Source organism: Lupinus angustifolius, chromosome LG01, assembly GCF_001865875.1.
Source record: "Lupinus angustifolius cultivar Tanjil chromosome LG01, LupAngTanjil_v1.0, whole genome shotgun sequence".
Lineage (NCBI taxonomy): Eukaryota > Viridiplantae > Streptophyta > Magnoliopsida > Fabales > Fabaceae > Lupinus > Lupinus angustifolius.
Genome location: NC_032009.1, coordinates 16,646,584 through 16,718,672, shown reverse-complemented (window position 1 = coordinate 16,718,672; position 72,089 = coordinate 16,646,584). Strand labels below are relative to the sequence as shown.

General features: G+C 32.0%; 2 protein-coding genes across 3 annotated transcripts; both read right to left on the bottom strand.

The window, feature by feature from the left end:
* LOC109350235 (cyclin-U2-1-like) lies at window positions 25,790–47,645 on the bottom strand. 2 transcript variants are annotated; one of them, XM_019591428.1, is made up of 4 exons: window positions 47,095–47,645; window positions 45,990–46,258; window positions 42,192–42,194; window positions 25,790–25,817 (listed from the first exon to the last, which is right to left on the bottom strand). In XM_019591428.1, exons 1-2 carry the CDS (start codon window positions 47,514–47,516, stop codon window positions 45,994–45,996), a joined length of 687 nt encoding a protein of 228 aa, XP_019446973.1. In that variant the 5' UTR covers window positions 47,517–47,645; the 3' UTR covers window positions 25,790–25,817; window positions 42,192–42,194; window positions 45,990–45,993. The 2 variants fall into 2 exon arrangements, with proteins under 2 accessions (XP_019446973.1, XP_019446963.1); XM_019591418.1 differs by lacking the exons at window positions 25,790–25,817; window positions 42,192–42,194 and having other exon boundaries at window positions 45,827–46,258.
* On the bottom strand, window positions 56,978–59,451 carry LOC109342398 (protein Brevis radix-like 4). The gene is made up of 4 exons (XM_019580392.1): window positions 59,271–59,451; window positions 58,503–58,840; window positions 57,778–57,910; window positions 56,978–57,393 (listed from the first exon to the last, which is right to left on the bottom strand). The coding sequence occupies exons 1-4, from the start codon at window positions 59,373–59,375 to the stop codon at window positions 57,268–57,270; spliced, it is 702 nt and encodes a 233-aa protein (XP_019435937.1). The 5' UTR covers window positions 59,376–59,451; the 3' UTR covers window positions 56,978–57,267.

Sequence of the window (72,089 nt, the reverse complement as noted above, 5' to 3'; positions counted from 1 at the left end):
CATCAATGATGGTCATCATATAGCGACATCCTCCATGAGAAGGAAATTTAGAAGGCCCCCAAAGGTCAGAATGAATATAATCAAGAATACCTTTGGTACGGTGAGTTGCAGTGGAGAAACTAACCTTTTTCTGTTTCCCAAAAACACAATGTTTACAAAAATCCAATTTACCAATGCCATGTTTACCAAGATGACCTTGTTTGCTTAGAAGGTGCATACCTTTTTCACTCATATGGCCCAGGCGCATGTGCCATAATTTGGTAATGTCATTATCATGCATTGAAGAAGATACAGCTGTTGAACCTGTCACAACAGAACCTTGCAAGACATATAAACTACCAATCCGGTTAGCTTTCAATAATACCATAGCACCTTTCAATACCTTTAGAACTCCACCTTCAGCTGAATACCTACACCCGAGAGACTCTAGGGTGCCAAGAGAAATTAAGTTCCGCTTCAAATCTGGAATATAGCGGACATTAGCCAAGGTTCTGACAACACCGTCATGAGCCTTGATCTGAATAGTACCTATTCATGCAACTTTGCATTGGGTATCATTGCCCATCAAAACAACACCACTGTCAACATGTTCAAAAGTGGTGAATAAGTCCTTATAAGGACACATATGAAAAGTACATCCAGAATCAAGAATCCATTCTGTTTTACAACTATTATTATAAGAGACAACAGACAAAAGAATATCACCTCAGAATTGGCTTCAATATTAGCAGCTTCAGAGGATTGTTGAAATTTTCCCTTATCTTGTTTTTCTTGTTTTTTCTTTAAGATAAAACAATCAGGAATGTCATGCCCCGGTTTCTTGCAATAGCGACAAGTTTTGTTGGATTTGCGACCTCTGGATTTGGATCTGAACTTTTTATAATTGGTACTCCCTTTCTCTTGAGTTCTACCTCGAACACTTAAGCCCTCACCCTTGTCCACAGAATTAACTTCAAGATCAAATTTTTCTTTGGACAATAAATTAGATTTAACATCTTCAAAGGATAAGGTATCATTATTTCCATACAACATGATTTCTTTGAAGTGCTTATAGGTAGAAGGTAAAGAGACAACCAACAAAACAGCTTTGTCTTCATCTTCAATATTAATATCAATATTTTGCATATCCATAATAATAGAATTAAACTCATCAAGATGAGTTTGAATAGGAGTACCTTCAACCATACGAATGGTGTATAACCGTTCTTTGAGACGAAGCTTGTTTGCGAGGCTCTTGGTCATGTATAAAGTTTCTAACATCAGCCACAAAGCCGCAGCGGTTTCATCATTGGCAACCTCACGAAGAACCTCCTTCGACAAACAAAGTTGAATTGTTGAAAGCGCCTTTTCATCCAACTCGTCCCATTGATCATCGGTCATGGAAACTGGTTTCTTTGACTTCCCATCTAAAGCTTTCTTTAATCCGCTCTGGATAAGAACGGCCCTCATTTGGACTCGCCAAATAGAAAAGCTAATTTTGCCATCAAACTTCTCAATGTCAAATTTTGCAGACATTTTGAAATTCTCAATTTAGTAAGAGCTCTGATTCCACTTGTTAAGGTTAGAGCACAATGCGGAAGCACAGGATTGAATCAATTGAGAACAAAAGAGAAGCAAGTAAAGGATAAAGAAAATAACACACAAGATTTAACGTGGAAAAACCCCTCAGTGTGAGAGGAAAAAAAACCACGGGCGAACAAGAGCAAAATTCCACTATGTAAAAAAGAAGAGTACAAGAAATCCTCTTATAATGATGAGGACAAATGACAATATTTTTCTCACAAATACTCTCTCAAATGGAACAAGAATTCTCACCAAGAATGCACTCACAATATATGTGTAAATGAAAGAGATGTTGTGTGTTGTGAAGATGATTTTGAAGCTCTCTATATGTGTCCTTTTATAGGCAAGCAAAGTCTTGGTATCTTGGATTCCAAGCATTGGATGCTTGGAAACAAAGCCATAAAAGTGACATAAAATGCCCTTAAAGAGAGCCATAAAATTGTCATAAAATTCTTTTAAGGCATAGTAATGAGAGGCATCTAACAATCTCCACCTTGGCTCGAATTTGATAAGTTGCTCATCGCCAAATAATGCCCCGAAGGGCACTCAAGTGCTGTAGAGACCAACCAAGTCCAAGCAAAGTTGGAACTTGGTATTCGGAAGTGGCTTGGTAAGTATATCTGCTGGATTCTCTGATGTGTGAATCTTTTCCACCATAATTTCACCAATAGCAACAATATCTCGGATAAAGTGACGTTTTATATCAATGTGTTTGGTCTTGTCATGATAACGATTATTCCTGGTCAAATGAATAGCACTTTGACTATCACAAAACACTGTAAGAACACCCTGTATTAGACCAAGTTCATTTACCAAACCTCGGAGCCAAATAGCCTCCTTCACACCCTCCGTTGCTGAAATATATTCTGCTTCAGTCGTAGACAATGCAGCAATGGACTGAAGAGTAGCTTTCCAACTAATAGCACTATTACAGAGAGTAAAGATGTAACCAGAAAGAGACCTCCTTCTGTCAATATCACCACCATAATCCGAATCAACATGTGGTCATTTGATGGGAACAAATCCTGCATTTTTCTTCTCTTTCTACTAGAAACTACTCAACACTAATAGAGTCACTAATTCCAGTATCTTCAACAAAGACCGTAGCAAGGAACCTTCATCCCAACAAAGTATCAAGGATTAATTTAAGTTGTTGTTTCGTAGCGGTTGTTGTAACTATCATTGTAGTCATTTTGATGTTGATTGAAGTCATCACGGTATGATTTTTTTGTGATTAATTTATTTTCTAAAATTTATACAATCCAATGATGTTGCATTGGACCCAATAAAGCCACATCAGTGTGATTTAGTGCAACATCGCATTTGTAGTGTAAGTGTAATGGAGTTGCTACCATTTAAAATTTTAAACTATCTCAAATCATTTATTATAATTTCTTAGCAAATATAATCAAATAATAGCCTCTCTTCTGTTTTTTTTTTTTTTTGCAAAATATGCTTTAAAATATAATCAAATAATTTATTATATTTTTTTTCTTGTAAGCTATTTAATAATCATGTGCAAGATGCTTTAAAATAATGTAAACCAAATATGCACTTATATGTATCAAAGAAAAAACAAAAAACCAAACTCGATATTTAATGATGTTAAGTATGAGTATTTAAATTTAGATCGATCTAAAAATTAAATTAAATTATAAAAACTGAACTTAATTCGATTGTGATATATTGTTTTTTAAAAACGGATTGGTTGGGTTTTAATTTTGAATCCAATCATAATACAATCATAATGAAGAAAGAATTCAATTCAACTATCATTATGTTAATATATAATGTTATTATCCATTATTGTCTTCCTAATTATGTTGTAGTCTGTGATATAATATATTTTTAAATTTATACAGTTGTTTGTGTTTTTATAGTTGTGCACGTGTGACAATATATTTTTATAGTGTTTGTAAACAATATCATGATAAGATTGTGATAATATTAATATGAATGCATATAAAGTTATCACTTTAAAGTATATTAGATATAATATTGTAGTCATGTTTATAAGTTTTGAAGTTTATATGGAATGTTCTAATTTTTTATCAATAAACAATTCAAATTGTATATAATATTTGGATCGAATGATTTTTTTATGTAAAAATCCAGACTGGTAATAAAATTTTAATATAAAAAGTACATTAATGTAATTTAAATATTATAACTTGGATGTAGGAAACTTCAAAATAGTAATAAAGGGAAAAAAATCTTATTTTAAGCCACTCACTAGTAGCAATGGAAAATTACTAGCTTTCGTTTATAAACGATCTTAAATCATTTTTATATTTTTGTCAAGATGCTTTAAAATATAGTCAAATCATTTATTATTATATTTTTTATTATAAGCTATTTAATAATCTTGTGCAAGATGCTTTAAAATAATCTAAACAAAATATGTACTTTTATGTATCAAAGAAAAAAGAAAAACCAAAGTTGCTGAATATTTGATGATTGATGACGTTGATACATAACTGACATTAAACTATGAGAGACAACCCTCATGGTTTATTTCTTGGTTAAGGAAATTATATATGGGAGTAACTTATAAGAATAGTTTTTATATGCAAATTATATATATATAAATAATCTATATCTATATTTATACTATATACCTATTCTATATAAAACAAAAATATAGTGTAACTATTACCATGATATAATTTCTATTTTCCTATTATGTCCTTAATATTTTTTAATTTCTATAAAAAACTATATAATTATAGGTAGTCACCATTAACACATTAGTTGCAAGTTTAAACTACCACTCTAATCTTAAATTTAACATTCTAATAAAAACAAAAAGTATAATCTAAAGTATATAATATAAAATACATCAATACAAAAGAAAAAGCTTTCTAGTTATAATAAAAATATAATTAGATATGATATAACTATACATAGTTCTTACTTTCATGTTTTATCTAACATTTTTTAATTTATAAGAAAACTATATAACCCTAGACAAGGAAAATAAAATAATAAGAGTGAAGAAAAGTACACAATATAAATCATCTCTTAAATAATGTATATACTATATAACCACCCTTTAAGCTGGTTACATCATTCTCACCCAAAAATATGTATTGCACCCTAACTATTACCATTACATTAATTAAAATTTGAAACCTCCTCTTTCACCTTAAATTGCATATTTTAATAAAGATAAAAAATATAATATAAATTACAATCTATAAAAATATTATTATATAATGTACATCCAATACAAATGAAAATATTCTAATTTTTTAAAATAAAATATAAAAAAATTGAATACTTGATAGCATAAAATAAAAATATGGGTCGTCGGACATGAAATATATGTGAATACACTAGTGATAATAAATATGGATTATACAATAATTATATATGAATGATTAATATTAAAGTTAGTTAATAATAAAATTATAGTTTTATGTCCTACTCCCATGGACTGGCTGCCTCAGTGATGGCGGACCAATATTAAATGGGTGAAGGAAAAATTATGTTATCACTCATAATAAATTATATATATATATATAACTTAAATTAGAAATTAATATAATATATATATATATATTAATATTATAAATTAATATATATTATTATCATAAATTAAAAATTATATATATACATATATATTAATATTATCAATTAATGTATATTAATATTATTAATTAATATATATTTTAATTTATAGGGAATATTTTATAATATTAATTTTATACCAATATTTTATAATAATAATATTAATTTATAAAATTATTAATATTAGTATTAATTTATAAAAATATTAATATTAATTTAAATGAATAAGAGCATAATTATAGTAGCTCAATTTTCACACGCTTATATCTGACATTTATTTATATATCTCAAATCATATTGTGTACTATATTATCTCTATAATTTATCTCTCTAATATTAAATGTGTCTAATAATTTATCATTACCATTTCTAGCTTACGTTATATTGTCTCTCTAAAAATTAAATTTAGTAATGTCGTTTTATATTTAATTATTATTGGTCATTTAAAAAAATAATTTAGATGAATGGTGGATAATATAGAGACTTTGTTTAAATCTTTACACTAACAACACATAAACATTACATTATTTTAGTATATAAATCTATTAATTACAAATAAATTATTTTGAACAAAATATACAAGTTGACATATAGGACATTGTCTACCAAGTTAATATATATAATAATATGAAAATTTAAATTATTTAATCATGTGTTTAAGTATATTATGTTCATAAAATGTAAAACTAAATATTGCATTTTTTTACTTATGGGAATTTGTAATGATATAATATATGAATTCTTACACACACTTTCGGTTATTGATTTCATACGTTTATTACAATTTTAAATTTACTATAATTGACACCATTTAATCATTACAAAAAATTGTAATTACGAAAACAATTACACTATTTGATGAAAGTAGAGTTTCAAATTCAATATCCTACAAATTAGCATATAAATCCTACTAAATGACATGTCTTACTTATAAATCAATTATTTATGTCTTAAATATTATTTTTTATATATATCACATTGTCTATGTAGAAGGATTTATAACCTAATTTTATAGGAGAATGAATCATTAGAAAAATAGACCACAAGCCCACGTAATTTCCGAAATTAACTGCTCTTTCATACTAGCAAATGATAACTTGGCCCCTGTTAAGAATGAAATAGTTTATTTCCATAAGAAAAGGCTTCATTTAGGGTGTTAATTCGTCCAATGACATCTCAAATTGTTTGGTATTTGGTCTGTCCATTATAAACTGAGTAGTGATATATTTTTCAAACAATAGTCTTAAACTTTATCCCAAATTCCGTCTCACATCAATAAAAACATTTCATTTCAATTAAAAAATTTAAATATTTATTATTTTTTGTTTTTGTATCATTTTTATTTGTGCGAAACAGAATTTGAGACAACAAATCTTGACTTACTTTTTTATAGTGTACAAGTATTTGTAGTAAAATTTATAATAAAATATATATTTTCCTTATAAAATGCCTAGATCCTTTTCAACTTCATGCATATGCTTTTGGAATTCTTCCATATTAAATATTGGGGGATCAATCCGTGGATTGTAAAAATTATAATCTTGAGTGTGACAATCCAATCATTCATTTGCATAGGTCTCATTCTGGAAAGCATTTCTAAAAATTGAGTGATTGGTTAGATCATGCATATTGGCACGAAAATATTATTTATGCATTTTATATGCTAAGAAATAAGAGAAAATACAAGTTAAAAATATTATTCCAAGTTTGATTTGTAATCAGATTTTTAGTATTGAAGAAAAAATTTATCCTCTAAGGCTTTAACAATATAAAGATTATGTTCTTTCTCTCTTAGTAGCCTAATGGGCAAACATTTTGTCCTATCAATCAAAATTATCTTGTGATTTTCCATTCCATCACTTTATACCAACAAGATGTTGGTCTAGTGGTGTAAGACTAAATCTTTAGGATGATCGAAAGGTATGAGGTTTGATTTCTGGGCGCAAGACTTGTTGGGAAGGGAAATACGTAACCCGAAAGAGATTAATTCCTTACCAAAAAAAGGTAGCACATATTTTGTTCAAAGTTTGTCACTCCATGTATTTCTCATTGGTAAGAAAAGTAAAGTATGAACTAAATATATATTAACTTTATATTTTCTAACCAATAACAAAAATCCATGGTACATGGAATGATACAAACTTTGGAACATAAAATGTATTCAAAAAAGGTGAGTGAATATCATTGGTAATAAAGCCCCTGTTTGATTAGTAATTGAATTCCAGCTATTCTCCTAAATGGTAATAGAGAAAAATATACTTTTTGTTTGAAACATTCACTTTGTGTCCAAAGGCTTCCCCAAAATTAGTAAGGACTTAATGGCCATGAAACCTCCCTTAGCGCATAAACCTATAGCATTGAATGTGCCACTTGGGGCGTAAATGGTTTATTATTGAATACTGAACTGTTTAACTTGAATCGTATCGAAAAATATGGTTAATTCAATTTCACGTTCCAGTTACTGTTTACGTACATTTTGGTTCACAAATTCGTAGGTTCTGAAATCATTTAAACTAAACTTAGCGGCATAATATAAAAACCCAAAAAAATCCCTAATTCTCTTGCTCACTCACACTTAATTGTCACTTTCTATCTCATATTTGAAAATCAACATGAGAAATGTGGTTTATAAAAGGAGAAGCAAAAACGAATGAGCGCATTTCTCTATTCCGCTAGGCTAGGCTAGGCTTCCCGCTTGGCATATCCAGGGTATAAAATAAATGTTGAATTTTATAATTAAATTGGCCCAATGCGGGATTGCCTTTGGCGAAGTTCTTTCGCTACTGAGCTGGCTCTAGCACTAAGCACGAGTCTCAACTGTGTCTAATTTGCCGACTGTCATTCCTAAACTGAGCCTGGTTGATCTTTGTTCAACAAATTAGTTTTTTCAGTCATTCCTCCGGTTTAAGACTACATAAACATTTCAATGATGATATTTAGCCATTTAACAAATTTATATCATTTAAGAGCATAAAATCAATAATTTGGGTTGAATAAAGAGTAAAAGTGCCACAAAATTGATATTTAATTAATGATCATTTTGACACTTAATACTGTATCATATTTTCCTGGTTGTGATAAGAATAACATAAGGTTTAGGCAAACATATTTGTATTCATTGATTTTCACATTCCTTTACCTTAACTTTTGCCTGAGATATTCAGTAAGGATTTTTAGCGGACTTTTCTTTTTTTGTTTTGTATTTCGAACTAGGAACATTCTTTGTATCCTCCTATCTTTCCGTTAAATGGGAAAAAAATATTATTTTCTTTAATAATTGAATGTTAATAAAGTGGTTGAAAACCTACCCTCCTATGGCTATTGACATCTTATGGATAATTCAAAAATAATCTTCTTTCGTAATGTGTAAGCTCAAGTAGGGTGACTAGAGATATCTTCTTAGTGTTTAAGAATTTTAAAGAAGTCTTGTGTCATTAAAAAACACCGCCTAGAGATGCACATCATTATGGGTCTTATATTTTGCATCATTCTCAATGTGATTATAATTATTGAATCAAATATCTCATATAATGCATGAATCAATTGTATTTAGGTTTACTTTTGTGTGTGCTTTTTTTAATATAATATCACATGAAAATTTGAAATTAGTGAAATAGGCAGTTGCACATATTGTGTGAGACAAGGTAGCATGAAATTGTGTGAACTATCAGTATTTGACAAACAATATATTACATACTATTCATAAACTTATTTTACCATGATTGATGATTCTTGGTGCCTAATTGACATTGTTTGACATGGTTTAGTGTTTTAGACTTTATTAGATTAATACTCCTAAAATAAGTTAATTTGTGATTATTTGGCTTGATTAAATCTATTATCATTTTTAGATCATATTTGACACCAAAAGAAGTTTGGGCATTATAGAATGGAGGATATGTGTTGAAGTGAATATTGTATTTTTAATTTAGGAGTTTTTATTTGTAATTTCATTTTTAGTTTTAGGCTCATTGTTTTAAGCCCATTTTCGTTTTATGCATTTTGGAGGGGTTAAATTCGGATTCTCATTCCATTCACACACACTTTTACATTCCATCACTTTTGAAACATTTCATTTTCGTTTTCCCTCTTTGTTGCTCTGCTTGGGTTTCTTTTTATTTTCATTTCTCTTCTCCATTTTGGTTTTGCTCCCATTTCCATGGAAGGCTAAACTTCTAGACTAAATTCTTTTGGTAATGTATCACAACTCTTAAGGTTTTGTTATTAATGCATTTTCGGTTTCTTTATTATTGATTTCTTCTATACTATTTCTGAATTTGGTTTGTTTAATCTCATTGTTTAGAAATTGGTTTTGTGAGTTTTCATCGTTTAGTTTATTTACTCTCTAGTGCATGAACGCTTAGTTTGTGTGAATTTGTTAATGTTTCAGGCTTATACTGATTTCGCTTAGTTAAAGGCTTATGTTTTGAAACTGTGCAAATTAGGAAGATAATGATTAGAATCTAAAATTGATCTATTGAAACCGATGATTGAGTTATGAACAAACCAACCAAATGAATTTAGCCGTTTTATTATACTTCTTACTTACTATTTCTACATTACTTTATGTTCATACCATTCAACAACAAAACTCCCCCTGTGTGTGAGTATAAGATGTTTGATTTTTTGTTTGAAACATAATCCTTGGGAAACAACCTAGGAGTCACTTCCTAGTACTATAATTTTAATTGTTATATTATTTGTATTGGATACTAACTCCATCAAATTTGGCACAATTGTCGAGGATTATTGGTTCATGTAAAAGGTTCTTAGTTTAGTTATTAGTTTAGTGTTGTGTCTTAGAATAACCATTCTGGTTGGTTTCAACAACTGTCTGTTTTATTCACTATGTGTCGTCCTGTTTAGCCATTTTGCTTGTTGATTGATTCTGTGTGTGCTGGTTAATATAGTTGTGGTTGGAATTTTTGCATAAAACTTTGTCTCCATACTTCTTTCATCACATATTGAGTGTTGGATGCACCATAGTCACTCACCTTACTGTTGGTTGTGAGATACAAACCAATAGGGAATAGTTTTGATGTTGATTTTCTATTTTTGGCATAACTTTTGAACCGTTAATCAGAATTGGACAAATGATATATGCATTTGGGGTAGACTACGACTGTAGAAACCATCTTGAAAATCCAGAAAGACCTTTTCTACTATTTCTTTCTTATTTTACAAGTTTTATTTTAAAACTGTTTTGATTTTGTTTAATTTATTTAAATTAGTTAAGCTTTGAATTTTGTCTTGAAGCTTTTTGGGGATGTTTTCTATGATATTAGGATATTATTGATGCAAAGTTTTGGTTCCTCACTGAAATTTAACATGCATTTCCCTCATTGCCCTGCATGGTTGTTACTATTGTATTTAGTGCATAACTAGGGGAAATCCAGGCTCTTTGCATCCAATAAATCCTGAAATTGATATAACATTTCATAGGTTAGTTAGACAAATTTGGAATTTAAATTTAGATAGTGAATCTTTTCATACTATTAATCTAGCTGATAGTGACACTGATTTTATTTCTGGGCATTTTGTTGCATACTCTGATTCTGTGCATTCTGAAAATATGGTTGATACACCTCTAGTTCCACATGAGAGGACATCAAGAGAGCTGGTTGTACCTGATTTCACCTGCAAGATTTGCCTGAGTTTCATGGACTTGCAGGTGAATGTCCTCAAAAGCATCTCAAGGAGTTCCACATGGTATGTTCTACTATGAAACCTCATGATTTCCAAGAGAATCACATATGTTTGAAGGCCTTCCCACATTCACTTGAGGGCCTTATAAAAGATTGGTTGTATTACTTGACCCCTGGTTCCTTTACAAGTTGGGATGACCTAAAGAGAATTTTCCTTGAAAATTTTTCCCTACCTGCAGGACCACTGCAATTAGAAAAGATATTTCAGGAAACAAAGAATTATGTGCAAAAGGTCTATATGAGTACAGGGAGAGATTCAAGAGGCTCTGTGCAAGCTGTCCCATTAACAAATCTCTAAGCAACTCCTCCTACAATATTTATGTAAGGGTCTGAACAACAAGGAAATGAGTATCATTGATGCTGCTAGTCGCGGTGCACTTGGAGATGTGACACCTTTTGAGGCCAAAAGTTTGATAGAGAAGATGGTTTCCAATTCTCAATAGATATGTGCAAGAAGTAGTGATTATAAAGTGGTTAGAGGTGTCTATGATGTTGGGACAGGTTCAGTAAGGCAAGACAAGATTGAGAATAAAATTGACTCCCTTGCCACCTTGGTCACTCAATTAGCCATGAATCAACAGAAACCTCTACTTGCATGAGTTTGTGGCATTTTTACCTCAACTGACCATTATGTTGATGTTTGCACTTATCTACTAGAGCCCAAAATTGGTGACCATCATGAGGCATATGCGACAAATATTTATAGCAACAACAAAATTATGATCCTTTATCAAACAGATACAACCCTGGTTGGAGAAATCATCTGAATCATAGATGGCATGATCCTTCACAAGAGTCATTCATTAAGAATTTGACTACCAAGATGAGACATATGGCTACTTCATTGAACACATTGCACTCTCAGAATTCTGACAAGTTGTCTTCCAGACCGTGGTCAACCCGAAGAATGTGAATGCCATCACTCTAAAGTTAGACAAGTAGATTGAAAATGATCTAGCAGTATAACAAATGAAGCAATCGATTTTACAAGAGTTTGAGAGCACTAGCGAAAAAACTCATGTTAGCAAACCTTCTTCAAGTGTTGCATAACCATCTTCCATTCCTCTTCCATTTTAACCAAGAGTCATTTCAAGTAAGAAGTATGAAGAAGAAAAAGAAGAATACCTATGAAAACAATGAAGATTCAAGCTTCAAGATATTCAAGACTTTTAGTCTAAGTCTAAAATAGGTACTTCTATCCTATACTCTTGATTATACAATAGTAGTAATGCAAAAACTATTTTTAAAAGAAATTTGAAACACTTTAAAATACTTAAAAAAAATTCAAAAATAGTGTGTAACGGGTTACTTCATCTAACTAACAGGTTACGAGTATGAGAAAAGAGTTATCCAACTTAAAACTGATCAGAGTAATCCATTACTGTCAACTTGCTGTAATCGATTACTCTAATTCGAAAATAAATGTTCAGTGGACAGAACATTTGGGTAATTGATTACTCAATGTTGTAATCGATTACTAAGAGTTGTTGCATCGGTTTTTCAAATTCAAAGTGAATGAGTTTTAATCCAAAAGACATGGTTTTATTCCAATCAATTCCTACCCTTTCAAATAGGCATTTTGGCTAATTAGAAAGCGTATATAAAGGCATTGAAACTCTTAATCACAATACACAACTGTCATACAACTCTCACACGATTCTGAAAAATTCTCTCACTATTTTTCTGCACTTTTGCACTCAGTTCTTAAACTTTCAAAAGCGAATTTTTCTGAGTTACTTGAAGTAATTGTTTCAAAGTTTTACAAACCTATTGAGCAATATTACTTAGTATACAAGAGAGTTATTGGATTGCAAGTGATATTACATTTCATACTTGTAAAGGCAATCCAAGCCACTGTTGTAATCCTTCATTCATTGTAAATACTTTCTTTCACGGGATGTGATAAGAAAGGGGATAGAGTTACTTGGAAAGGTATTTCCCAAGGTGATAAGTATTAGTGAGTATGTAAGGTACATAGAAGTCTCGGGGCGAGATATTGTAATTACAACTCATAATATTTAGTGGAAAACCTCTTGTGCTGAAAGAGTACTGAACGTAGCCTTTGGTAGACAAGAAGGTGAACCAGTATAAAATTTTGGTGTACTATCATCTCTCTTTATTTCTTCAATTATTTACTTGTTATTTTCTGCAAACTATTTTCGCTGCACGTTAACTCTCGATTTTGCAGAAAAAGTAGCCATTATTTTAAGTCAACTAATTCACCCCTCCCCCCTCTTAGTTGCAATCTCAGTCTTACAATTGGCACCAGAGCTATTTTTTGATTAAGTTATTCTCAAGTCTGATCCTATATTGAAGATGTTCTCAAGATCATTCATAGGAGAAGGTTCCAACATCAACCGCCCTCCAAGCTTTGTTGGAGAGTGCTATGATTTTTGGAAAATCATAATGAGAATCTTCATAGAATCTCAAGACTTAGATATATGGGACTCAATAGAAGAAGGTCCATTCATAACATACATGGTTGTTAATGGGGTTAAACAACCAAAACCAAAATGTTCATGGACCATTGAAGATAAAATAAAGTCCAATACGACCTTAAAGCCAAAAACATTCTTGTGTTAGCTCTAGAAGAAAAAGAATTCCATAGAGTGTCAAGTTGCAAAACATCGAACGAAATTTGGGACACTTTAGAAAGGATATATGGAGCCAAAGGAGTACAAAGGTCTATAACGAATGGTGAAGCATTAACATCAAAGCAAAAATCTACATGCTCTATATGCAGAAAACTAGATCATCTTGAATGTGCTTGTCCAGCCCTACAAAAGCATCATACTTTCAAAAGAAAGAAAGACAAGAAGCGTAGAAGAACAAATGTTATATCAGAAGATAAAGATGAGGTTCAAATGCAGAACTCAGAATTAAGGAGCAATCACATATTTCATGGATGACTTCACACAATTCAAATGATGATCGTGAGGTTAGTAACTCTGAACCAAATGATAATTTTTCATATGATGAGTTACAAAATGCTTTCAATGATTTACATCAAGAATATGTTAAGCTTTCCAAACTTTTCCTAAAACAGAAAAATGAAATTTTTATTTTGGAAAGCCATAACAAAGTTCTAAAGAAAGATATTGAAAAACTCATTTCTTCCTCATGTCAAAAATGTGTTCCTCTTGAAACTAAAGTTTCAACATTAACTCTTGAACTTAATACACTCAACAAGATCAGTCACAATTTAGACAAGATCATAAAAGTCCAAAGACATTCTACAGACTATAGAGGTCTTGGCTATGCAAATAGTCGTGTGGCTAAAAATGAGACTGTTTTAGGAAAAACAATTGTGGGAAGCACAATAAAGTTTTATAAAGAAAGTGTCCATATTAATCCTATTTTTAAAATAAAATCTTGGACACATAAACATCTACCCACTTGTTCTTACTGTGATAAAATTGGACACACACCTAATACTTGTCATATTAGAAAATATGGTGTGTCATATGACCAATACAAATGGATAGAAAAAGGTGTTAACCCCGCAGGACCAAAATCACATTGGGTACCTAGAAAATCTTTTTGCATGAAAATTTGAGAGTCGCCTACAACTTATGGTACTTTGATAGCGGCTGCTCGAAACACATGACAGGTGATAGAAACAAGTTCTTTGTCCTCACTCCAGGGGACAAAGACTATGTCACGTATGGTGATAACAACAAGGGAAAAATTCTTGGTGTTGGTAGAATTGGCAAGCCACCCTCAACAACCATAGAAGGTGTATTATATGTTGAAGGGATCAAGCACGATCTTCTAAGCATAAGTTAATTATGCGACAAAGGCTTCCATGTGGCATTCTACTCAGATAAGTGCATAATTGAAAGTAAGAATTCTCAAAACTCTAAACTTGTTGGTAAAAGGATAAATAATATATATATGATTGGCATAGATTCATCTTTACTAATAACACGTTTAGCTGCAAATGATAATCATGATGCATGGCTGTGGCATATGAGAATTATTCACATACATATGGACCATTTGAATAAACTTATTAAGAAAGACTTAGTTGTTGGTTTACCGAAAATGAAATTTGTTAAAGACAAACTATATAGTGCTTTTCAAATGGGTAAACAAACAAAAACTTCTTTTAAACCTAAGCATATGGTTGCTTCCGATAGACCAATGCAGTTACTACATATGGACTTGTTTGGCCCCTCAAGGACAAAAAGTTATGGTGGTAACTACTATGCTCTTATTATAGTAGATAAGTTTTCGAGATACACTTGGACACTCTTCTTAGTTAATAAGAATGAAGCATTCAAAGCCTTTAGCGTTTATGCTAAAAGAGTCCAAAATGAAAAATCACTAGAATTCGCTACTATAAGAAGTGATCATGGGGGAGAATTTCAAAACTCTTCTTTTGAAGAATTTTGTGCTGATCTTGGCATCAGGCACAATTTTTAGGCTCCTAGAACACCACAACAAAATGGTGTTGTAGAAAGAAAGAATCGGTCCTTAGAAGAACAGGCTCGTACAATGTTGAATGAAACTAACCTCCCAAAATATTTATGGGCTGATGCACTATGTACTGCATGTTATGTTTCAAATTGAGTTCTTATAAGACCAATTCTTTAGAAAACCCCTTATGAACTCTTCAAAGGTAGAAAACCAAACAATTCTCATTTGCATGTATTTGTTAGTAAATGCTTTGTTTTGAATAATGGTAAGGATAACTTAGGCAAATTTGATGCAAAAGCTTATGAAGGCATCTTCGTAGGCTACTCTCTTACGAGTAAAGCTTATAGAGTTTTCAAAAATAGTGTGTAACGGGTTACTTCATGTAAGTCACAGGTTACGAGTGTGAGTTAAGAGTTATCCAACTTAAAACTGATTAGAGTAATCCATTACTGTCTTTGAGTAACAGATTACCGGTGTTACTAAAATTGAGTAACCGATTACTCAACTTGTTGTAATCGATTACTCTAATTTTAAAATAATTGTTCAATGGACAGAACATTTGGGTAATTGATTACTCAATGTTGTAATCGATTAGTGAGAGTTGTTGCATCACTTTTTTCAAATTCAAAGTGAATGAGTTTCAACCCAAAAGACATGGTTTCATTCCAATCAATTCCTACCCTTTCAAAGAGGCATTTTGGCTTATTAGAAAGCCTATATAAAGGCATTGAAACTCATAATCACAATACACAACATTCATACAACTCTCACACGATTCTGAAAAATTCTCTAACTATTTTTCTGCACTTTTGCACTCAATTCTTAATCTTTCAAAAGAGAATTTTTCTGAGTTACTTGAAGTAATTGTTTCAAAGATTTACAAACCTATTGATCAATATTACTTAGTATACAAGAGAGTTATTGGATTGCAAGTGATGTTACATTTCATACTTGTAAAGGCAATCCAAGCCACTATTGTAATTCTTCATTCATTGTAAATACTTTCTTTCACGAGGTGTCATAAGAAATGAGATAGAGTTACTTGGAAAGGTGTTTTCCAAGGTGATAAGTATTAGTGAGTGTGTAAGGTACATAGAAGTCTTAGAGTGAGATATATTAATTACAACTCATAATATTTAGTAGAAATTCTCTTGTGCTGCAAGAGTACTGGACGTAGCCTTTGGTGGACAAGAAGGTGAATCAGTATAAAATTCCGATCTACTCTCTTTTCTCTTTATTTCTTCAATTATTTACTTGTTATTTTCTACAAACTATTTCTGCTACACTTTAACTCTCGATTTTGCAGAAAAAGTGGCCATTATTTTAAGTCAACTAATTCACCTCCCCCTCCCCTCTTAGTTGCAATCTTAGTCTTACAAGAAGATGGAAGAGGTAGACAAGGAGATATTGGACACATTCAAAAAGGTAGACGCGAACATACCTTTACTTGATGCCATCATGCAGATTAATTTCTATAGGAGGCTTGCACTCACAAGAGGAGGCTGAAAGGTAATGAGAGGATCAGTTTGGGCAGAAATGTTTCCATACTCATAAGGAAACTTGTTTCTTACATTCTTGAAAAATGTAAGGACCTGGGTACATTTACTATATCTTGCATCATAGGTAATAACAAATTTGAGAATGTCAAGCTAGATCTAGGAGCTTGAATTAATGTTATATCTATGTCTATTTTTGTGCCTCTTTCACTTGGACCTATGTAACCAACCGAGGTAGTGATTCAATTAGCAAATAGGAGTACTGCCTACCTTGCTGGTTTGATAGATGATGTATTGGTTCGGGTTGATGAACTTATTTTTCCTGCTGATTTTTACATTCTTGACATGGAAGAAAGATCCTCTCGTAACATAGTTCCTATTATTTTTGGGAGACCATTTTTAATAACAGTCTGAACCAAGATATATGTCCATGTTGGAACACTTTCTAAGGAATTTGGTGATATTGTGGTCTGATTTAATATTTTTGATGCTATGAAGCATCCATCTAAGGACCATTCTATGTTTCATATTGATTTGCTTGATGAGTTAACTAATGAGCATATCTTTGTTTTTCTTCATGATTTTGATATTATGTCATTGATAAACTCATACACTTGTCATACATGCACTAATTTTAAAATGTATAATTCTTGTATTGATGAGTTTCTGCATATATCTGTTGATCCAAATGTTATAGAGTCAAATTGCACTAATCCAATTGCTGCAGAAGTCATACATCAATCTGATTTACTTGTTCAGGTGCAGGTTGCAAATTCTATCTATGCTAGTTTGGTTCCATTTGTTTTTACAGACACCTATATTGAAGCTTAAACCTTTACCTGATAACTTCAAGTATGCTTACTTAGAGGATGATGAGAAACTTTCTGTCATTGTTTCCACCTCCCTTGATGTCGATCAAGAGAGGAAGTTGTTGCAAGTGTTGAAGAAGCACAAGAAAGCCATTGGTTGGACCTAAGATGACATTCCTGGTATTAGCCCATCCATGTGCATGCATAGGATACTCTTGGAGGATGGAGCTAAACCAGTGAGACAACCATAGAGGAGACTCAATCCAGTGATCATTGATGTGTTGAAGAAATAGGTCACCAAGATTCTACAGGTTGTGATAAAATATCCCACTTATGATAGTCATTGGGTGAGCCCAAGTTAGGTGGTTCTAAAGAAGACATGAATTACAATGGTGAAAAATGAGACGGATGATTTGATTCCTACTAGAGTACAAAATAGTTGGGAAGTATGCATTGTTTATAGGAGGCTCAATCAAGCAACAAGAAATGATCACTTTCCTTTGCCATTTATTGATCAGATGCTTGTGCGCTTAGTAGGTAAATCTCACTACCGTTTTCTTGATGGTTTTTCTGGATGCTTTCAAATTCATATTGCTCCCGATGATCAGGAAAAGACCATATTCACCTGCCTCTTTGGCACTTTTGCCTATAGGAGGATGCACTTTGGCCTATGCAACGCCCCAAATACATTCCAATGGTGTATGGTAAGCATTTTTAGTGACTTTTTAGAGAGTTGCACATATGTGTACATGGATGATTTCACTATTTATAGATCTTCATTTGATGTATGTTTGGATAGTCTAGATTGAGTTTTGTATAAATGCATTGAAACTAATCATATTCTGAATTATGAAAAGTGTCATTTTATGGTAGAGCATGTCATATTTTCGAGGCATGTGATCTCTAAAAAGGGAATCGAGGTAGATCCTGCCAAGATAGATATTATTTCACAATTGCCTTACCTCTCTTGTGTGCAAGATGTTCGTTCTTTTCTTAGTCATGCAAATATCTATTACAGTTTCATTAAAGATTTTAGCAAGAAGGTCATTCCACTATCCAACTTGTTGCAACAAGAGGTGGTATTTGATTTTGATGAGAGATGTAAGAAGACATTTGATTGCCTCAAGAAAGCCTTGACCACCACTCTTATTATCCAGACATCTGATTGGGCAGTCCCTTTTGAGTTGATATGTGATGCTTCTAATTATGCATTGGGGGATGTCCTTTCTCAAAAAGTTGACAAACTGCCTAGGGTAATTTATTATGCTTTCGGGACTTTAGATATTGCACAAGCAAATTAAACCACCACTGAAAAGAGCTTTTAGCTATTGTATTTGCTCTAGATAAATTTAGATCTTATTTGCTTGATTCTAGAATTTTTATTTTCACTAACCATGCAGCTTGGAAGTTCTTGTTGAAGAAAGCTGATTCCAAGCCAAAGTTGATTAGATGGTTTCTCTTGCTAAAAGAGTTTGATTTTTAGATCCGTGATAGGAGTGGAGCACAAAATGTGGTAGCAAATCACTTGAGCAGGATTGAAGGAGTTGTTGATATGATGTCTATCAGAGATAGTTTTCCTGATGAACAACTCTTGGATATTCCTATTTCTTTCCCACCCCTTGGTTTGCTAATATTGTTAATTATTTGGATGCATATGTTTTTCCTCCACTTGCATCTAGATCTCAAAATGAAAAACTTAAGAGTGATGCTAAATATTATGTTTAGGATGATCCTTATTTGTGGATATTTTGTACTAACCAGGATATTAGAAGATGCAATCCAGATCATGAGATTGAGTTAGTCCTTCAATGTTTCCATGCTTCTGCAGTGGGTGGCCATCTTGGTACCCAAAGGACAACATGAAAGGTGCTTGACTCTGGATTTTATTGGCCCACCATCTTCAAAGATGCATGGTAGATTTATAGCACTTGTGAACAGTGTTAGAGATAAGGTGGTATCCTTTCTTGGAGACAAGAGATGCCTTAACAACCTATGTTGTTTTGTGAGATGTTTGATGTCTAGGGCATTGATTTCATGGGTCCCTTTCTCGTTTCTTTTGGCTTTTATTATATTCTGCTTGTTATAGATTATGTTTTTAAACGGGTGGAAGCTAAGGCCACCAGGATAATGATGCTCGAGTTGTTATGGATTTTGTTATGTCTCACAGTTTTTGTAGGTTTGGTATACCTAGAGCCATTTTTAGTGACCAAGGCACCCAATTCTGCAATAAATCCATGCAAGTTCTGCTCAAGAAATATAGGGTTGTTCATAGAGTTTCCACACCTTATCACCTCTAATGTAATGGGCAATCTAAGATTTCAAACACAAAGATAAAGAGGATTTTAGCGAAGATGGTGTAGCCTAACAGAAAGGATTGGAGTAACATACTTGAGGATGATCTTTGGGAACATAGGACTGTTTACAAGGCACCCATAGGGATGTCCCCTTACCGGGTTGTCTTGGGTAAAGCATGTCATCTTCCCGTAGAGATAGAGCATCGTGCATATTGGGCTATGAAAACTTGTAACTTGGCTCTTGATCAAGCTGGTGAAGAAAGAAAGATCCAACTGAATGAACTCGATGAGAACTCTAAGTACTACAAAGAGAAGAACAAAAGATTCCATGATAGCTTGATTTCTAGAAAGGAATTTTTGATTGGCCAAAAAGTGTTGTTGTATAACTCTAGGCTTGGACTAATGAGTGGTAAGCTTCGTTCTAGGCGGGTTGGTCTTTTTGTTGTTACTAATGTGTTTCCTTGTGGTACTATAGAAATCAAAAGTGAATCCACAGATAAGAGCTTCAAGGTAAATGCCTCAAGCTTTTCCTCACAAATCCTTACTTAGTGGATGAAATTGTGGAGGAGGGCTCATTGGTTGAAACTGCTTTCCTCCCTCGATGAATCGTGAAGTTTTTCTTTCTCTCCTTCTCTACTTTTTATTGCACTTGTCCAATTCCATTGATTGATATGTATGTCTGGATATTCTGATCGTGCTACATTGGGACAATGTGTAGTTTAAGTGTGAGAGGGGCAGACTATTGTAGGTCGTAGGTTTATGTCGATGCATGATTTTCTTTGATTTTTAGGGTTTGTTTAGGTTTGGTCATTTTCTCTCATACTTTCCTTCATTTAAGTCATGATATCTTGTGGTGTGAATCCATGCATTTATGTGTGTCAAGTTGCTTTTGAGAATTGAGAGGTTGAAACAATTGTGATAGACTTGTCCTTGTGAGAATTTGAGCCTTAATAGTCAATGGATTGTTATATGCCATCTAATATTCTTTTATGTGTGATCTCACACTTAATTACTTGCACTCTAAAACTTGAATTATTTCTTGTTGATACTTGATATTCACATGCACATATTGATGTGATTTATGCATTTCTTTTGAATAAGCCAATTAGCCATATAAGCATACCTTGAATGAATTTATCATTTGATAGTCCCTTTGAGCCTTTTTACCCATTTCCTTGTTATTTAGCTCATTACAAGCTTATAAATGAAAAACCATGATTGTCCTAACCTTAGGAAATTTTGGAGCTGTGGAATTGTTTTGGAATGGGTATTAAGTAAAGGTGCATTATTCTTCAATTCTTATGGATTCTTGGTTATGTCTTAATGATTGATACAATTGTGTACATAAGTGTTCATAAAAAATGAAAAATCAAAAAGAAAAACAAGAAAAAAAGAAACAAAAGTGAATAAAAGGTTGAGTGAGGCAAAGAAGATTGAAATTAGAGGTTTTAGTTCTTATGCTTATTTTGGGGTTGATTTTTACTTACTTTTTACTTATTCCCCATTGCTCCTCTATTCCATTTGGCTTTAGCTACATGTCCCATATTTAATCTTTCTTGTCATTGGCCCCATCACAACCTTGAAAAGTCTTTTTGATCTTTATGTGCATGTACTTATTATGTTGATGATTAGAGGTTTGTCAAGCCTATGGCTGTATTTGTTTTCATAAAGTGCTTTGAGAGTAAACACTTACAACCTAAGATACATGAGTGTAAAAACTTTAGAGAGCATCTCTTATGAGTTTCTATCATTATTGTGACTCGCCTCTTGGTTTGATTGGTTTCTTTGCATACTTGAATTCATTAAGTGATGTTCATAGATATCTTGATTTTATTCTTTCACATTTATGTGTTATATTTTTTCCATTTCTTTGCATTTTCTAGATTTTATTGTCAAGTATGAGATCTTCTTAGGTGTTGCATTTCCTAGTTTTTGTTATTTTCTTGCATTACTCACATTGGTACATATCAGTTTGCATAGCCTTATTTTTTTATTTTTCCTAGGAGTGCAAAAGGTTAAGTGTGTGGGTATTTGATGAGCAATATATTACACACTATTCACAACTTTATTTTACCATGATCGATGATTCTTAGTGCCTAATTGACATGGTTTAGTATTTTAGACTTTAATATTCCTAAAATGAGTTAATTTGAGATTATTTGACGTTTTATGCATTTTGGAGGGGTTAAATTTGGATTCCAATTCCATTCACACACACTTTTACATTCCATCACTTTTGAAACATTACATTTTTGTTTTAAAAACTCTTGAGGTTTTGTTATTAATGCATTTTCGGTTTCTTTATTATTGATTTCTTCTATTCTATTTCTGAATGCGGTGTACTTATCCCATTTTTAGAAATTGGTTTTTTGAGGTTATCTTGGTTTAGTTGATTTACTCTCTAGTGCATGAACGCTTAGTTTGTGTGAATTTGTTAATGTTTCATGCTTATGTTGATTTCGCTTAGTTAAAGGTTTATGTTTCGAAATTGTGCAAATTAGGAAGATAATGATTCGAATCTGAAATTAATCTTTTGAAACCAAGGATTGAGTTGTGAACAAACGAACCAAAGGGATTTAGCCATTTTATTATACTGATTACTTATTGTTTCTACATTACTTTATGTTCATACCATTCAACAACAAAAACCCCTCCTATGTGTGTGAGTATAAGATGTTTGAATCTTTGTCTGAAAGATAATTCTTGGGAAATGACCTAGGAGTCACTTCCTAGTACTACAGTTTTAATTTTTATACTATTTGCATCGAGTACAACCTCGATCAATATTCTATAAGTCTATCATGGTGTGGCCATAATTTCCCCCTATGAATGATGATTTTTTGGAGATGAGTTTCCCTATAAAGATTGGTGTGAAATATGAAAATGAATCACCTCTAAGTGGTCTATATTAAGGATCACCCTATCATTATCCTCAACGAGTATGGTAGGCTCAAAAGACTAATAAGTATCACTAGGGTCCTCAAATAAGCTAAAGTAGGAATTGTGTATGCTTACAACGATTTCGTGAAATATAATTTTTATCACAATCATAACTTAGTCCTTGAGCTCTTCTTTGCATTTGTGTTATAGTTAAGCACTTAATTGGTAATGAAGTGGAATTTGGAGTGCAAGTTATACTCGCAGCAGTTCCCATAATATGGTTGTGGGCAAGAATCGCATTTGGGCGTGTACGATGCCAAGTGATAGCTTTAGATGCTGCAATTTTACTCTCTACCATTTTTCTCAACCCAATTACATTATCAACAGAAAAAGTTTGTTACATAATCAATTTCTCTTGCAATCTCGAATTTGAACCAGATAAGAAATAATTAAACATTATTTATGGTGTGAAACCTACAGCTTGAGTAGAAATATGCTCAAATCTAGTTGGTACTTAGTAATTGTACTACTTTGTCTTAATTTAATCAAATAAGCTTAGGGATTTGCAAAAGCAGATTGAAAAAAATGAACTAGTACAGTATCAGTGAACCCCTCCCAACTAGTAAGTTGATTGATATTAAATATCCAATTTTGCAAACATAAAACATTCACTTTCATAGAGAAGCAACCAATTATAATCTTTGGAAGGGCACTACTTGATCTAGATGTTAGGTGTGTAAATTACATTAACTCATAATATGAAGAAGATCTTGCTTCTAACATTGACACAACTTTGATGAAGACACCACCAAAATAACACAAAATAACAAAAAGAAAGAAGGCCATGAAAGACTTAGAAGAAATGTTGTCAAGATCAAGATATATTAGAGTTATCTAAGATAGGTACTTCGTTCCAATTTTTTTTTCTTATGTTTAACCATATTCTCAATTGTGAAAACCTTTTTTAAAAAGTATGTTAACTTGGAATTAAAATGAACTCGATTTTCAAAAATCTAAGTAACAAGTTACTTTACCTGAGTAATTGGTTACTGGAACAAAGAAATGGGTTGCTGAAACTAAGTAACAAGTTATTGAGACTGAGAACATTATTACACAAACTAGGTAACAGGTTACCCTACATTTTTACACAGTAACCGATTAATCATGGGAGTAATCAATTACTCATTTGGACATAAATATTGGTTAGTTGGTTACCCATGAGAGTATTTAGTTATTAAGAGTTGTTAAACAAAATTTTCAAATCCAAACTAAACTCCTTTCACCCAAAACAAATGGATGTTATTCCAATCGACTTCTACCTTCACTTACGGGTATGATGGCTGGTTGGAAGCCTATTTAAAGGCACTTGGACGCTCTAATTTGTACACAATCTTTTCGTACAACTTTTACACAAATTTCTGAACACTCTTCGAAGCAACTTGTGAAAAACATTTCTGAATTCTGTAAGTTGTTGTCAAGTATTGTGTTCCAAGTTTTATACACTTTAAACACTTATTTTAAAGATTATAAAGATTGCAAGATTACAAGTGTCAAATTATTTTTACAATATAACCCTAAGATATATTCTTCATTGTATCAAAGTTGATGTAAACCTTTCACCATAGGGTGCGGTGAAAAATGGAAGAAAAAGATACTTAGATGATGTGTTTTTCTAAGGTGGTGAGATAATGGTGAGTGTGTTCTGTAGACAACATCTCAGGGTGAGATTTCTAATTGATTAACTCTTCAAATCAATATAATCTCTTGCATAAGCAAGAGGACTGGAAGTAGCCTTCAAGTGGACAATAAGGTTAATCAGTATAAAAACAGGTGTATCTCTTTTCATCCATATTCTCTACTTTTATTAGTGTACTTTGTTTTTCTTCAACTTACTATTCTGCTACACCATACTCATATGCTTTAAACTTTCAAAAAATTAGCATTGGGCAAAAAAACTAATTCACCCCCTTTTAGTTTATATTCTTATACTTACAATTGATACTAGAGCATAGGTGGGTCGGATAATCCCTAGATCCTACACTTTAAGATGACATCAAAATCATTTTTGGGAGAAGGTTCTAACGTCAATAGCCCTCCAAGTTTTATTGGAGAATGCTATGACTTCTGGAAGATTAGAATGAGAATCTTTAGAGTATCTCAAGATCTTGATATCTGGAATGCGATTGAGGAAGAACCTTATACACCCTTCATTGTAGTCAATAGTGTGGGGAAACCAAAACTGAAAATTATCTAAAATGATGATAAGAAAAAAGTTCAATATGATCTTAAAGCCTAAAACATCCTTACTTTAGCCTTAGGAATGGATGAGTTCTTTAGGATATCAAACTATAAGTTGGCAAAAGAAATGTGAGATACTTTATAGACCACTCTTGAAGGATTCAGGAAGTAAAACAATCCAGACTCAATACTCTTTCCTAAGAGTATGAGATGTTTTGGATGAAACCTGGAGAGAAGTGCTCTAAGCAAAGTGTTGTCGAATAGCAACCTAAACCTGAATGTTTCTGAAAAGGCAGAAACTTGTGAGACCTCTATAGATGATTCAGATAAAGAAGGCATGGAGGACATGAGCATGTTGGTGAAGAAATTCAGTAGGTTTCACAAAAGAAACATGACCACAAATTTAGAACCAACCACAAGATTCACAAAAGGCAATGAGGCTTTAACATCAGGCCAAACTTTCACTTGTTTTGAGTGTAGCAAGCCTGGACATACAAAGGTGGACTGTCCAACACAAAAGAAGAATCCCTTTAAAGGGAAGTTGAAGAGCATACACCGCTTGGGAAGACAACGACACCAGTTCAAACACAAAACCGGAAAGCGAGGAGCAAGCCCACCTATCTCTATTAACGTCTCATCAATCAGATGATGATGAAGTAAGTGAATCTGATCTTTTAGATAATCACACCTTTAATGAACTTTAAAATACCTTTAATTATTTACATAGTGAATATGTTAAGCTTTCCAAATTATTTTTTAAACAGAAAAACGAAATCACTATTTTAGAAAATATCAACAAATTTTTAAGGAAGGATTTAGGTATTTTGAAAAATAAACCTTCTTCTTCAAAATATACAAATTGCATTACTCTTGAAACCAAAATTTATACACTAAGTCTTAAAATTAATAAACTTAGGAAGAGTAGTCGTAATTTAGACAAGATTTTAAAAGTTCAAAGACATCCAATAGACCATACAGGTCTTGTCTACTCAAATAACCATGTGATAAAAAATAAGAATGTCTTCGGAAAAACAATCATGGGAAGAACTATCAATTTTCATTCTAATCCTCTCTTTGAAACCAAACCCGGGATACATAAGCATCTACCCGCCTGCTTTTACTAAAAAAATATTGGTCACGCACCAAAATCTTGTCATATTAAAAAATATGGTGTGTCATATGGCCAATACAGATGGATAAAGAAAGGTTCTAACCCAATAGGACCAAATTAAATTGGGTACCTAATAAAACCTGATTTTTATACAGAAAAGTTTGGAAGTGGCAAATAAATGTTTTACTTAGACATTTTGTTCCATGTATATAACAGGTGACAAGAATAAATTCTCAGTCCTGACTCCAAGGGACAAGAGGTTCATCACTTATGGAGACAATAACAGAGGAAAAATACTTGGAATTGGTCATGTCAGAAAGCCACCTTCTACTACCATAGAAGGAGTAATCTATGTTGAAGGCCTAAAGCACAACTTCTTAAGCATCAATTCATTATATGACAAAGGCTAACATGTGGCTTTCTACCCCGAGAAATTCATTATCGAGGATAAGGTATCAAAAGACGCTAAACTGGTAGGTTAAAGAATTAACAATATTTATATAATTGCATGAAATTATATTCATACGAAAATTAAATGTTTAGTTCTAAATGATCATGACGCATGACATTGGCATAGGAGAATTGGAACATACAAATGGATCAGTTGAATTAATTGATTAAGAAAGATCTTGTAGTTCGCTTGCCTAAAATGAAATTTGTTAAAGACAAATTGTTTGATGCATGTCAAAAAGGCAAGAAAACTAAAGTTTCTTTCAAGCCAAAGCATATAGTTTCTTCTGATTGACCATTACAATTATTGCATATGGATTTGTTTGCTCCTTCTAGGACTATAAGTTTTGGTGGCAACTTTTATGCTCTTGTGATACTAGATAATTTTTCCATATTTATTTGGACTCTCTTTCTGGTTTACAAAAAAAAAAGAGGTATTTTATGTCTTTCCCAAATATTCTAAAAGAGTCCAAAACGAAAAAAATCTGTAACATTCATTACTACTAGATGCGACCATAAGGGAGAGTTTGAAACTGCTTCTTTTGAGGAATTTTGTGATGAGTATGGTGTCTCACACAATTTCTCGGCTCCTAGAACACCATAACAAAATGGTATTCTGGAGAGAAAGAATAGGTCCTTCGAAGAGCTAGCCCATACTATGTTGAAGAAAACCAATCTATGTTTTCAATCGTGTTTCAATAAGATGTATTCTAAAGAAAACCCCCTATGAGTTGTATAAAGGTAGAAAACCAAATATTTCTCATTTTCATATTTTTGGTTGTAAATGTTTTGTTTTAATTAATGGTGAAGACAATCTTGGTATATTCGATGCTAAAGCTGTTGAAAGAATTTTCCTCGGTTATTCTCTTACAAGTAAAGCTTAGAGAATCTTTAATAAGAGAACTTTAACCATTAAGGAATCCATGCATGTGTCATTTGATGAAACTAACCCCTCTAAGGAGGTCAAAGTTGTTTTTATGATGATGATTTACCGAGCATTTCTCAAAGAGAAATCTCCAATATGGAAGAAACAAGCAACTTAGAGCAAATGAAAATAGATGATAATCTACCACAACATGATAAGCATGCATATTCTGACTTGCCCAAAGAATGGAGAACTCGTAAAGATCATCCCATCAACAACATCATTGGTGATATAAACATTGGAGATTCTACTAGCTTTAAATTAAATGATGCTTGTTTGAACCTAGCATTTGTATCTCAAATTGATCCATCAAAAATGGATGATGTTGTTGATGACAAGCATTGGATTCTTGCAATGCAAGAATAGCTCAATCAATTTCAGAGGAATGATGTTTTATAACTTGTTCCTAGACCAAAGAATAAACATGTTACAGGAACTCAATGGGTTTTCTGAATCAAATCTGATGAAAATGGTATTATCATTAGAAATACAGCTAACCTAGTAGCACAAGGCTAAAACAAGGAGGATGGAATTGATTTTGATGAAATATTCGCTCTTGTGCCAAGACATGAGGTTGTTAGGCTCTTGTTTGCATATACATGTTTTTATATCAAATGGAAGTAAAGAATACATTTCTTAACGGATATATACAAGAAAAGATGCATGTCGAACAACCTCCGAGTTTTGAAAATTACAAATATCTCACTTATGTGTATAAACTTAGGAAACACTCTCTGGGCCAAAGCAAGCTCCTAGGGTCTGATACGACCAATTAACTAACTTTCTAAGTGAAAAATATATTTTTTAAATGTCAGGTCGACACTAAATTATTTATAACGAAAATAAATCATCATATTTTACTATTTCAAATATATGTGGATGATATTATTTTTGGTTCAACTAATGATGAATTGTGTAACGAATTTGGTAAGATGATGCATGGTGAATTCGAAATGTCCATGATGGGAAAGTTAAATTATATTCTTGGACTTTAGATCAAGTAAATGGAGGATGGTATCTTTGTCAATAAATCCAAATATTGCATGGACTTGCTAAAAATATTTGAGATGGACAGATGCAAATGAGGCTGATAAATGCATAGACATAACCAAGTATTAGGGTATGGTTGGTTTCATTATTTATCTTACTACTAATAGACTTGATATCGTGTTTAGTGTCTGTTTGTGTGCATGATATCAATCTAAAACCAAAGAGTCACCTCTTGTTGTTGTCAAATGAATTATGAAATATTTGAAAGGAACAACATATGTTGGATTGTGGTATCCTATGGGAAGTGTGTGTGACTTGGTTAGCTATTCATATTTAAATTTTGCTGGTTGCAAACTGAGAGGAAAAGTACTAGTGGTACTTGCCATATCTTAGGAAATGTTTTCATCTTATGGTCATGCATGAAATAGGCATATGTTGCTCTAAGTACTGTTGAGCAAGAATACATTGCAACATGTAGTTGTTGAGCCCAAATGACGTGGCTTAAGCAAAAATTGTGTTATTATGGTTTGGAATAGGGATGCATTCCTTTGAAATACGATAACACAAGTGCTATAATCCTCAATAAGAATCCAATTATGCATTCTAGAATCAAGCACATTGATAGAAGACAACACTTCCTAAGGAACCATGTCCAAAAGAAAGATGTACTCTTAAAGTGTGTTGATAGTCATGATCAACTTTCTGACATATTTACTAAGCCTTTAGCATAAGAACATTTTTTAAAAAATGCAAAAGAAAACTAGGCATTTTAGATGGAGTTGTCTTGTCTTAAGACATCTTTATATTCTTATATGTTTGCTTCATGGTAATTATTGGATGTCTGCTTGTTCTCTTAAATGTTTAAATGCTTCATTTTTACATGTTTTAGGGTGAATAATGGATTACTATGATATAAAGTAATTGATTATCATGTATTGGGATACCTGAAAAATTCAATAACTGAGGACAATACTTCATTATTCAAATGAGTAATTGGTTACTGAATGAGGCATAGTGTTTTGGTATCTGATTATTGTATAGAGTAACCGATTACTTGAAGTTGAATTTCTGGAAACTGGTTTTTCAATACAGTGAGTAATTGATTACTCTATATGACTAACTAATTACTTTGTGTTCCATTTTATATGTCTTTTCCACATTTCCAGAATTCTTCATCTTCTTCAACCGCAAACCCGTGGAACCCCCCTCCACTCTCTAGAAATCCCATTTCTTGCTCATTTTGCTTGAAATTTATGACTACTCATATCATATTTTCAATTCTAAACACATTCCAACCATTTATTTCAACTTTAGAGCACTAAATCAAAAAGCCCCAATTTCAATATTCCTAAAAACCTAGAATTTCAAAACTTCACTTTCATGGCTTCTTCATCAAGAACCAAGAAGCAACACTCTAATGCATCTGAAAGGAGTCAACCAAATGCTTCAAAGACTAATCTGCTGGATTTGTTGTGGCTTCTTACAAACGTAGAGCAACACTCAGTATTCCAAGAATACTTCCTTGGAAGACCATTGGTTTCTCCCAAGTATGGTAAGTTATACTCTTTTCAACTAGAACTTTATTCAATTCCTTAACTCCTTAGGGATCAAAATATTTTTGAATTTTATGAAGAACAACATGCCTATTACCCTGAACTTGTGAGGGTATTGTAGTGCAATTTGAATGTAAGGAAGAATAAGTTTTATTCATTAGTCAATGGACAAGAAGTTGTCATGGACTCGAGAACCGCCAATTTAGTTTGTCATAACATACCTTTCGAAGGAGTTGAACTCAGCTTTAGACTTCATTATCCATACGAGGAATTTGATAGAAATAAATTATATTATAACATGTGTAGATTTCCTCAAAAGGAAATAGAAAGTAGAAAACAAAAGTTAGTGGTTGAGTCTTTGAAAAATTGAGATATCCTCTCTATTGGAAATCTCACTCTGTATGATCAATTGTTCTATTATTTTATTAGATATGTTGTAGTTCCTAAGTTTTCCAATCATTAGCAAATAAATGATATGGAACTACAACTATGTGTGCTATTAAAAATAATATTTCAATAAACTCGGTTATGATGATAATGCAACACATGTGGTCATTTAGAGGGAAACACAATCCATTGCCTTCTGCTATAATCTTAACAATCATACTTGAGCACTTTGGTATTTCCACTAAGGGGGAAACAAAAATTGTGCTTGATGTGACAGATATCAAGATTGATGTGGATTTGATCTATAAGATGGACTTCTTTCAATACGCAATCAATATGCACTTCAAATATCGCGATGATCCACCAGTTGCTCCTGCAGATATTCCTAACACTAATCAACCTGACCCTCAACCCACCCCATTTCATGTCGAGTTATCCTCAACTTCAACGATGCTTAACAATCAGATGACTATTTCTCAATTCAAAAGAAAAATTATTTTCATTGAAATTAGCATATTTAGATTCAATGATTGCTTTTGATTTAAGTTCATAAATCTTGTATGACTTACTATTTACAACATACCTGATGAATATACATTTGTAGGATGTACTTACGAGTTTAATTCTCTTGGGGTCTGGTATTCGGACATAAGTCAAACAACCTCAAGTTCTCAAATATGATAAATTTGGTTGTCTATTCTTGAAAATTTCATATGGGGACATTTTGATTTTAGTCATGGGAACTCTATTTAGCACATAGCAAAAAATTAATAAAAGTTTACCCCACCAAGACGGTGTTGCACTAGAACTTAACATAATAGCTATAACTAATTCAGTTAATGTTCTATTTTTTCTTTCAGATTTATCATTCATTTTAGGTGAATAGTGTGTTGTTGTTTCATGAATAATATGATTCAATTTATAAAAATTATTAAACATGCTAGAGTCATACTGAATGTCTCTATCACTTCCGAGTTTTATTATTTTCTTATTGAGTTGATTTTCAATTTCAAACATATATAACTTAAACATGTCAAACGCTTCACTTTTATTTTTCATAAGATATACACATGTATAATCAGAGCAATCATCAATAAAGGTGATAAAATAAATTTTACCATTTCTAGTTAACATTCCATCTGATTCACATATATCAGAGTGTATCAAAACTATAGGCTCAAATTCTAGAGCTACTGATTTATGTGGCTTTTTAGTTATTTTAGCTTGACTACATGATTCACAAATTTTAAACTTATTTTTAGATAACTTTGGAATTAAACCTAAGCTACTCAAGTTTGAAATTGGTCGTTTATTAATACGACAAAGTCTACCATGCCAAATATTAAAATCACACAAAATGTAAACCGCATCAGCAATTTTATTCATCAAAATATCAACATTTAATTTAAACATGTGACATACTCATTCCTTACAAATACCTCATTCTTAGTAAGAGTATACAAGTCTACATCTATAGTCTGGGTAAAACCAGCCTTATTAAGAAGAAAATCACAAACCAAATTCTTCTTTATCTCTATAGTGTGCATTACATCTTTGAGAATCAGAGTCTTCTAATATGTAAACTTCAACTCAACATCACCAATTTCAACAACAATAGTGGTGTGGGAATCACCCAACAACAGTTTCTTGTCAGCAACATCCATATATATTTTGAATATACCACGATTATATTACACATGGTGGGAGGTGTCATTCTCTACCCACCACCCATCATATCATCCAACCATATTAGCCTCATATAACACTGCCACAATTGGCTCATAAATCATGTTGGTTTGTGGATTATGATACATTGGTTTATTCTTGCACTTGCGTGCTTATATGATCTAGCTTCTCACAATTGAAACAGATAAATTCATTGTCAGAGTCATTCTTAGCGGGTGGCTTAACATATCAGACCTTTTGAGGTTTCAATTCTTGTTGTGACTGATGCTCTTCGTCTTATTCCCATTATAGTTCTGATTCTTAAAATTATTGTCAATTGCCTTCAAAACCTCACTTGAGAATTTCTTCTTAGCACTATTATTAGAGACAATCAACACCTCATCTCTTTGATCTTGTCTACGAGTCTCTTCTTCAATGTGAAGACAAATGATCGGAGATTCCAAAGAGAATTCTTTGGTCTTGTGCTTGAGAAGGTTTTTGAAGTTTTTCTAGCCATGAGACAGTTTGTCAATAATGACAGCTACTTGAAATTGTTCAACTAGGGGCATACCCTTAGAGTAACAGGCAATGTTTTAAATTGTGCTTTCAATCACGGTTAAGGTTATTGTCATTATGGTCGTTGTGATACGAATTGCAACTATTGTGGTGTGATTTTTTTGTAATTAATTTAATGCTTGAATATTATATGGTCCGAGCAGTTATGTTGTGGTTCAATGAAGCCACATCATTGTAATTCAGTTTCACATTACAATTACAATAAAATATAATTACAACAGTCACCATAACTATAACATTGTGACCACATTAATGACCCACAATTGAAAATAATGGTAATAAACAAGGGTAGTAATATGTGGTTCACTTACGAGTCTTTTTTATGACGAACTTATTATGTGCTACCGATAAGGTGAACTCTACAAATGGGGTGTATGATAAATGAAAAAAATTATATATATCTTGTAAATGAGAAATGTTAAACCCATATTTTCTGCGTATATATTTCGAAACCACAAAAAATGCATAATTACCAAAATCTCTTTAATAATACATAAGAATATTTATTAAAATCTCATTATAAAATCTTATGCATAAAAAATAAATTGCTTTTAAAACTACACAGAATACTAAACTAAAAGTGTATGATAATGTCTACAAGGACTGTAGGACTAACTACAAATTCTATAAAATAGTTTCTACAATGTAAAGTATTATGATCGCTTGACATTTGGTCCAAACTCAAACTATATAGACATCCAACTCAGAAATATCACAAAACTTAAGTATAGTGTGATAAAAAAATTCAATAACATTATTCAGAAAATTATAAAAGTTTGACATTTCTAGTGATCACGAGTACATAAAATCTTCATGAAGAATTTAATATTACTAACTACTTCTTCGAGTTTTTTATCATACTCTTTCGATGAGTATGTTTTGGTCAATTTTATAATATCGTTTCCAAAGTTTTATGTATATTAGGTGTTTTTGATACAAAAACTTTATATTAATTGATTATAAAGGTAAAATTATTAAGAGTAAATTACACTGACATCCCCTGAGTTTTAGCGAAATTACACAAACCACCCCTCACTTTTCTACACCTGCACAAACCCCCTAATTTTTATACTTTCATTACACTGATCACCCTTGCATGAGAAATAAGTATGATTTTTTGAACAAAAAATGTTATAAATATAATTAAGTTAAACAAAACATTGTATACTATGGAGACAAGTCCAAATAATATATGAATCGATACCTCTTTATTATTTTTGGTTCGTTACGATATAGTATAAGAGCAATTTAAACAATATCTCTTTAGAATTGTTGATGCATTTTGTAACAAAAAATAATAAAGATACATTGATTTGTATATTATTTGGATGTTTCCTCACAATATATCATGTTTTGTTTAACTTAATTGCATTTATCACATTTTCTGTTTAAAAGATACACTTATTTCTCATACAAGGGTGGTCAGTATAATGAAAGTATAAAAACTAGGAGAGATTTGTGTAGGTGTAAAAAAGTAAGGGGTGGTTTGTGTAATTTCACTAAAACTCAGGGGTGTCAGTGTAATTAACTAAATTATTAATTAATTGAGTAAAAAGAAAAAAAAATGGATATACTTATAAGGAGCAATTTTTTGAAGTTATATCAAGTTTTTAATACCAACAATATTAATTGTTTTCCTTAATTTGAATGAAACTACCAAAAGTGTATAATATAAAAAGGATATGTGAAGATTATTAACCAACTTCCTTAATTCCTACAAATTGTTGGTAAAAGAAATTTGAGGAATATCTTATATTTTAATTCTATAAAACTTTTTATTTATGAAAGTCTTATTTATATTAATTAATTAAATCAAAATTAGAAATGTGCATGTTAAAAAAACTTCCCTACATATCAAAATGCTACTATATATATAAAATAAAGCAATCAAATCACAATACTTAATTTCCTTGGTACAACGAAAGTGATCGTTGTACAACCTTGATTACAAGCAATTAAATAAAGTGTATAGAATAAATAGAAGAGGAAAAAACAAGAGAATTTATTAACGAAATTCGGTCAATTGTGCTTACTCCCCATAAGTGTTGATCGACTACCAAAATATTATTAGAGATTAAGGGTGACAAGCTCTAACACACCCATAAGCCCAAATATCCATGAGATGTTTCTATTTGGTGTGGTGCTTATATTTGGTGCACATAATAACAATGGACTTGAGTCCAATATATAACATTGATTACTTTACTTCATTCAAATACAATAACATATTTCAAGTATCCTCAATAATTTCCACCTTGATTGAAATAGACGAATATATCGCTCCTTAGAAAATTTACATAATAATATTCACCTTTAGCGATATTCCGTTCCACCTTGCTCAATCCCTAATTCTCTTTAGTAGCTCCTCCACATAAGAGCATGCTCCCCTTGAACATAAGCCTTCAATATTATCAAAAGTCTAGCTCTCCAAACTTGTAGTGCAACTTCCCATACAGCCGTCTAACAAAATAGGTCACATAGCTCTTCATTGCTAGAATGTGTTTCCATATTATAGAACATCAAAGTTCACCAACAACCGCCATCTTCAATACTCAGCCAACTAAACAACAAAGCCTCCTTGGAAATCCTCAACTGCTACCACCATTTTCTACTCCGACAATCATAATTCAAAAGAACTACGATACTCCACCATGAGGAGTATACTCACGGCATTACAATGTGTCAATGTCAACCAATGTCCCTGTCACGCCTTTGCATCCAAGTCAATGCTCATGTCACACCTTGCATCTCAACTAGTGTATATGTTACACATTGTATCCAAGCCAATGCTTGTATTACACCTTACATCCAAGTCAGACAACATCTTTGTACTTTTGTAGATCTGCTAATAATTAATATCATTCACTATGATGTTGTGGACACACTATAAGGATATTCCATTATCTCATATAAAATGAGATCATTTGTAACATCTAGAGAGGTATTGTCAGCACCTCACTCATCTTAAGGAGCATATTTATATTTGTCCCACTATTTTGTGTCACTCCATGTGCTAGGAGGTATGATTGACTAGAAAAAATTTAATAATTACAATTTTAACTTAAATATTTTTTCAACCAATCAGAATTGGTGGTACATAGAGTGGTACAAAATGTAGGACATGAGATGTGCTCTCCTCATCATATGGGTCCTTATCTCCATCTTGGTCTCAATCCAATACATGGAATTCTAGGGTTCTAGATCTGACACACTTATGGTCGTTACTACTTTCTTGTCATGTTTCCTTCTCCTTCAACTCATCTGCTTCACTCTTGCATAATGCCTTTGACAAGCCCAGTCAACATATCATTCACCCTCCTTTGTCATAATCTGACGTCTCAAGTAAGAGCCATCTACCAATTAGCTCTAATACCAATTGTTTGTGCAACGAAAGTGACGTCGAGCAGTGTTGGCCACAAGCAATTACGCGTACGTCCTCGAGAGTGTTGATCAGCTACATTATAATACTAGGCAATATGGAACTAATACAATAAATATTTGAAGTATCCTCATTGATAATGTACTCATGGGCCTAAGTATCAATGAGGTGTTTCTATTTGGTGTGATGCTTATATTTGATACATGTAATAATAATAAGGAACTTGAGTCCAATATATAACATTGATTACTCTACTACATTATAATACTAGGCAATATGGAACTAATACAATAAATATTTGAAGTATCCTCGACATAATTAAAGAGATTTTTTCTCACAGAGACAAAATGATTTCCTCATATTTCTATTTTTAATTATTGGCATGGAGGGAGGGTACTAGCTAAAACTTCGTTATATTTTATTCTTCCTAGGGATGGCAAAAAAACCCGTAACCGTGGTACCCGTGAGTAAAACCCATATGGGCACAGGTATGGGTCACAAACGGGTACCTACGGGTATTATAAATGGATTTTTAAAAATACACGTAGTACATATGGGCGGGTACGAGTATTATGATACCCGTGTCTGCGGGTACCCGTTATTTACTTGATTAATATATTATATTTAATTAAAATAAAAAGTACATTATTCTAACATTCATTACACTATGTATATTTTTTTCCTTTTGTTTTGTTTACATATTTTATTGAGTTTGGTGGTGAAACAACCTACAAATATTATTACATGTATAGAAACATACATGTTTTACAAAGAAAATATATACTTTTTGTTACGAAAATGAGAACAAAAAATCACACAAATAGAAAATACCAATGAATTTAGCATTTTTTCCAAATATTCAATCAAAAAGTACAAAAATAATTAAGTTTCATCTCATTTGAAACATAATAGAAGTAAAATATTAAAAACTCATTTATAATATAGGAAATCCGCGTGTACCTGTTGTACCTGTAGGTACCCAGAAATACCCACGAAGGCCCGCACATGGATATCCGTACGGGTTCTGGCGGGTATGAGTAATGATCTCATATTTTGAAATGAGTAGCATGTAGCTACTATCCGTGCCCGTTGTTATCCCTAATTCTCCCGATAGTTTTATTTACTCACATTTATTTCCTTGTTATTTATTTTCCCGTTCAATTTTTGGTTAATTATTATGAGGATAGTGACATGCAATTTCGGTTGTTACTAGATCAGATGTTCATATTTTTGTCCTATATTAAGTCTCTGTCTAATTAAAAAATAAATAATCAAAAAATATAAATTATTATTTTTATATTATTTTATAAAGTTTACTGATTAAAACATAAAAATAAAATTATTTTGGGACAGAAATTTACGAAAAATATAGTGTGGGCAACACGTATTATCATCCTAATTGGAATATACAATAAGGCAATATCGTGAAACTCGAGTCGGACAACAAACCGGAAGAGGTTAAACCGTCCGGTTGGACCGGTTGATTCATATATAATTTATTATTTGATCTGTAAATAACATATTTCCATCTTTTTTTGGACTAGAGTAAAATAAAATATTAAAGTAATGTTCTATTTCTTTTTTAAATTTTAAGTGAATCGTCTGGTTCACTTCTTGGGTTATTGAGGTTCAACTGGGTTTAACATGGTGGGATTAGAATTTTTCCAGTTCAAATCGGTTCAACCCTTATTTAATTAAGACTATAAACTATAATTATTCTCAAGTCCGATCAATAATTAAATTGGTTGAACGTCCGGTCTGACATAGTTATAGCAACAATGCAATAAAGTCCACGAACTCATTTGTTTGTTGTTCCATTGTCACATCATATACAAGTATTGAGGTTCTATAAGTTAGGTGCACGTACTATTCCGTTATGTCTTCTCTCCATCCACATTGAAATATTCCACTTCTCCACCCAACTCCACGTATTTCTTTACATGTTTTTCATACACGTTTAACAATTTTATTATTTGTACAACTAAATTTGATATATAATTAATATGAGTTTAAAATTATTGTATTGTCAGTATAAAGTTTTTACATTACCGGCATATCAACAACCATTGATTTATATTACTTTTGTTTAAGAGTCAATAATAATTAACATATGAATGATAGATAGAGATTTATTGATAGTATAAAAACATTTACACTGTCAGTATATACATATTAAATCCAATTAATATATCTCTTCAACATTTGCTACACACATTCACATTAATCTACTATATCTTATACGAGATGTTTCAAAAAATATTCGAAATATATTTTCACATGTTTTCTCCACTTCCTTTGTTTTAGGTAATTTGTTAGAGTATACGTATATAAAAGTCATCCTTATTAGAGCCCACGTACATGACGAGTGAATTTACTTAATTCAAAAGAAATTAATACCACAATGTTCATTTTTCTCAACCCAACTCCAATATGTCTCAACCATAATGTTAACTTTACCATCACAATATTAGATTAAACAATTGACATGGTAAATATTTAATATTTTATCTTGAAAACTTATGTAGCATGTAAATCATATCACAAATTATGAAGAGATGATTGGTTGAAATAATATATACATATTTATTTTTAAATAATATTCGAATTTAGGTCATTCATGAAGTTAGAAAAGTTAGATCAATGTTTCATATTACATACTGAATGACGTGATGTAGATGTAATATTATGGTTGCAGTGACTTCTGTAACTATACTACATCGTAATTATGGTGTGATATTGAATCACAATGATGCGACCATAATGGGTCATAACGCAACTGCATCAGACCATATTTGGGTTGCATCAGACCGCAACACAATCACTTAGGCCGTATTGGGCCACATCGATATCAAAAAATATTTTTTACTCACAAAATAATTCACACTACAACGGATGCAATCCACATTGCAATGGTCGTAATGACTACAATGTCACTAACCCCAACCATAATTTAAAATGCCGAATAGGTATATTATATTGTGAAAATTATTATTGACTAGGAAAAATAAAATCAGGAAATTAGAACTTATTTGAAATACAAGACAAAAAAATTTGCTTTCTATTAATCATATTTTCTTCTTTAATTTCTTTCTCAAAATTAGTAGGAAAAAGAAAAGAAAAGAACGAAGCAAGACTCAAAGTCCTTTAATCCATAGTTGTAAAAATTGTACTGAACTAGACCCCAAACCGGTACGGCATGCATATTATACCGGATAAGTATCGAAACTGGCGTAAATCGGTGCAAACCGGCCGAATTTCGTTAAAACTGGTGAACCGGTGGGAATTTCATTGAACCGGCCGATTTGCACATATAAGATTTTTTTTTAAAATAAAACAGCTAGAACAGTGTCATACACTTTATGTAGAGGGTTTCCACTTTCCGCTTTTCAACTTCCAATCTCTTCTTCCACGGTTCCACCAACATCATTCTTCACTTCTCCAATCTCTTCCATACTCTTCCAATCTCTTCCATCATCTTCTTCGGTTAACTTTTTAACAACATTCTTCACTTTTCAACCACATTCAACAATCTCTGTCCAGTCCCTTCCACCAACATATCATCTTCCGATCTTCCAACCTTTTGAATTTGAGGTAAGACCACACTCTTTGGTTATATCTTTGTCTCACTTTTACTGCCTTTTCTCACACCTAATGGGTCATATCTATGTTGTGATGTTCTATGTACAGTTTGTTCAAGGAATATTTCTGTCGAGATAATGATTGGCAAAGACAATAATTGTTCATTTATAGTCTAATTCATTGTTATCATATGCAAATAAAGAACATATGCAAGAAAAATATATAAGAATAAAACCAGATTTGTGTAAAAGAAAGGCAATGTGATCAAATTTATGTGAGTTTGTACAAAAAATCACATGGACATTTATTATCTCAACAGAAATATTGGACACTCACATGTTTGCTTATATCTTTGCTTTGACTGCTTTTCTCATTGCATTTCACACAATATTGGACACTAACATGTGACTCTACTATCCCTATCTTTTTCCACATATCCCACTCTTTAATATTCCCATAATTCTAGTTTACTAGGAATTATGAAAATTTTGAATTTTATGTTTTGGTTTTTCTTGCGGTTTACCATTTTTCTTTCTAAATTTGGTACAAATAGTATTGTTCTTAATTGTTCATGTTATAGAAATAACATTGTTTTATTCCTTGTAAGATTGTGATTGAAAAATAGCCATCAATAATAGAATTATTTTTAATTGTTCTTAATTGCTCATATTGTAGAAATACATGGCATCTAATGAAGCTGAATTACCAACATCACAAGAAGCATCAACGTAAAATACTTCTATAAGCAGTTATATAGGGAAATCAGATCCAGCTTGGGCGCATTGTAAACAAGTTCTTGCTGATAATGGAAGAACGATTATATTATGTCTTTTCTGCATGAAACAAATTAAAGGTGGTGGCATCACTCGGTTTAAGGCTCATTTGGCTGGAGTACAAGGACAAGTTGAAAAGTGTAAGAAAGTACCAGCATATATTCAACATCAGATCTAGAAATCAATTGAAGAAATGAAGAGCAAGAAGAAAAGTAGAAGACAAATACAAGGATGGTAATCCTTGTGATGAAGTTACTGATTTATTGCACACTCAACCAATTGAAGCACCTCATACATCTACATCTCAGAAAGGTAAAGGTCGCATTGGCAATTACTTTATGCCTAGAACAACTCCTGATGCTCAACGCACTTTAAAAAGTGTCATGCAAAGTAAAGAAGTGATTGAGAAATGTGACATCGCCATCTCTAAATGGATGATTCATGCTTCTGTGTCGTTTAATGTAATTAACTCAGCTTATTATCAACCCATGGTTGATGCCCTTTGTAGCATGGGTCCGGGTTATAAAGGTCCCAACTATTATCGTGTTCGTGGTCATTTGCTAAACAAGTGGGTTGAAGATGTTAAAAAACTTGTAAACGATTATCGATCAATTTGGAAGCGAACTGGATGCACTCTTATGGCTAATGGTTGGACTGGTCGAAGCAGACAAACTCTTATTAATTTTCTTGGTTATTGTCCTAAAGGGACTGTCTTCATAAAGTATGTTGATGTTTCACATGCTTCCAAAACTACAGATTTGTTGTTCAAGCTTTTCAAGGAGATAATGATGTATGTCGGTCCTGAGAATATTGTTCATATTATTACAGACAATGTTGCTAACTATGTTGCTGCTGGTAGGTTATTGGAGAGAGATTTTCCTCACATATTTTGATCTCCTTGTGCGGCTTATTGTGTTAACTTGATGTTTCAAGACATTGGAAAGTTACCAGAAGTAATTGATATAGTATCATATGCTACAAATATTACTAAGTATCTATATAATCATTGTCACTCGTTATATCTAATGAGACAGTTCACTCATGGGAAAGAAATACTCTGTCCAACTCCAACTCGCTTTGTCACTAACTTCATTGCATTGCAAAAGTATCTTGGCCCAAAAGGATGCACTTAGAGCTCTTGTAACTTCTATAGAATGGACAAGCTTATCTTATTCCAAAGATGTTAAGGCAAAAAAATGCGTAGAACAAGTGTTGGATTCAAACTTTTGGAAACAATGTGCTGACATTGTTAAAATTACTGAGCTACTTGTTCGTGTGTTACGCATTGTTGATAATGAGGATAAGTCTGCGATGTGTTTTCGTTATCAAGCATTCTTTAAAGCTAGAAATGAGATGGAGAGGAGGTTTCAAAGAAACAAGACCAAAATAAAACCTTATTTGGAAATTATGGATAGTCAGTGGGATTTGCAATTAAAAAGAAATCTCCATGCTGCTGGGTATTGGCTTAACCCACAATGTTTCTTCAATGTTGAAGAATTTGAAAAATATAAGTTCACAACATCCGACCTTTTGGATGTTTTAGAGAAGCATGCTCATGGAGATCCTGATTTGCTAGATAAGCTAACCAGTGAGATGAGCATATATAAAGATGTTGAGTTAATTTTGGAAGAGCGGCTACTATACATGAACGGAGTAAAGTGATGTCAGGTATAATTAGTCTTTCATATTTGGTAATTGTCTTTAATATTTATTATTAACTGTCTTAAACGTTTATTATTAAACAAGATGCTGAATTAGATTTCATGCATTGTTGTAGATCAATGGTGGGAAACATATGGATGTCGTACACCAAATTTGCAAAGGTTGACAATCTGCATTCTACGTCAAATATGTAGTGCTTCCGGTTGTGAAAGGAATTGGAGTGTGTTTGAACACATTCATTCTAATAAAAGAAATAGGTTAGAGCATAAAAAACTTAATGATCTTGTTTTTGTTCGTTACAACTTGAGATTACAACAAAAATATTACTCTTTTATTCAAAATATGACCTTAATTGTCGTTCTTTACATATTTATATGTAGCATGTATTTATGTTTGTATATAATAAAATCTATAAATATAGCAGTCACTTGAGGCATCAAAATTATGACCCAATAAATTTAGAAACATTGGAGGATCATTCTCGTTTTATATTGGAGGAGTCCCCCCCATTTCTAACTGTTGAAGAGATTGAAGCTTTACGAAATGACCTTGCAAACATTTCCATCCAACCATCATTTGATGAAAGTGATATGTTTTTTATTGTCTAATGCTTATGTTTTTCATTGATTTCCATCAATTCCTAACTCTTTTAAATTGCTAACTATATGAAAACTGACATTATTGTAGATCAATTAAATTTAGAAGATGATGATGATGATGCACAACTCAACCCGATGGAGAATGTGAACCTAGATGAAGACAATGTGGGTCAAGCTTCAGGCTCAAATGATGAAGAAATAGAACCTCGATATGAGACAACTTTGACTCCTTGGTGTTAATATTAAAACACCAATTTATGTTTTGTAGACTGAGTGGTGAACTTGTGAGATTTATTTATATTTTGTATTTGTTAAGTGATATATTTGGATTGATATATGTTTTGTACTTTAGACTTTGAATTTGTTAAAAACTTAAAGTTGTTTGTTTATGTGAATTTTGACTAGATTATGAATATGAATTATAAATTTGAGTACCTAGTGAATTTTTGTTATTATAGGTTTTTATATATATATGTATATATATAAACAGATATGTCCGGTTTAACCAATTTAATCGGCATGCGATTTAATTACTGAACCATTGGTTGAATTATTATATCATTATATCAGTACCCTGACCAGTTTTAATAATACGGCTTTAATGACTTTAAAATAAAGATGCCCTCTCCTTCTCTCTCTGTTCAATGATTGAAGCTGTCTTCTGTTGGTAGTGCATCATAATCCAATATAGTAATGTTTCTATTGATATGCTAATTCGTACAAAACGACACGAGATTATAGCAGAGGATGGTCAACTGCGACAAAAGCTAAGTTTTTTATTTTATTTTTTATTTTATATGCCAGATTCAACTTCTTTTTACTTTTTTCGGCTCTTTTGTTTTAAAATTTAATGATTATATATGATGATAATAATAATATCACCCATCTTTAGTTCATGTTGTCTGCTATGCTCATGCTCACCTAATGCCTATCTAAATTAGGGTAAGTATATGCATGCATGTTTCTAAATAGTGATGATCAGACCGCCTTAGACATGTGCAGGGCAGACTTGGCAGCCGCCCTAAACAAAACTAAAAAATATATGTACAAATTTATATACACTTCATATAAAATAAACAATATATATTTTACATGCAAACATACAAATATATATAACATAATAAAAAAATAATACAAATGGAACAATATATACAAAATATAAATGATATATGATACAAAATATGTATAGTACATTATTTACCTATTAAATTCAAAAGAAATAGTACATGTACATATATAACATACCAAATACAAATGCATATACATAATAAGAAAATTATCGTACGTTCTTACACTTAGATATACAAATGTATATATAATAAATAGAACAAATTTTCTTATATTTGACAAAATACATATACATTTGCAAATTTTATATTCAATACTGTATCTAATGATACTCGTGAGCCACTCGTTTTGCCTATTGGAAATGCCTACGGGCGAATAGGGTATGTTGGGTTAACATTTTAGGACGGATGGACACAATTTTCATGTCTTGTCCGCCCAATAAATGCAAACAAGCGGACACCGTAAGCTTTACCCAAATTGTCAATGATAGGTAAAGCAAATGAATGAGTAAAAATGATAAAATAGTAACTATCTAACAAACTAACTAGAAAATTGTTGAAATTGTTGAATACCCTATCTCTCACCAAGCAAGTGGTGTATCTTGGTGAGTAAAGTCTTCAGATCGATGATTATCCAATCTTTTTCTTCTCTCTTTTGAATGAATTTGGACTCGCTTGGTGACATCTTCAAGCTCATTGAGCCAGTAGTGCACATTTTCTTGTTCCAGTCTCACTGAGTGAATGCCTTATTCTCGCTCAGTGAGAGCTAGTCACGTTAACAAAAACCTCCTTTTGTATAAGCTGATTTTCTACATAAATTTCTAAATAATTTGATATTCTAGTTTTAATAGATTGTAATAATGATTCATATTAATCATATGACACTCATAAAGAAAATATATCATCGAGTATAATTGGAGTTGGAAATTGTACAATTGATTTGATTAATTTGGTAGTAATTTAGGTATGAATATTTTTGATAACTATCAAAAGTATTCTTTACCTTATGAGTAAATAATTAATCTCTTTTGGATGTGTGATTGTTCGTTATCAAGAATTGAATCTTTAACTTTTTTATCTTTTTAGGTTCTAGGAGTGTTTTTCTAATTTAGATAAGAACTTGAAACAACTCCAACATTTAATTTTAATGCAAACCAGTGAAATTTAACGAAAAGGAAGTCATCAATACATTTTCTCCAAGAAAAGAAAAGTTATTTATTCATTGATTAATGTAATAATGACAATTTTTATTGAAAAGTGACATTGAGTGAGCATAAGAGATTGTCAGAACCGGTACAAGCACAAACCAGACAGATGACTTTAATATATGATGATGAATGATAGGTGAAAATTACGTTTTTAGTGATGGTCGATAAAAACCGGAAAATAATGTAAGAACTGTAGTAAACGATGATCACACTCACACTATTGGGTGACTAAAATTGTAATTTTTGTAGAGTATGATTATTATACACCGGGAGCATAAAGAATTTATACATATTTATTATACTATCTGTCATTTATTTCTATTTTTTATGAAAAGTTAATAATAAATAAATATCATCTATAAATGATACAATGACAATGTATAAATCTCATATGTTATCAATATATATTTTTTCCCTTTTGATTTTCATATGGAACTAAAATGAAACTCCAAAAACCACGATTTCATTAACTCATACATAATTTTCCTAATTTCACCTTCTAGCAACCAAGCCAGTGGGAGCTACTGATCCAAGGGCTAACAAATAATAAGTTCTTTTAAAGGACAAAAACAAAATTGAAAAGGAATAATCATTTTTATGAGTATAATATATATATATATACTGTAAATATAAATATTTATACACATTCAGTACACTATTCACCATTATTTATAATATTATTATTTAAAAGTTAATCTTGATAAAAATAAATGATACAATAATAATATAAAAGCTGTTAATTGTCCGTGTATACATTTTTTTATATTTTCTTATAAGTAAAAGTTTATTAATAAATTGAGTAAGGAAAATATCACAATTACTAAATATGTGAATCCCAGCTAAATATGTGAATCACAACTACCTACACTACCCCACTATTATCAAACAATTCTGATTTAGGGTCCCAAAGTCTAAAAAAAAGGAATACACATTTAAAAGAGCAGTAAAATCTTAATTCTTCAGATCAGGAAAATATATCCCACAATGCTTTTCCACCGTTTCCTTATGATGAAACGAAACATTAATTTTGTACATATCCTTAAATCTCAACAACCCCAACAAATTTTCAGAACTACACTATCCTTCCTAACAATTCTACAACATTACACGTCCAATTTGTGTGTAATCCCTATCTTTTTTATGTCTTGTTTTAATTTCTTCTGCACAATGTAGAGTTCTCTCAATGTGGTACCCTCCTCCAATACTAACTTCTCTCTCCAAATGGCAGCAATAACTCTCAAACACACTCACATTCACATGCAATTTGAAACCCATCATAAACAAAAATTCTAGCTCCAACTCATTCAATTCTTTTGTTGTCAATCCACCAACTTTTGCAAAGTATGAATTTCTGTAGTTCCTGTCAAATAAGAAAGCAGAGGCCATTTTAGCATCACATAGATCTTAGCTGGTGTATAGTCAATGATGGAGATTGAAAGAAACAAACTTCTTAGTTTTACTAAACACATACCAATTTATTGCAAAACAGGTTTAAGAAAATGAGAAAAAGACTTGGACAAGTGCCTTTAAAAGTTAGATTGTCCACATGGTTAGTTGTACTATTTTAAATTGTGGTTGCAAATGCAATCATTGTTATAGTTATGGTTGCTCCAATTATAATCCTTGAATATAGTAATGTGGATTGTTATTATTACGGTGTAAATTTTTTCTCTGATTAAAAAATTGAATTTAGGTATGATGCAATCTGAATATACTTTATGTTATGGCATGATATAGACACATTATGGTGAATATCACACTCCAATTATATAGTATGATGCCGTTGTGGGATTATTACAACCACAGCTGTATTAAGTGATCCACAATGTGAAATAATAGTGTAATATTAGAACAAGGATCCTCTTCCTTCTCTAATAGAGAGACAACTACTAATTTCTCTATATTTTTAATAACAAAAATGTAATTTCATGATAAATAAAAGGATAAAAATAGCATTAAATATTGTCTTTTATTTATTATTGTGGTACACTTATTAAAATTTCTTTTTTTCCAACACAGTTGACTAATAACAAAGACAATAACTAAAATTTTGAAACATCTAAACTTCAAAATTGATCAAAAACAACTTTACAGACTAAAACCGGAATCAAGTCAACTGTTAGAATCAAATTATTATAATTTTTTTATAGGGAAAATAGATTATGAACATAAACAAGAAGGGGGAAGAGTTCTCACATGTCCTCCACATACTTAGAAGCCACCATTATAGTTGTTATGAGAAGCCTATGCACATTTGTAGCATTGATCCAAAACCCAGGATTGTTATGACAAAACCTGTCAATATAAACATATGCTACTACATAAACAGAGGGTCCTGCCCTAGTGTACTTGAAAATTCTCTCTAGATAAGATTCAATGGTCATATCAGGGATCTCCTTGGAATCAAACATGTTTGTGTTCTTGATCATAGCTTTGGAAAACAAAGCACTTGAATAGTTCTTCTCAATTCTCTTTGTTCTTGCCATGCTCCTCTCAATAAGTGAAGCTAGCACTTTTATCACTAATGGTGTGTTGGAATCTTCTTGGTATGAAAATGAATACAAATCATAGTGCAACTTCCTTGGGGATATTGTCATTGTAGAAGAAGAAGAAGCCATGAATTAAATGTGGGAATAGAATGTTTTGAAAGGGATATTGTATTTGTTGTTTATTGATAAGTAAGCACAAGTAATAATGTTGTTGTGTTAATGTAGAAGAAGGTTTTAGAGGTGGACATTGTTATAAAGGAAATGGGAAGTGGCAATAGTGTGAGCATTATTTTAAGAGAAATGAATGTAGGCCTAAAAATGTGAGTTTTATACACTTATGTATCATATATTATTTATGTTTAATAATTATTAACTCTTAAAAATACAAATGATAATGATGAATAATATATTAAGAGAATGAAGTACTTTATCATATCATGAAATAATTTATCTCCTACAGCTAGTGTAAGAATAACATATATACTATTTTGTTTAATTTTTGAAATATTTTTATAAAAAATTATGAAATATAACACATGTGATGATTTTATAGACTAGAGAAGATAAATTATCTCTAAATATTTTATTCTGATATATTAATATTAACTGCATCAATTTTATATTGATAATGGATACATATTGAGTTTTACTTTACAAGTGTTAGTAATTGTGGAAAATTATTAGAATACGCAGAGGATGTGACTGCAGCAACTGAAGTTACAATCCTGAAGGCTCCAAATCTCAGAATTCCTAATTGGGGTTTTTAGATGCAATTTAAAATACCTTTCGTTTCCGATACGTGGCTATCTCTTTATAATTTTATTAGGAATTGAATTTTAAAAATTTTAGCAATTTAGTAAAATCTTTTATTACTGTATCAATGTTTTGTTGGTTAAAAAAAAGTTTATTGGATAAGATGAATAAAGAAAGAGAGGAAATGAATGGTAATGGTTTTTGGGCATTTGGAATTTAGGGACGGTGGAAACTTTATGACTAAAAAATATATAAAAAAACATGGATAAATAAATGATTATAAGAGTGCATGCTCTTTGAGATGAGAGGGTACAAAGGACAAAACAGCACCAGCTAAGTTCTCTGTATCGCATAAAAAACAATGTAGTTAGTACTATTTCTCTATTTCCATGATACCCCTGACCCGCCGACAGTGTGGTGAAGGTTAAATTTGGAAATAGAAGATATAATCATAATAGTAACAAACATGCATAGCTGGTAGGTTAGAGGTTGGATGTTTGGGCCTACATAATTGAAGGACATTTAAATCTAAATTTAATATCAATAAATATATAGATATTTTGGAATTTAATTTGTTATATTTTCTCTGTTTTAATTAAGAGAATAACTGAATTTATTAGATGAGACATTTGCATACTACCAAATAAAAGTACTACTTCTTTGGTTTCTTTTTAATTGTTTTTTTCTAGAAAAACTAATATGTTCCTTTTTAGTTCTCTTCCTAGAAAATCAAAGAAATATTAATCAATGTTTCACAATTCTAACTTTGTATTTTAGGAATAAGCACCTTGTTACTAAAAAGATTGTGGTTGTCAAATTAATGAATAATGCAATTATTATAGAGATGATAAAGAGTAATGTTGAGGTATAAAAAATCAGAAATAAGGCATGCAAACAATTCTCAAATACAAGAAGACAATAATGGGCTTATCACCTAATGATTTTTTGTTCAGTTAGTTCATTTTATTTCTTTCAACTATCTTAGTTAGTTATAGTTAGTTGGTTATAAATACTAAGTGACCTATAAATAATTCAATTCCTTCTTGCAAAGTTGTAAATCCATGGGAGAATTAAATTTCTATATGGTATCAGAGCACCTTCAAAAAATGCGACTTCATCACGTTTCTGTTCCTTACAATGGCAGAGCCCAAATTGTTATCCTCAAAGCCCAGTCAAGATGAATCTCAAAACACTCAATGTACTTGAACTTTCTGTTTTAGGAAAGTCAATTAGGAATAGTTAGTTTTCTGTTTTGTCAGTTTTCCTATTATTTGTTGTGTTAGTTAGTGTATAAATATCTAGTTTTTTTCCATTTTTCAACACAATGTGATTTATTATCTTTTCACTTTCAATATACACAGAAACATTCTTTTACATTTTTCTTGTTTCTCTCATTTGCTTCCATTAAAGCTTGTCATACAACTTCTTGTTCATTACACCATGGAAAGCTTCCACTTTCACATGATATCATAGCACATTCTTTGAAGGTGTCTCTACTGCGTAACTTTTCTTCATCTTGATACACTATTTGCCCTCTTCACGTTTTCTTTCTCATTTCCCTTTTTGTCTCGAATGACAAATCAAATCGTAAACCCAATCTTAGATCCTGGAAGTCCATTCTTCATCCACCCTAATGAGGACCTCGGTGGAACCTTAGTCTCCACTCTATTAAAAGGAGAAAACTACAATTCATGGTCAAAAGCCATGAACATGGAACTTGAAACGAAAAATAAACTTCAATTTGTGGATGGAACCTTGCATAAACCAACTGGTGATGATCTTATATATCCAGTTTGACGCAGATGCAACACCTTAGTGGTGTCTTGGTTGAATTAGTCAATTGACCCTACAATTACCCAACATGTCTTATGGATGGAAACTACTGCTGAAATCTGGAAAGATCTTCAAGAAAGGTACTATCAAGGTGATACTTTTCGAATCTCAGATCTTATTGGTGAAATTTACTCTATAAAACAAGGAAACTCTTCTATTGAAGGTTACTATACAAAAATTAAGGGACTTTAGAAACAACCTGACAATTTTAATCCAATTCCCCCTTGTTCTTGTCATATAAAATGTCATTGTTCTTTAATTCCCATTGTTTAGAGTTACATGGACCGTGATTATGTTATATGTTTCTTAAAGGGGTTAAGTGAACAATTTTCAGCCGTAAAATCTCAGATTATGTTAATGGAACATCTCCCACCTCTAAACAAAGTCTTCTCCATGATTTTTCAACAAGAAAGACAAATGCAAGTAGAAGATCCCAGGCTTTTGGCTAATCTTTCAAATAATAGTGATATGCATAATATGCAGAACAATGTATTTAGAGGGAGAGGAAGAGGATTTAGAGGACAAAGCTATAGCATACTAAGTAGAAACAATGGTTTATGGAGATCCTTAGGAGACAAAGGTCAAAAAATTTGCACTTATTTCTAAAAGGTTGGACACACTATAGATGTATGCTATAAAAAGCATGGATACCTTCTCAACCACTTCAATTTAGGCTCTACAAATAACTGTGTGAAAGAACAGGCTTACTGATCTTCCTAAAACACATTAATGCAGATCACTCCTTATTCATCAAATCCAACTCTTCAGGTTTTACAACAATACTAGTCTATGTTGATGGCTTGGTATTAGTTGGTAATAACCTTCAAGAAATCACTAACACCAAGCCTCTGTTAGACAAGGAATTTAGCATTAAAGACCTTGGTAACCTTAAATTCTTTCTAGGCATGGAGACAACTAGATCAACTCAAGGCATTGCTTCATATCAAAGGAAATACACACTGGATTTACTATAAGAGGTTGTATTCCTTGGCTCTAAACCCTGCTCTACACCTATAGAATACAATACCAAAATTCATACACATTCTAGTGAAACTCTTGCTGATGGATCTCCTTATAGAAGATTTCTAGGAAACGTTTTCTACCTCACTCACACTCGTCCTGATATTTCCTACTCTCTTGACATTCTAAGCCAATATTTCGCTGCTCCTACACATCTTCATCAAAGTAGTGCAAACAGGATTTTAACATATCTCAAACAGTCCCCTGGAAAAGGTCTATTCTTTCCTTGTTCCAATACAACAGTAATAAAAGGGTTTTCTGATTGAGATTGGGGGGCATGTTTGGATACTCGAAGATCAATCACAGGATGGTGTTTTTACCTAGGCTCATCCCTCATTTCTTGGAAAAGTAAAAGGCAGAATACAATTTCTAGGTCTTCTACAGAAGTAGAATATAGAGCTCTAGCCACGACCTCTTGTGAAGTTCAATGTCTCCTCTTTCTCCTCAAGGATCTTGGCATTTCCCATTTCGTTCCTGTTAGCATTTATTATGATAATAGATCAGCCTTATATATTGCAGCAAATCTTGTTTCCATGAAAGAACCAAACATATAGAGATTGATTGCCATATTGTTTGTGAAAGGGTGCAAAATGATACTATTCATCTTTTACCCATCTCATCTTCTTCACAAATTGCTGATATGTTCACTAAATCCTTGTCACCAGCACCATTTCAAGCTTTGTTTCCAAGATTGACATGTTGGACATTCACATATCAGCTTGTGGAAGGCTGTCAACGACAATATTAGAGCCCAAATTGTTATCCTCAAAGCCCAATCAAGATGAATCTCAAAACACCCAATGTACTTGAACTTTCTGTTTTAGGAAAGTCAGTTCGAAATAGTTAGTTTTCTATTTTGTCAGTTTTCCTATTTTTAGTTATATTAGTTATTGTATAAGTATCTAGTTCTTTTTCAATTTTCAACACAAATGTGATTCATTATCTTTTCACTTTCAATATACACAGAGGCATTCTTTTACTTTCTTATTATTTCTCTCATTTGCTTCCATTAAAGCTTGACATACAACTTCTTGTTCATTACACCATGGAAAGCTTCCACTTTCACACTTTTTTCTTTGTTTCTTTCTTTTGCCATTTTTTGAGGGGGCCACATTTGGACTTCTTTACCTTTCCTTTTTTTCTTTCATTATTTCCCTTTTTTTTGAAGTGGAATCCATTTACCCATTTTTCATTAACTCATTTTTTCCCCTCCCTTTCCTACCTAAAAATCCTATCTTCTCATTTCAACTAAACAAACTTTATTTCTTCATATTGTCTTCCAAGCCACAATAGTCTTCTCCTATCCTCGTCTCTGTGAAACAAAAATGGGAGCCAAGATGGCCCTTACTAATCCAATGTTAGATCTCACAAGTCCTTATTTCCTTCATTCAAACGAAAACCCTAGTGTTTTTCTTATAGCCACTATTCTCAATGGACCAACTATCATTCATGGTCCAGATAAATGTCCTTGGTGCTCAGATCGAAAAACAATATCCGATTCATAGACGGGTCTCTGCCAAAAACCCCAAATGATGACCTGATTGCCTCAAATTGGAGTAAATGCAACAATTTGGTGGTTTCTTGGCTCAATCAAGCAATAGAGCCACCGATTCTTTAAAGCATATTACAAATGGAGACAACATTGGTGATATGGGAGGACCTACGAGAAAGATACCATCAAAGAGATGTCTTCCATATTTCCAATCTGAATGGGAAAATTAACATTATCAAGCAAGATCATATCTCAATTGTTGCATATTTTACTCACATAAAAGGGCTATGGCAACAATTGGACGACTTCAGGCCTATACCTTCTTGCTCACATAATATGCTCTTGCAACCTCACTCCCATTGTTAAAACCTATAAAGAGCATGATTACGTAATATGTGTTATAAGAGGTTTAAACGAACAATACTCAATACTTAAATCCCAGATAATGCGTCTGGACCATCTACCTAGTATTAATAAGGTATTCTCTATGCCAACCCAACAAAAAAGACAAATGACCTCATATACAAAAGAATCTAGTTTAGTGGCCAATGTTTCCAATGAAGGATATAATAGTGTAAATGAGAATAAAATGAGAGGAAAAAGTAGAAGTTATAGAGGACAAAATCAGGGTAGATCACAATACAATGAAAGATCACAATATTTAAGAAGAGGAATAGGAGGGAGATGGATGAAAGTGTGCACCTACTTCCACAAAACAAGTCACACTATTGATGTATGCTACAAAAAGCATGGGTCCTCCAACTATTTTGGGAATCTCAACAATTTGAATAAGTGTGTAATACAAGATATTAGTGACAATGGATCACTAAACAACATCATTGATCAAGAACAAGGATACAAGGGGAAGCTTGAACATTGTACAATATTAGCATAAGACATTGATGTCACTATTAGAAAGATAACTCAACTCACAAAGTCACATTGCTAACCAGATTGTGACTACTGCCACAGACTCTAATGATAAAGGTCAAGAAACAATTAGTCTTAAATCCATTTTGACTCATATAATTGTTGGGTCATTGACTTAGGAGCCACAGATCATGTGTGTCATTCCTTGAGTCAATTTCAATTCTTCAAAGGAATTAAACCAACATCTATTAAGCTGCCCAATGGCGGTGATTTAATTGGTGACTTTTTAGGGATTGTTGTATTTTGTAACCTGTTTTAGCTTAATGATATTTTGTATATCCCTAACTTCAATTTCAACCTTATATCTGTCACAAAATTAACAACATCCTTATCTTGTAAGCTAACATTTGCACCCACTGATTGTCATATTCAGGACCTTTAATCATTGAGGATGATTGGTGTTGATAAACTGAAGGAGGCCTACATGCAATGGTACATTCGAATAATAATGTCGTAAGATTAACCAATATGTTTTTTAAATATAGGGATAATATTGTTTGGAATTCTAGACTAGGACTTCCAACCAACTCTAAAATTCTTACATTGAAATTTGTATACCCTTTCATTCAATGTAATAGAACTGATACATCTTGTGAAGTATGCCATCTAGGAAAATAGAAAAGGTTTCCCTATCCTGACAACATATCCCAATCTGCCAATGTTTTTTATATTATACATGTGGATATATGAGGACCCTTATCAATCCCCTCTACCTTTGGTCATAAATATTTTCTTATCATTACAAAAAATAAATCTAGATGCACAGGGATTCTCTTTATGAGATCCAAAGGTGAGATAAGCTATCACATTAAGCCCGTTCTTCTCAAAATTAATACTCAATTCAAAATTAAAATCAAATGCATTAGGAGTGACAATGGAAAGGAATTCCTCCTCCATCATTTTTATGGTGAAAATGGTATTGAACACCAAGCATCTTCTTGGGTTGAATCCCTTCAACAAAATAGAATTGTTGAGAGGAAGCACCAACACCTTATTGTTGCAAGAACCCATATTTTTCAAATAAACTTGCCTAAACGTTTTTGGAAATATGTTATCTCTCATGTTACACGTCTAATAATAAATAGGCAACCTACTAAATATTTGTCCAACAAGTTACCTTATGAGGTTCTTTAGCAAAAATTGGCTAATCTGTTTTATTTGAGAGTCTTTGGTGACCTCTGTTATGCTTCAACTTTAACTTCTCATAGAAAGAAGCTTGATCCCTGGTCTAGGAAATGTATTTTTATAGGGTATAGAGGTGGTACAAAAGGATATCTTATTGCTTTTGCATGACAGCTTTTCCATAATAGACTTCCCAAAATGGAAGCTTTACTTAGAAGGGGGATTATCCTAACACAAGGAGAAGGTTTTTTTTTTTGTTTTTGCATTCTTTGTATTGAGTACTTTTAAGGTTATTGCTTTCGCGTGGTGACTTTTTCTGGAATAGACTTCTCACTCTCAAAGCTTTACTTAGAAATGGAATTACCTAAATACAAGGATAAGGTTTCTTTTGCAGTTTTTGTAATGAGCAACTTGAATCTTATTGACATCTCTTCTTTACTTGGAGGTTCACATACTCAATTTAGCAACCACTTTCTCATGAATATGGGCTTGCCACACTACAAGAAAAACCGGAATATCTAGAGCATCATTTGACTAGCAACAATGTGCTTCATTTGGTTAGCGCGGAATGACACCATCTTCAACTCAACCATGTCGATAATGGAGCGCATAGTAGATTCAATGAAGGTGAAATATTAGCTTTGGATCAATAGACAATATATTATGTTTGCATTATGTTATTCTAGTTGGGCTACAAACCCTCACAAATGTCTCATTTATTTGTCTTAAATTTCCCAATCTCTTATTTTTCCTTTTGAATATATTATAACCATGTTTCAATTTTAGTAAATATTACTTTTTGCATATAAAAAAATAAATAAACATTTCTATAAGTCGCATAATCCACTATAAATTACTAAAATAATCAAACACAATTTGGCGTTAAGTGGGAGTATTTTAATATTTCCATTTGATATTTTGTATTTTCTAGTTATGGGAATGATCATTCCCACCATCTTCTATTGGAATAAAAGCTCATATAATTATGGAAAAATATTTATATGTGACTATCTTTTGTATGAGAATATCTTTTACAACTTAGTCAAAAGAAACATGATAACATATCATCCCATCTCTTTATTCTCATTAATAATTATAAATAGCTTGAAGCAAATGTCCCATGAGAAGGTATTGAAGAGAAAATTCTAAAAGGGTGGGGGAACATGTAATTCATGCTAGCATGGCCGTTCTCAAATGTTTTCCACTTGTCGATGTCTCTTGTAAGAAATGTTTATGTTCCAGTTTTGGTTGCTTGTTATAAGTTCTTGGAATAGGTATGGGGTTGTAGAGTTCCACAACTACATATATTTTGTTTCACAAGATTGTAATCCCATTTTGCTATGAAGTCATTTAAGCAAAGATGTAAAGTACTACATAAATACTAAGGAATTGTTCAATCCCCGTCTGGAAAACATGTTATGGTTGGGGTAAACCTTAGGTGTCAACCATATAGCAAATAAGGCGAGCTCGTTTCAGATACCTTTAGGTCCTTTCTAGACGACCAGACAATTCAGAGAAGTACGTCACTGACCGAAAATGATCCAAATGACACTACAAGGACAACTTATGTCATCCGTGTGTCACGCCACCTGCACAGGACTGCCATGATGCCTGAACAACACAGATCTATGTCACAGGCCACATACCACCTGCACATTGCACCCACTTTCTGCCAGACGATAAAGACAAACTTAGAATATGACTACTATGCTTACAACATGCTATAAGTCAACTATCTATAGAGCACGAACCTGCCATCAACCGTCCAACACGGGTAAAGCAACCCTTGTTTGTCTTGGATAGGCTCGACAAGGCAAAATATTCGGCCATGTCAACAACATCTACTAGAGAATATTCAATGCACATCTTCACTATAAATAGGGGACTCCCTCATAAGGAGAATAATCTCAACTCTCTCATTTACTCTTGCGTTATATTCCCTCTATTCTAATATATCTCTCATATACTGACTTGAGCGTCAGAAAACCTTTTCATATACCTCTCTAGACGGTTCAGGCAACATCCTGAAGACTCCTTACCCGACTAACCGTCCGTCAAGCGCAGATCTCACCCTAGCAAAGAACAGAAATGATGTAGTAAAACAATGATAAATAATGTCCATATATTCTAAAAAAATAATTTGTAACATTATATTACTCGTTACAAATTTTGTTCCTTACACTTAACATATTTTAAATACACATATAAATGGATAAAAATATTTTTCATATTATAAATTAAAGCTCTATTTATTTTACAAATAACATTTTTTTTCTACGCAAAATTTATATACCTCACACCACTTAACCTATCTACTCTAAATTATTATGCATATAATTCTAAATAAAAATTATATTGTACAAGCACATTAATCCTTACACATTATATTGTACACGCATATAACTATATTATTATATCAACTAAAGTACACAAGTAAAGATTGAAAAGAAAATATTACATAAAAACGAAAATTATTTAAAAATTTAAGAATCTCTGCATTGCACAAGCTAAAACCTACTATATTATATACTCGATGCAATAGCTACTTCATTAACTAATATAATACCACTTCTTGCCCTCATTCTCCTCCCACTTTGGTTGTCAAAATATGTCACTCCGTTAAGTCTCAACCGCTACTTCATTGTCATTCCTAGCATCAACATCATCTCCAACAATAGCTTTTGTATTTGTTACTTGTGTTGATGAGGAAGGTATGGTAAGAAGTGACATTCATTCATCTGGGTTAGAAGAATACATCCCTTTTAACCATTCCCTAAATGATATGGACTGAGGACTATCTTGTATATCCCCTAGGGTAGGATTTTGAGCTTCTTCTACTGGAGGATCTTCCACAACCTTCAATGAGAATAATGTGTATTAATCAATAAATATGAAATCCTTATAATTTTGGGTGGAAAGAAAGAAAAAAAGAGTTATATTTATGAGTTTAATATCTATATACTGTTAGTATAATTTATTTTATATTGTCAGCATGTTATGCATTATTGATTTGTATTACTTTTGTTTAAAATTCTACACCGATTAACATATGAATGGTAGATGATGTACCAAAAGTGTAAAAAATATTTACACTGTAAGTAAATCCTGTCTTTTATGAAGGCTCTTGTTACAATTAATAGTCATAAATAAAAAGTTAAATATGTTATTATGGTTTCTTCATACAAAATATGTTATGATGGAATCTTGAAACATCAAATAGGGTAAAGAAGTTTAGGTTACCTCATGATCAGTTGGAAGAGGAGCGATGTTACTGTTCTGTTGATGGGCTCTTCGAATATTGTAGGACTTAATGATTTGTTCGTAATTATCAATCCACCACCTTTGAGCTTGCAATTGATTAAACTTTTGATGGCTGCTAATTGAATGCAAGATAATGTCACTCTTTTGTACACTATAAAGAAGATACATAAACATAGTACACATTGCAAATTAAAGTTTTGGCTACCTCTGGTAACATTTACTATCCTCTGAACACCAATTTAGTTTGAATAGTTTGTGTAAGTTCTAATCAAGTCTTTACAACATAATGTGATGCAGTCGCAATATTACGGTTGCGGTGACTACCGTTACTGCATTACACTGCAATTATGGTGTGATACTGAATCACAATGATGTGGTTGCATAGAGCGGTAACCTAACCATATTGAACTTTATTTGGGCAGTATTAGACTACATCAGGCCATATCGACTTCAAAAATATTTTTTAATATAAAAAAATTCATATTATAATGGCCAGAATCCACATCAAAATGGTCGCAATGATTGCAATCGTAATAACCACAACTATAACAACAATCACGACCATAATTTAAAATAATGATTCTAATGATAAGTATATAGAATCAAACATATATTATTAGTAAGGTTTGACACATTTTTCATGGTTACACTAATCAAACTTATAATGTTAAAATGAGGTTAAGGCTTGTTATCTCTTAACATACCTGAACCTGATTCTTAGAATAGTATTTCCACCATCAGGAAGAGACTGAAATGTCATATGAACACCATCATCTACCTCAATAGTCCATTCCTTGAATCTCTCTTCTTCCACCTCCACTATTTCACTGGCTGAGGTTGAAGTGTGTCTAGTCAAAAGAAAACCGGGAAGTCTACCTATAGGTATTGAAGGTTCATTTGTGGTTGTTTGGAAACCAGAAAATTCCACTTCGGATGGTGATGTCTCATCATGTTGTTGAATATTCCCTTTTGTTATAGGGATTGACTCAGTATTTGCTTTCATGTGCATTGATCTTGAGACCTTAAGGGCAAGATCTTTTATCTGCTTATTAAAAGAAAACCATATTAACATGAAGTCATGATGAACGCACTAATTTTTTTAATCAAGTTTGTATTATAATTTTATAAAAACATCACAAACCACAAATGCCTATAGTTGCAAAGTAAATGCAATGGAGGAAGAAAAAAGGAGAAATTAAGATACAAAATAGATGCAAAGTGAGATACTATAATATATTAGGCAGCTAAGTGCATGATTGTCTTACTTAATGGGGTATGAGGAATATAAATGCACCTAACTGACCATAAATGTTGTTTTCAGGAGACATATTGCATATTGGTTACAGAGTAGAAACATGACTATATTATAGTATATATATATAGTTTGCTCCATTGATATAAAGTTAGTTTGGTTTGTATTGACCAAGATGGAAACAAAAGAAGGTGCAAAAGCTAAGTTTTTTTTGGAGAACCTGTGCCGTGAGGCTTTTGGAAGAGGATCTAGAAGACATACTTTCATGTCCTTCTTCCCTCTCTTCTTCAGCAATCTGTTTCTTAGAGGAAATGCATGTAAACATGTTGTCTTCTTCGTTAACTGCACAACAACAAAAAGCTAGCAAACACACTTATGGTTAAAATCCAGATACTAGAAGTGTTAAAAAAATTGAAATTAACAGTTGCAAAGACAAAGTAACCTAGTGCTGTAAGCCTAAATGTAACTAATGGATAATTAAATAAACTGAACCAAGGTAATGAATACTAATAATATTTTCATCTGAACAAAAATGAAAAGGAATCTTGAACTAGGTTTGGGGTTAAAGTTATCTAAAACACTCAAAAAAAAAAAAAAAAGAATCACTTTTTTGAATTACTATTGCAGTTGTGGTTACGTTCACTACAATTGCAGGAAATTGCAATCCACGTAATATGAAGTTATTTTAGCAATTCGCAAAATTAAATATTGCGACTACATTTACTATTACCAATAAAAAACACAGGAGGAAACAAAGGCTAAAGCACAAACGAGTACTTGTATGAAATTGAAACAGAAAGAAGAAAAATATTTTGAGCTGGTTTTCTTATTACTATATGAAAGCTGCTTACCAGGCTAAATTATATCCTTCACTCTCACACACAAACCAATCTTCTTTTCCTTTCTATGGCTTCTGTTTTTGCTCTTCATTTGTGCATATTTATACTAAAACTCATAGAACCCTCAACCTCAATATCCCTGCCCCACCTCACACTTCACAAGAGTTCTTTTACTCTTTTTCAGGCTCAAGTGTAACGTTTCTGAACAGAAATTTGTACTTATTATGAAATGGTTCCAACCGGGTTTTAAGTGCTTGAGACATATGAAACGTAACAACATAGGGCAGTGCCTGCTCTGAACCCATAAAATGAGCTAGCTATGCATAGACGTTATCGGATTAATGTTATTGCCAATTCAAATTTTGTACCCTCATTTAACAATGCATATTCAATATATATCGTGTAAAACGCTATTAAATGATAGGCGAAAAAAAATCATATTAATGTTCTATCACTGGAAAATCCAAGACTAATCTCATATAACAAAATCCATTGATATACATGTTAAGAATCATATCTTAATATCATACTTAAGAACCCATCAAGTATATACCAACTATATATTGGGAGAAATTATTGCAAATAGTTCCCAATGAACGATTCCAATTACATTGATAGTTGTTAACTTAAATGTTAAATTATTAATTAAGTCTAATATAGAACTATAGCGGGTAGGAAAATAATAATGTATTATTATTATTAATTAATTATATATATATATAATATAACCGTGTCATTCATTGTTGAAATTCAACAATTTTACAAATTTTGGCGATAAATGTAAATTAATAACAATATCTTAGCATCACCAATACTTGGATATTTATATTTAAACTGTATTAACTATTTCAATATAACAGTTTTTTAATAGTTAAATTTTAAATATAACAGTTTTTTTAATGGTACAATATTTATACAAATGCCAAAATAGGTTAAAATGTTATATATGTTACAGTTATACGAAGAGGGTGGGGCTTTGGTATCTAAAAAGTGGGTTTGCGAATGAATTATACCTTCCTTTAAAATTCAATTCATTATTTAGTCTAGTAAATTTAATTAATGAACCAAACGACTCAAATGTAAATTAAAAATTAAATTCGTTAAATAAATGAGTTAAACTTAAGTCAAATATAACTTGACTTGTTAAGTTTATAAAATAATTATATTATATATATATAAATATGTATATCAAAAAAAAAAAATATATGTATATATATATATATATAAATATATATATAAATAATGTATACATGTGGAATATCTTAAATTTATATATATTAAATAAACAAAATTATGATTCGAATTGACTAAGTGAACCAATCAAGTTAAGGAGTTGAACTAAACTATTCTCAAACTCATGATTAATTAAACCAATTTAAACTAACAAATTGAATTAGACAATTTACAAATATCAATTGAATAAAATTTGAGCTCGAAAATATTGTTCATTTCTAACTCGAGTCAAATTTTAAGCAGAACAAATTATTATCGAGTTGAATCTTGGATTAATTCCATTCGACTCATTTCCCCTACTTAAAACTAGACGAGTGTTCAGCTTATTTTCAGCCCCTTCGATGAAAATAAGAATTTTGCAGCAGTACCAAAATTTAAGGACAATCCGTTTTTTTTTTGTTACGGAACTTTGTTGGAGATGTCCTTAATGCCTTGAGAAAAGAGAGGTGAAACATGTGGGGCTTACGTGTCAGCGCATGGGTTAGATCGAGAGCATTCGAAGAAGGAACAAAACATGCTCTGAGTGTGTTTGATGAAATTTTGTTGAAAATAAAAGAAAGGATTTCAATATAATATTGAATTTCGACAGTTTTGGAAGCTTGCAAAACGTTTCTTTTGTATTTTTGCCACTTCTATTATTATCTATCTTAACAAGTAAGAATGTAATATGTTTCCACAAACTTAAAGTAGGGACATCATTGGATTAGAGTAGGTGAATTTAAAAATGGTGGTTTTTATTAATGTATTTAATACTGTATACAATACATTGGTTAACTTATATAGTGATAATGGTTTCATACGTGATTCATAGTATATATTAATAAAAATAATATATTTATAAATATAAATATTATTATTTGTAATATATAACTAATTATTGAAATAGTTTAATGGTCAGCTGCTATAAACAATTATTAAGTTTAATGTTTGATTTTTGTTATGTCATTTTGAAAAATATAAAAAAATTCATGCATGTTTTAACCGGATATGGTTTGACCGTTACATTTAGTTCTTAAATTTTCAAAACAGAATTTTTCCGAGTTACTTGAAGTAATTGTTTCAAAAGTTTTACAAACATATTGAACATTATTACTAAGTATACAAAAGAGTTGATTGAATTACAAGTTACATCACTTACATACTTGTAAAGGCAATTCCGCCATTGTTGAAAATTCTTCATTATTATTGCAGAATACTTTCTTTCACAGAGTGTGATAAGAAAGGGGATTAAAATCACTTGGAAATGTGTTTTCCAAAAGTGAATAAGGATTAAGGAGTGTGTAAGGTACATAGAAATCTCGGGGTGCGATATTGTAATTGCAACTCATAATCTTTATTGGAAAAATCTCTTGTGCTGCAAGAGTACCATTCCTAGCCTTCGGTGGATAAGAAGATGAACCAGTATAAAAATCCTTGTATATTCTCTTCTCCCTTATCTCTTTGATTTTAGTTATTAATTTTCTACATAGATTTTCTGCTGCACTTTAACTCTTGATTTTGCAGAAAAAGTGGCTATTATTTTAAGTCAACTAATTCACCCCCCACTCTTAGTTGCAATCTCATTCTTACAATTGGAACCAGAGCTATTTTTGAGTAAGATATTCTCAAACTTGATCCTATATCAAAGATGGCCTCAAGATCATTCCTAGGAGAAGGTTCCAACATCAACCGTCATCTAAGCTTTGTTGGAGAGTGCTATGATTTCTGGAAAATCAGAATGAGAATCTTCATAGAATCTCAAGACTTGGATATATGGAACACAATTGAAGAAGGACCATATGAACCCTTCACCACTGTGAACAGTGTAAGGGAAGTAAAACCCAAATCTTCATAGAATGATGAAGATAAGAAGAAGGTGCAATATGATCTCAAGGCAAAGAAAATCCTCACTTTAACACTTGGCATTGATGAGTTCTTTAGAGTATCAAACTGCAAATATGTGAAAGAAATGTGGGATACTCTAGAGACTACACATGAAGGAACGAAGGAGGTAAAAAGATCTAGACTCAACACTCTTTCCCAAGAATACAAAATGTTTCGTATGAAACCAGGAGAGAAGATTCTGGATCTTCAAAAGAGATTTACTCATCTCACAAATCATCTTCTTGCTCTTGGTAAGGTCTATCAAATAGTCACTTGAACTTGAAAGTTCTAAGATCACTCACGAGAATATGGAAACCCAAGGTAACAACCATTTCTAAAAAGAAAAGTTTATCGAAAATGTCTTTGGCTGCATTGTTTGGAAAATTTCAGGAATACAAACTAGAACTCAGCCAACTTGACCAACATGAAGAACATGAAAAGAAAAATAAGAATATCTCTCTCAAGGCTAGAGTGGAAAAATTCGAGTCATCAGAAGATGAATCTGATAAGGAAGAGATGGAAGACATGAGTCTCTTTGTGAAGAAATTCAGTAAGTTCCTCAAGAGGAACAAAGGTGCTAGAATTGGACAAATAAGGAAATTCACCAAGAATAATGACGCCTCCACTTCCAACCAAAATTTCACATGCTTCGAATGTGGCAAAACTGGTCACATGAAGATGGATTTTCCTAATCTAAAGAAGAATTATTTCAAAGGACAGAATGAAACAAAGAATGGACGAAGAGCCTACTTTGCTTGGGAAGACAATGACGTTAGTTCCGCCTCTGAACCTGAAAATGAGGAACAATCACATCTCTCTTTAATGGCATCTGATCATTCTGATGATGAAGAGGTAAATGACACTCAACTATATTCTTCTAAATTATAAATTGCTTTCAATGACTTGCATGATAAATATGTCAAACTTGCTAAAATGTTTCTAAAACAAAAATATGAGTTAGATGCTTTTAGAAACAAACCACTATGATCTTCATGTCAAAACTGTATCACTCTTGAAAATAAGGTTTCAACTTTGAGTCTTGAACTTAATAAAATAAACAAGAGTTGTAAAAGTTGAAAATATCATAAGTGATCAAAGACACTCAATTGACTGAAGAGGTCTTGGCTATTCAAAAAGCCATGTTTCTAATAAACAAAGTATCCCAACTAAGATAAGCTTTGAAAAACAAAATATCCATGTTTTAAAAAAATAGTAAAAATAAATCTAGGATACATGATCATCAACCCACATGTACATATTGCAAGAATCTTGGACACACATCAAATACGTGTAAAATTAGAATATATGGTGTACCCCTAGGTAATTTTAAATGGGTTGAGAAAGGTACTAACTATGTAGGACCCAAAGAATATTGGGTACCTAATAAAACTTAAATCGTTTTGTAGGAAAATTTGACAGCCGCCTGCAACTTATGGTACTTGGATAACGACAACTCAAAACACATGACAGGCGATAAAAATAAGTTCTTTGTCCTCACTCCAAGGGACAAAGGATACGTCACTTATGGTGATAACAACAAAGGAAAAATTCTTGGAGTTGGTAGAATCGACAAGGCACCCTGAAAAACTATAGAAGGTGTACTATATGTTGAAGGACTCAAGCGCAACCTTCTAAGCATAAGTCAATTATGTGACAAAGGCTTCCATGTGGCATTCTACCCAGATAAGTGCATCATTGAAAGTAAGAATCCTCAAAACTCTAAACTTGTTGGTAAAAAGGATAAAAATATATATATGATTGACATAGATTCATCTTTACCAATAACATGTTTAGATGCAAATGATAATCATGATGCATGGCTATGACATATAAGAATTGCTCATATACATATGGACCATTTAAATAAACTTATTAAGAAAGACTTAGTTGTTGGTTTACCTAAAATGAAATTTGTTAAAGACAAACTATGTAGTTCTTGTCAAATGGGTAAACAAGAAAAAACTTCTTTTAAACCTAAGCATATGGTTTCTTTCGATAGAACATTGCAATTACTACATATGGACTTGTTTGGACCCTCAAGGACAAAACATTATGGTAGTAGCTACTATGCTCTTTTTATAGTAGATGATTTTTCGAGATACACTTGGACACTCTTCTTAGTTCATAAGAATGAGGCATTCAAAGTCTTTAGCGTTTATGCTAAAAGAGTCCGAAATGAAAAATCACTAAAAATCGCTGCTATATGAAGTGATCATGGGGGAGAATTTCAAAACTCTTGTTTTGAAGAATTTTGTGATGATCTTGGCACCAGTCTGCTATATGAAGCGATCATGGGGGAGAATTTCAAAACTCTTGTTTTGAAGAATTTTGTGATGATCTTGGCACCAATCACAATTTTTCTACTCCTAGAACACCACAACAAAATGGTGTTGTAGAGAGAAAGAATCGGTCTTTAGAAGTATTGGCTCATACAATGTTGAACGAAACTAACCTCCCATAATATTTTTGGGCTGATACAATAAGTACAGCATGTTATGTTTCAAATCGAGTTCTTGTAAGACCAATTCTTAAGAAAACCCCTTATGAACTCTTCAAAGGTAGAAAACCAAACATTTCTCACTTGCATGTATTTAGTTGTAAATGCTTTGTTTTGAATAATGGTAAGGATAACTTATGCAAATTCGATGCAAAAGCTGATGAAGGCATCTTCCTAGGCTACTCTCTTACGAGTAAAGCTTATAGAGTTTTTAATAAAAGAACTCTAGCCATGAAAGAATTGATTCATGTATCTTTTGATTAAACCAATCCTGAGATAAAGGATGGGTTAACTACTGATGAGGAGGAATTGCCAAGTTCATCCTCAAAAGATATTTCTATTATTGAACCTATAATTGATACTGAGCTTTTGAAAATGAATGATAACCTACCATCTCAAGAGGAGCATATTCATACAGATTTACCAAAAGAATGAAGAAGTCATCGAGATCATCCAATTGACAACATTATTACTGAATTAAATATGGGTATCACTAACCGACGAATGCTTGATAAAGAATGTCTAAACATGGACTTCGTCTCTCAAATAGAGCCCTCCAAAATTGATGAAGCAATCGAGGATGAACACTGGATTCTTTCTATGCAAGAAGAATTAAACCAGTTTGAGAGAAATGAAGTTTGGGAACTTGTTCCTAGACCGAAAAACATGCATATTATTGGAATTTAGTGGATATTTCGAAATAGATCTGATGAAAATGGTATTATTATTAGAAATAAAGCTAGACTAGTAGCCCAAGGATACAATCAGGAAGAAGGTATAGATTTTGATGAATCCTTCCCTCTGGTTGTTAGACTTGAAGCTATTAGGCTATTGCTTGCATATGCTTGCTATTTGAATTTTCAGTTATATAAGATGGACGTAAAGAGTGCTTTCCTCAACGGCTACATTCAAGAAGAAGTGTTTGTTGAAAAACCTCATGGTATTGAAGATTAAAAACATCCTTCTTATGTGTACAAATTAAAGAAAGCTCTCCATGGCTTAAAGCAAGCTCCTCGTGCATGTTATGAACGTCTAACTAAATTTCTACTTGAAAAATGTTTCAACAAAGTCAAGGTCGACACTACACTCTTTATAAAAAGAATAAATCATCATACTCTACTTGTTCAAATTTATGTAGGTTATATTATTTTTGGATCTACTAATGAGGTTTTGTGTAGTGAATTTGGCAAAATGATGCAAGGAGTGTTTGAAATGTCCATGACGGGGAAGCTAAATTACTTCCTTGGACTTCAAACCAAACAACTTGATAATGACATTTTCGTAAGTCAATCCAAGTATCGCAGAGACTTGCTAAAAAGATTTGACAAGGATGACTGCAAGGTAATAACTACTCCTATGGGATCCAGTACTGACATTGATATAGATGAAGCAGGAAAAAGCATTGAAATATCCAAGTATCGAGGTATGATTAGATCTCTTTTATATTTAACTATCAATATACCTGATATCTTGTTTAGTGTATGTCTGTGTGCATGCTATCAATCTAAACCAAAGAAATCACACTTAGTTGACGTTAAGAGAATAATGAAATATGTTAAGGTATGATTTGGTTGGATATTCAGATTCAGACTTTGCTGGGTGCAAATCTGAGAGGAAAAGTACAAGTGGTACTTGCCATATATTGGGAAATGCTTTAGTCTCTTGGTCTTTCAAGAAACAAGCATGTGTTTCCCTAAGCACTGCTGAAGCAACAACTACGAGATTATGGCTTAGATTTGGAGTGCATTCCTTTAAAATGTGACAATACAAGTTCTATAAACCTCACAAAGAATCCTTTTATGCATTCTAGAACCAAACACATTGATATAAGACATCACTTCCTTAGAGACCATGTCCAAAAGAAGGATGCGTCTATAGAATTTGTTGATACTCACAACCAACTAGCAGATATATTCACTAATCCATTGGCAAAAGAACCTTTTTATAAAATTAGACGATAATTAGGAATTCTTGATGAAGCATACTTATCTGAAATGCTTATATATGACTATATGTGTGCTTCATTATATTTATTTCATGCCTACTTGAACTTAAATGTGTTTAATTATGTTTAAAATTTCAATTTTTGGGTTAAAAATTATTTTCATAGCTTAATTTTGCCTAAAAATAAGTTTTTCTAGGGTCAGTAATCGATTAAACTAGAGAGTAACCGATTACAGGATTGAACAACGTGTTTTAGTAACTGATTACTCAAAATGAGTAACCGAATACTCTATGTTGCTGTTTGAAAAATTAAAAAATTTTAATTTCAGTAACCGATTACTCAAAATAAGTAACCGATTACTCTATGTTGTTGTTTGAAAAATTTAAATTTTTTAATTACTCAAAGAGAGTAACCGATTACTCAAAGAGAGTAACCGATTACTCAAAGAGAGTAACCGATTACTCTATGCTGTTATATGTATATTTTTTTATGCATTTTTTAACTTTTTCGAACTCATCTTCTTCCTCATTTCAAACCCTCTTCGTGGCCACCCCTCTCTCTCTCTAAAATCTTCATTTTTGATCCGTTTTGAGTGACTTTTGTGTGCTTTCATATCACATTTTTGTGTGCTCATCATTTTTGTGTTTATTGGCCTAAATAAAAAACCCCAAATCTCCAAAACCCAAAAACCTAAGAACTAAAAAAATAATCTCAATCCATGGCTTCCTCTTCTAGATCAAAGAAGCAACGCACAAATGTGACTCAAATAACCAAGGAACTTCATCTTTAGAGTGCAACCCTCTTGACTTAACACAACTTCTAGTAAATGATGAGAAACATAAAATCTTTGAGGAGCATTTCCATGGTCGCATTATCTTCACTCCCGAATACGGTAATCTCAAGAACTTTGAGTTTGAAGATTTTCTATTTCCTTATCTCTTGAGACAACAAAACCCGTTCGATTTCTTTTGTGAATCAAATGAAATTTATCCTGAACTGATTAAAGTATTTTAAAGTAACATGAACTTTAGGAAAAACCGTCTTACTTCCTATGTAAAAGGAAAAGACATTACTTTAGATTTGAAAATCATGAGTTCATTGTGCCGTAACATACCCTATCAGGGGAGCATTGCAGGCTTCAACATTTTATGTGAATGGGAAAACTATGATCGAAAATATTTTTATTATTCTCTGTGTAGAATTACTAAAGAGGAAATAGAAACGCTTAAGCAATAGTTTATGGTGAAACTGTTATAAGTAGAGATATCCTTTCTGATGGACATCTCAAACTAGAAGACAGTTTGCTTCATTATTTTCTGAGCTATGTCATCTTACCAAAATTTTCAAACCACTCTCAAATAGGTGACATAGAACTCCAATTGATGTATGCTATGAAATTTAATCTGAAAATCAACTGGAATCTGATGATAATGAGACAAATGTGGTCTGTCAGAGGAACCCAAAGCCCTTTTCCATATGCAATCTTCATAACAAAAATCCTTGAGCATTTTAGTGTTTCTACTGTTGGAGAAACTAAGGTCTCGCTTAATCCTCGTGAAATCCATATTGATGTGGATGTAATCCACAAAATGGGCTTCACATTTGATCTTCGTGACCGCACCTACAAGCATAAGAAAGATAGACCTTCTGATCTTGAACTAGAACCTACCCCTGCTAATCCTTCTGACCCACAACCTTCTGAGTTTCATGCTCAATCTTTCTCATATGTTGTCATGCCTTCAAATCAGATGATTATGGATGAGTTGATTTCTCTTCGAGGCGACATCACTAACCGGATGGATGCCTTTGATACTCAAAATCAAAAAATCTAGTTTGAACTTCATCGTCTCTCTTCTAAGCTGAGTAACATGACATTGATAAAGATAGTTCTAAGCCTGAATCTTAGACTTGATCTGTTGTTAGGATTATCTGGTTGTAATGTTAATTTCTCCTGGTTTCGGACAAATTCTATTATGTTGTTTGTATTGTTAATTCTTGAACTTTGTTTTACTTTTATTATAAGCATTGCGATGTTTATGTTATAACTTATGATTACCCTTATGCTTGTCATATACATATTGTATGATATATATATATATTATGCTAGAAACTCTTGGCTTTTCTACTTTATGATGAAGTCAAAAGGGGGACAAAAGGGGAACATACAAGATAGGGGGAGCATACTCAAGACAAGTAAAAAATATCACAAAGTATGTTGCTCTCAGAAAACTACACTGTTAAGAAGATATTGGTTTGTCATCATCAAAAAGGGGGAAATTGTGTAGAAGATCTTTGCTCCTAACCTTGGCACAGTTTTGATGAAGACACCAACATCGCCAAAAAGAAGAAAAAGAAGAATACTTATGAAGACAATGAAGATTCATGCTTCAAGATATTCAAGACTTTTAGTCTAAGTCTAAAATATGTACTTCTATCATATACTCTTGATTATACAATAGTAGTAATGCTCAAATTATTTTTAAAATAAAATTGAAACACTTTAAAATACTTAAAACAATTTTCAAAAATAGTGTGTAACAGGTAACTATATCTAAGTAACAGGTTACGAGTGTGAGAAAAGAGTTGTCCAACTTAAAACTGATCAGATTAATCCATTATTGTCTTTGAGTAACAAATTACCAGTTACTCAACTTGCTGTAATTGATTACTCTAATTCAAAAATAAATGATTAGTGGAAAAAATATTTGAGGAATCAATTACTCAATGTTATAATCGATTACTGATAGCTGTTGCATCAAAATTTCAAATTCAAAGTGAATGAGTTTCAACCCAAAAGACATGTTTTCATTCAATCAATTCCTACCCTTTCAAAGAGACATTTTGGCTGAATGGAAAGCATATATAAAGGCATTGAAACTCAAAATCACAACACACAACTTTCATACAACTGTCACAAAAATTCTGAAAATTCTCTCACTATTTTTCTGCATTTTTGCACTCAGTTCTTAAATTTTCAAAAGAAAATTATTCTGATTTACTTGAAGTAATTGTTTCAAAAGTTTTACAAACATATTGAGCATTATTACTAAGTATACAAAAGAGTTGTTTGGATTGTAAGTTACATCACTTTCATACTTGTAAAGGCAATTCCGCAATTGCTGAAAATTATTCATTATTATTGCAAAATACTTTCTTTCACATTGTGTGACAAGAAAGGGGATTAGAATCACTTGGAAAGGTGTTTTCCAAATGTGAATAAGGATTAAGTTATGTGTAAGGTACATAGAAATCTCTTGGTGAGATATTGTAATTGCAACTCATAATCTTTAGTGGAAAAATCCCTTGTGTTGTAAGTGTACTGGACGTAGCCTTCAGTGGATAAGAAGGTGAACCAGTATAAAAATTCTTGTGTATTCTCCTCTCCCTTATCTATTTGATTTTATTTATTAATTTTCTGCATATATTTTCCGCTGCACTTTAACTCTTGATTTTGTAGAAAAAATGACCATTATTTTAAGTCAACTAATTCACATCCCTCTTAGTTGAAATCACATTCTTACAATTGGTATCATAGCTAATTCACCCCCTTGATGACAACCTCTAGGGGATGCCTTTTATTGTAGGATCTTTTTAACTTGAAATTAAGAGCTTTATAAATTAGAATTCAGTGCTGGAATTTATAGAGATTTTTAGGACAATTTATGATAAATTTGTGGGGAAAGATGGAAAATATATGAAGATGGAGACGCCAAAAGCTCAAGAGCTTGATAAGTCAACGATATTCACCACAAGAAAGGATCCTTGATAAGAATTTAGACGCCACACCGAGAGGGTGACATGTCTTAGAACGCCACAAGAATAAGGGTCTTTATAATTTGACTCAAAAAACAATTTGACTTTATTAATGAATAAGCAAAATTATAAATAGGCAAATTTGCCTTGCTGAAAAGATAAAGATAAGATCTAATTTAATAAATTGAAATCTGAAGATATAATCCTAACAAGCGTAATCTAATTTGATTTGATCATCTTATCTTCATCCCTTAGGTATAGCCACAAGTTGGTTCTGAAATTGAAAGTCAAGTAAAAATTTGACTTGTTCTAATCAACCTCGTATCATCTCCTTAATTTGTGCATTTCCTTATCCTGAGGAGTAACCATATATTGATTAAACCTATCTGATTTGGCCTAGGAAATTGAATAAATCTCCTTATTTATCTTTTAAGACTACATTAGAATTAAACCTATCTGATTTGGCCAATCCCAAAATACATCAAATTAAATACTAAAAATACTTGAATGAAAAATAAACATAAATCCTAAGACTACATTAGAATTAAATTCTCATTTATTAATAACAATGCAAATAAAATAAACCAAACTATGCTATGAATTCTTTGCAAGAACGTGGCCTCCAAAAATCATAGGTCGCCCCCCTTGATTTACATCATCCCCTCTTAGTTACAATTGGTATCATAGATGGTAATGTGTAACTGATTTTTAGCTTTGATTCAGTAGTGATATGATTCTCAGAGATCTTTTGAAAATATTTTCATGAGAGACAATGTATGTTTCTTCACAAAGAAGATGAGTATGATCTTCTTGTTCAGATAGTTGTGAACTGATGCCTACAATTTAAGATATAGTAACATGATACATTTGAGGGACTTCAGCGACATTATATTATGATGATATCAAAGT

Coding starts and splice junctions, on each gene's coding strand:
- LOC109350235 (XM_019591428.1), bottom strand. CDS start 47,516: ATGGCTTCTTCTTCTTCTACAATGACAATATCCCCAAGGAAGTTGCAC. Junction 46,259..47,094: donor TCTAAGTATGTGGAGGACAT/GTGAGAACTCTT, acceptor CTTATTTGACAG/GAACTACAGAAATTCATACT.
- LOC109342398 (XM_019580392.1), bottom strand. CDS start 59,375: ATGTTTACATGCATTTCCTCTAAGAAACAGATTGCTGAAGAAGAGAGG. Junction 57,911..58,502: donor ATTCTAAGAATCAGGTTCAG/GTATGTTAAGAG, acceptor TTCAATTAGCAG/CCATCAAAAGTTTAATCAAT. Junction 57,394..57,777: donor CTCTTCCAACTGATCATGAG/GTAACCTAAACT, acceptor TTCTCATTGAAG/GTTGTGGAAGATCCTCCAGT.